The 72,089-nt window shown below is 26.7% G+C and overlaps 2 protein-coding genes and 3 long non-coding RNA genes across 5 annotated transcripts; 2 read left to right on the plus strand and 3 right to left on the minus strand.

Moving 5' to 3' along the window:
* Nucleotides 1–11,723: 11,723 nt before the first annotated feature.
* LOC126298694 (uncharacterized) lies at nucleotides 11,724–27,973 on the minus strand. The gene is made up of 2 exons (XR_007552645.1): nucleotides 27,891–27,973; nucleotides 11,724–12,282 (listed from the first exon to the last, which is right to left on the minus strand). It is a non-coding gene; the product is annotated as an uncharacterized LOC126298694 (long non-coding RNA).
* Nucleotides 11,809–28,147, plus strand: LOC126298693 (uncharacterized). Its single transcript, XR_007552644.1, has 2 exons — nucleotides 11,809–11,863; nucleotides 27,472–28,147. It is a non-coding gene; the product is annotated as an uncharacterized LOC126298693 (long non-coding RNA).
* Nucleotides 28,148–37,195: 9,048 nt separating this feature from the next.
* Nucleotides 37,196–53,335, minus strand: LOC126298692 (NADH-ubiquinone oxidoreductase chain 5-like). Its single transcript, XM_049990129.1, has 2 exons — nucleotides 52,805–53,335; nucleotides 37,196–37,477 (listed from the first exon to the last, which is right to left on the minus strand). The coding sequence occupies exons 1-2, from the start codon at nucleotides 52,902–52,904 to the stop codon at nucleotides 37,227–37,229; spliced, it is 351 nt and encodes a 116-aa protein (XP_049846086.1). The 5' UTR covers nucleotides 52,905–53,335; the 3' UTR covers nucleotides 37,196–37,226.
* LOC126298695 (uncharacterized) lies at nucleotides 42,954–58,854 on the plus strand. Its single transcript, XR_007552646.1, has 2 exons — nucleotides 42,954–43,147; nucleotides 58,478–58,854. It is a non-coding gene; the product is annotated as an uncharacterized LOC126298695 (long non-coding RNA).
* Nucleotides 58,855–67,048: 8,194 nt separating this feature from the next.
* LOC126298690 (NADH-ubiquinone oxidoreductase chain 5-like) lies at nucleotides 67,049–68,475 on the minus strand. Its single transcript, XM_049990128.1, has one exon. It carries the CDS (start codon nucleotides 67,996–67,998, stop codon nucleotides 67,648–67,650), a length of 351 nt encoding a protein of 116 aa, XP_049846085.1. The 5' UTR covers nucleotides 67,999–68,475; the 3' UTR covers nucleotides 67,049–67,647.
* Between the last annotated feature and the right edge of the window lie 3,614 nt (nucleotides 68,476–72,089).

The raw sequence follows: 72,089 nt of genomic DNA on the forward strand, positions 1-72,089 counted from the left end.
TTATATTTTTTTTGAGGCTAGATTAGTTCCTACTTTACTTTTAATTTTGGGTTGGGGTTATCAACCTGAGCGTTTGCAGGCTGGTGTTTATTTAATTTTTTATACTTTGGTTGCTAGATTACCTTTATTATTAGTTTTATTTAAGGTTTATGATTTTTCTAATACTTTATATTTTCCTTTATTGGTTGATTTTGGTTCTTATTATTTTATGTTTTATGTATTTATAATTTTGGCTTTTTTAGTTAAGATACCTATGTTTTTGGTTCATTTATGACTTCCTAAGGCTCATGTAGAGGCCCCTATTTCAGGTAGAATAATTCTTGCTGGTGTTTTATTAAAGTTAGGTGGTTATGGTATTTTTCGAGTTATAAAGGTTATTTCTTATTTGGGTTTAAAGTTTAATTATTTTTGATTGTCTTTAGGTTTATCTGGGGGTGTTATTGTAAGATTTATTTGTTTTCGTCAGGTTGATTTAAAGTCTTTAATTGCATATTCTTCTGTTGCTCATATAAGAATGGTTATTGGTGGATTGATGACTATGAATTGATGAGGTTGTGTAGGTTCTCTTTTTCTAATGGTTGGTCATGGTTTATGTTCTTCTGGTTTATTTTGTTTATCTAATATTATTTATGAACGTTTAGGTAGACGAAGATTATTAATTAACAAGGGTATAATTAATTTGATGCCAAGAATGGCTTTATGATGATTTCTTTTAAGATCATCAAATATGGCTGCTCCTCCTTCTTTAAATTTGGTAGGTGAAATTAGATTATTAAATAGAATTATATCTTGATCTTCTTTTAGATTCTTTGCTTTGATTTTTTTATCTTTTTTTAGAGCTGTTTATACTTTGTATATATATTCTTATTCTCAGCATGGGAATTATTATTCTGGTGTTTATACTTGTTCTCTTGGTTATTTTCGTGAATATCATCTTTTACTTTTACATTGATTGCCTTTAAATATTCTCTGTTTAAAGGGTGAATATTTCTTTGTTTAGTTTGCTTAAGTATTTTAATTAAAAATATTGTTTTGTGGAATCAATGATATGAAGTTTTTCATCTTAGGCCGTGAATTTATTTTCTATTTGTTCTTTGAGTTTTTTTTCTTTGTTTATTTCGAGAACTATAATTTTTATTTTAGGTATTTATTATTTAATAATTGATTATAGAGTTTTTGTTGAGTGAGAGCTTTTCAATTTAAATGGTTCTATAGTTGTTATAACTTTAATTTTGGATTGAATATCTCTTATTTTTATATCTTTTGTTATATATATTTCTTCTTTGGTTATTTATTATAGAGAGGATTATATATCTGGTGAAAAGAATATAAATCGTTTTATTATTATTGTTTTAATATTTATTCTTTCTATAGGTTTTTTAATTATTAGTCCTAATTTAATTAGAATTTTATTAGGTTGAGATGGTTTAGGTTTAGTTTCTTATTGTTTAGTTATTTATTATCAAAATGTAAAATCTTATAGTGCTGGTATATTAACTGCACTTTCTAATCGTATTGGTGATGTTGCTATTTTAATTTCTATTGCATGAATGTTAAATTTTGGTGGTTGAAATTATATTTATTATTATGATTTTATTTCGAATTCTTTTGAAATAAAGCTCATTACTATATTAATTGTTTTAGCAGCTATAACTAAGAGAGCTCAGATTCCTTTCTCTTCATGACTTCCTGCTGCTATAGCAGCTCCTACTCCTGTTTCTGCTTTAGTTCATTCTTCTACTCTTGTTACTGCTGGTGTTTATTTATTAATTCGTTTTAGACCAATATTGGATACTTATAATTGTGGTTGATTTTTACTTTTAATTGGTTGTATAACTATATTTATGGCTGGATTGGGCGCTAATTTTGAGTTTGATTTAAAGAAGATTATTGCTCTTTCTACTTTAAGACAACTTGGTTTAATAATAAGAATTTTGGCTATAGGTTATCCAAAGCTTGCATTTTTTCATTTATTGGCTCATGCTTTATTTAAGGCATTATTATTTATATGTGCAGGTACAATAATTCATAATTTGAAGGATTCTCAGGATATTCGTTTTATAGGATCAATTGTTAATTTCATACCTTTAACTTCAGTTTGTTTTAATGTTTCTAGTTTATCTTTTTGTGGAATACCTTTTTTAGCGGGATTTTATTCAAAGGATTTAATTCTTGAGATGGTTTGTTTAAGATGAATTAATTGTTTAATTTTTTTTCTTTATTTTTATGCTACTGGTTTAACTGCTTCTTATTCTTTTCGTTTGTTTTATTATTCAATATCTGGTGATAATAATTTTTATTCTAGATTTTCTTTTGATGATAAGGGTTATTATATTTCATTTGGAATAATTGGTCTATTGTTTGTTGCTGTTTTTGGTGGTAGTCTTTTATCTTGATTAATTTTTCCTATTCCTCATGTGATTGCTTTACCTTATTATTTAAAGTTTTTAACTATTACAGTTGTTATTTTAGGTGCTTATTTAGGTTATCTTATTTCTAATTTTGATTTTTCTCATAATTTATTTTCTTTAAGTATACTTTCTTTTGTTAGATTTGCTGGTTCTATATGATTTATACCTTTTCTTTCAACTAAGTTTATTAGATATATTCCTTTAAAAATAGGTTATTATTCATCTAAGTCATTTGATTATGGTTGAGGTGAATTACTTGGTGGTCAAGGTTTATATAGATTATTTATTTATTTAATTGGTTATATTCAAGGTTGATATGATTCTAATTTCAAGATTTATCTTTAACTTTTATTTTTTGAATATTTATTTTGGTAATATTGTTTTTCGTTTACTTAAATAGCTTATAATTAGAGCGTGACACTGAAGATGTTAAGGAAATTCATCAGATGACTGAAAGTAAGTAATGGTCTCTTAAACCAAATAATAGTAAATTAACGACTACTTCTGATGGGGAAATTATATCCAAATCCCTCAAATATCCCCTCTTATATGATTCTCACTATTCATTATATTTTCAGCTACATTAATCTTGTTTAATCAAATAAACTTCTTCTCATTTAAACCTAACCTTATTAAAAGAGCAGAAAAAGGAACAATTGAAATAAAAAACTTAAATTGAAAATGATAACAAATCTATTCTCAACATTTGACCCCTCAACTAACATCTTTAATTTATCATTAAATTGAACTAGAACATTTCTAGGACTATTATTAATCCCATCACTATTTTGACTTACACCATCACGAATTAACATTATCTGAAATAAACTAAATTTAACCTTACATAATGAATTTAAAACACTTCTTGGACCAAAATCATTTAATGGAACAACATTCATTTTCATCTCAATTTTTATTATAATATTATTTAACAATTTCATAGGATTATTCCCTTATATTTTTACTAGAACAAGACATTTAGCATTAACATTTGCAATTGCCCTACCTATATGGCTAGGATTTATATTATTTGGATGAATTAACCATACTAATCATATATTTACACACCTTGTACCACAAGGTACACCGCCTGCATTAATATCATTTATAGTACTAATTGAAACAATTAGTAATGTTATTCGACCAGGTACATTAGCAGTACGGTTGGCAGCAAATATAATTGCAGGACACTTATTATTAACCTTATTAGGAAACACAGGACCATCTATAGCAATAAACTTAATCTCATTACTAATTATTGGACAAATACTTCTATTAATTCTAGAATCAGCAGTAGCAATAATTCAAGCCTATGTTTTCTCAATTCTAAGAACTCTATATTCTAGAGAAGTATATTAAACCTATGTTAACAACTCACTCAAACCACCCATTCCACTTAGTAGACTATAGACCTTGACCATTAACAGGAGCAATTGGAGCAATAGTCCTAGTATCAGGACTAGCAAAATGATTCCACCTATTTAATATTAACTTATTCATAATTGGATTTGGAATTACCCTACTAACTATAATTCAATGATGACGAGATGTAGTACGAGAAGGAACATATCAAGGATTACATACAGGATTTGTATCAATTGGATTACGATGAGGAATAATTTTATTTATTGCATCAGAGGTATTATTTTTCGTTTCTTTTTTTTGAGCATTCTTTAGAAGAAGATTAGCACCAACAATTGAACTAGGAATACTATGACCTCCAATAGGAATTCAACCCTTTAACCCTATACAAATTCCATTACTTAATACAGCTATTATTTTAGCATCAGGAGTAACAGTAACATGAGCACATCATAGTTTAATGGAATCTAATCATACTCAAGCACTACAAGGATTATTCTTCACAGTGTTATTAGGACTATACTTTACAATACTTCAAGCATATGAATATTGAGAAGCACCTTTTACCATTGCAGATGCAGTTTATGGATCAACATTCTTTGTTGCAACAGGATTCCATGGTTTACACGTAATTATTGGAACAATCTTTTTATCAACATGTCTACTTCGACACTCAATAAATCAATTTTCACCAAGACATCACTTTGGATTTGAAGCAGCAGCTTGATACTGACACTTCGTAGACGTAGTATGATTATTCTTATATATCTCTATTTATTGATGAGGTAGATAATTGTTTTTCTAGTATAAATAGTACATTTGACTTCCAATCAGAAAGCTTGATATAAATCAAGAAAAACAATTCTAATTCTATCAACAAGAGTTTTCATTAGATTTATTATTCCAATAATTGTTATAATCCTGGCAACAACACTATCAAAAAAATTAATTAATGATCGAGAAAAAAGATCACCATTTGAATGTGGGTTTGATCCAAAAAGATCAGCACGAATACCATTCTCAATACGATTCTTCCTAATCGCAGTAATCTTTTTAATTTTTGATGTAGAAATTGCACTAATTCTACCAATTGTAATTATTTTTAAAACTTCAGACATTATAATCTGAACAGTATCAACAATATTTTTTATTCTAGTTCTATTAGGAGGACTATACCATGAATGAAACCAAGGAGCATTACAATGAGCAGAATAAAGGGTTGTAGTTAAATATAACATTTGGGTTGCATTCAAAAAGTATTGATATTATCAATCAACCTTAAATAGAATAAGAAGCGAAATATTGCAGTCAGTTTCAACCTGGAAGATTGGTATGTACTACCCTTATTCTTATTAATTGAAGCCAAAAAGAGGCGTATTACTGTTAATAATATAATTGAACTATAATAGTTCCAATTAAGGAAATGTAAAGCCAATATGAAAGCTGCTAACTTTTTATATTAGCGGTTAAACTCCGTTAACATTTCTAAAATTTATATAGTTTAAATAAAACATTACATTTTCACTGTAAAAATAATATATCTATATTTATAAATACTTAAAAGTAAAAATACTTCCTTAACATCTTCAGTGTCACGCTCTAATTATAAGCTATTTAAGTAAACGAAATACAATATTACCAAAATAAATATTCAAAAAATAAAAGTTAAAAGATAAATCTTGAAATTAGAATCATATCAACCTTGAATATAACCAATTAAATAAATAAATAATCTATATAAACCTTGACCACCAAGTAATTCACCTCAACCATAATCAAATGACTTAGATGAATAATAACCTATTTTTAAAGGAATATATCTAATAAACTTAGTTGAAAGAAAAGGTATAAATCATATAGAACCAGCAAATCTAACAAAAGAAAGTATACTTAAAGAAAATAAATTATGAGAAAAATCAAAATTAGAAATAAGATAACCTAAATAAGCACCTAAAATAACAACAGTAATAGTTAAAAACTTTAAATAATAAGGTAAAGCAATCACATGAGGAATAGGAAAAATTAATCAAGATAAAAGACTACCACCAAAAACAGCAACAAACAATAGACCAATTATTCCAAATGAAATATAATAACCCTTATCATCAAAAGAAAATCTAGAATAAAAATTATTATCACCAGATATTGAATAATAAAACAAACGAAAAGAATAAGAAGCAGTTAAACCAGTAGAAAAAAAATAAAGAAAAAAAATTAAACAATTAATTCATCTTAAACAAACCATCTCAAGAATTAAATCCTTTGAATAAAATCCCGCTAAAAAAGGTATTCCACACAAAGATAAACTAGAAACATTAGAACAAACTGAAGTTAAAGGTATGAAATTAACAATTGATCCTATAAAACGAATATCCTGAGAATCCTTCAAATTATGAATTATTGAACCTGCACATATAAATAATAATGCCTTAAATAAAGCATGAGCCAATAAATGAAAAAATGCAAGCTTTGGATAACCTATAGCCAAAATTCTTATTATTAAACCAAGTTGTCTTAAAGTAGAAAGAGCAATAATCTTCTTTAAATCAAACTCAAAATTAGCGCCCAATCCAGCCATAAATATAGTTATACAACCAATTAAAAGTAAAAATCAACCACAATTATAAGTATCCAATATTGGTCTAAAACGAATTAATAAATAAACACCAGCAGTAACAAGAGTAGAAGAATGAACTAAAGCAGAAACAGGAGTAGGAGCTGCTATAGCAGCAGGAAGTCATGAAGAGAAAGGAATCTGAGCTCTCTTAGTTATAGCTGCTAAAACAATTAATATAGTAAAGAGCTTTATTTCAAAAGAATTAGAAATAAAATCATAATAATAAATATAATTTCAACCACCAAAATTTAACATTCATGCAATAGAAATTAAAATAGCAACATCACCAATACGATTAGAAAGTGCAGTTAATATACCAGCACTATAAGATTTTACATTTTGATAATAAATAACTAAACAATAAGAAACTAAACCTAAACCATCTCAACCTAATAAAATTCTAATTAAATTAGGACTAATAATTAAAAAACCTATAGAAAGAATAAATATTAAAACAATAATAATAAAACGATTTATATTCTTTTCACCAGATATATAATCCTCTCTATAATAAATAACCAAAGAAGAAATAAATATAACAAAAGATATAAAAATAAGAGATATTCAATCCAAAATTAAAGTTATAACAACTATAGAACCATTTAAATTGAAAAGCTCTCACTCAACAAAAACTCTATAATCAATTATTAAATAATAAATACCTAAAATAAAAATTATAGTTCTCGAAATAAACAAAGAAAAAAAACTCAAAGAACAAATAGAAAATAAATTCACGGCCTAAGATGAAAAACTTCATATCATTGATTCCACAAAACAATATTTTTAATTAAAATACTTAAGCAAACTAAACAAAGAAATATTCACCCTTTAAACAGAGAATATTTAAAGGCAATCAATGTAAAAGTAAAAGATGATATTCACGAAAATAACCAAGAGAACAAGTATAAACACCAGAATAATAATTCCCATGCTGAGAATAAGAATATATATACAAAGTATAAACAGCTCTAAAAAAAGATAAAAAAATCAAAGCAAAGAATCTAAAAGAAGATCAAGATATAATTCTATTTAATAATCTAATTTCACCTACCAAATTTAAAGAAGGAGGAGCAGCCATATTTGATGATCTTAAAAGAAATCATCATAAAGCCATTCTTGGCATCAAATTAATTATACCCTTGTTAATTAATAATCTTCGTCTACCTAAACGTTCATAAATAATATTAGATAAACAAAATAAACCAGAAGAACATAAACCATGACCAACCATTAGAGAAAGAGAACCTACACAACCTCATCAATTCATAGTCATCAATCCACCAATAACCATTCTTATATGAGCAACAGAAGAATATGCAATTAAAGACTTTAAATCAACCTGACGAAAACAAATAAATCCTACAATAACACCCCCAGATAAACCTAAAGACAATCAAAAATAATTAAACTTTAAACCCAAATAAGAAATAACCTTTATAACACGAAAAATACCATAACCACCTAACTTTAATAAAACACCAGCAAGAATTATTCTACCTGAAATAGGGGCCTCTACATGAGCCTTAGGAAGTCATAAATGAACCAAAAACATAGGTATCTTAACTAAAAAAGCCAAAATTATAAATACATAAAACATAATATAATAAGAACCAAAATCAACCAATAAAGGAAAATATAAAGTATTAGAAAAATCATAAACCTTAAATAAAACTAATAATAAAGGTAATCTAGCAAACCAAAGTATAAAAAATTAAATAAACACCAGCCTGCAAACGCTCAGGTTGATAACCCCAACCCAAAATTAAAAGTAAAGTAGGAACTAATCTAGCCTCAAAAAAAATATAAAAAGAAAGAAGACTTAATCTAGCAAATGAACAATAAAGCATAATTATTAAAATCAAAACCATAAAAACAAAAAAATTAGAATGATATGAACTTAAATAAACTGAACCTCTAGCAGTGATTATTAAAGAACAAATCCAAAAACTAAGTAAAATTAAACTAAAAGAAAAATAATCAATACCAAAATAATATCTAATTATATTCAAATCAGCATATGAATAAACACAAATTATAAAAACAAATCCCGACAGAAACATTAAAGAATGAACCAACCATCAACAATTATTTAATAAACAAAGAGGGATCAAAAAAATAGTTATAAATAAATACTTTAACATAAAGATAAACCAAAAGAATTAAAAAAAATCATTACCATGAGAACGAATTATTGAAACTAAAATAGAAAGACCTAAAGCACCCTCACAAACAGAAAAAACTAAAAAAATAACAGGAAAAAAATAATCATAATCAAACTCAATAAGAAAAACAATAACTAACATAAATAAATAAAGAACAATATATTCTAATCTCTAAAGAACCATTAATAAATGTTTACGTTTAGAAGAAAAAACATAAACACCAGCAAAATAAATCAATAAAGAAGTAAAAATAGAGAATATAAACATTAGTTTTAATAGTTTAAAAAAAACGCCGGTCTTGTAAACCGGAAATAAGTCCAGCCCCCACTTTTAAAACTTCAGAGGTGGAAAAGCTTCCATCATCGGTCCCCAAAACCGGTATTTTAAATAAACTAACCCCTGAAATGATCAAAATAATAATTATATCATTATCAAATGTAATAAATATTAATTTTATTAAATTAAGACACCCAATATCAATAATGCTTTTTATTATCCTTCAAACCTTCCTAGTTGGATTAATAACAGGAACAATAATAGAAAGATATTGATTATCATATATTTTATTTTTAACATTTCTTGGTGGTATACTAGTATTATTTATTTACATTACAAGAATTGCATCAAACGAAATATTTCAGCCTAAATCAATCACTATAATTATTACATTAATAATGTGAGTATTTATCATATTAATATTAATTATTCTAGATATATCTATATTTATAGACTTTTTCAAAAACACCGAAACTATAAATATTGATAATTCAATCAATTATCAAGAAATAACAATATCTTTAGAAAAATTATATAATAGACCAACATTCATTATTACAATAATAATAATAATTTATTTATTTTTAGCACTACTAGCAGTTGTTAAAATCACCAATATTAATCAGGGACCTATTCGTAAAATAAGATAATTACTAATGAATAAACCCTGACGATTAAGACATCCTTTAATTAAAATTATTAATAACTCTTTAATTGACTTACCTGCCCCAACAAATATTTCATTTTGATGAAATTTTTGATCCCTATTAGGGTTATGTTTGGTAATTCAAATCGTAACTGGACTATTTTTAGCTATACATTATACATCAAATATTGAAATAGCATTCAGTAGTGTAGTACACATCTGCCGAGACGTAAATAATGGTTGAATTATCCGAACCTTACACGCAAATGGAGCATCTATATTTTTTATTTGTATTTACTTACATGTAGGACGGGGAATTTACTATGGATCTTATATATATATACATACCTGAATAATTGGTACAGTGATTTTATTTTTAGTTATAGCAACTGCATTTATAGGATATGTCTTACTCTGAGGCCAAATATCTTTTTGAGGTGCAACAGTAATTACTAATTTATTATCAGCAATCCCATACTTAGGAACAGATTTAGTCCAATGAGTATGAGGAGGATTCGCTGTTGATAATGCAACATTAAATCGATTCTTCACATTCCATTTTGTATTACCATTTATTATTGCTGCTATAGCAGCAATTCATTTATTTTTTCTTCACCAAACAGGATCTAATAATCCTCTTGGACTAAATGGAGATATTGAAAAAATTCCATTCCATCCATACTTTACCTTTAAGGAATCTATTACATTTGTAATAATAACATCATTATTAATTATACTATGTTTAATTAATCCTTACCTATTAGGAGATCCAGATAACTTTGTACCTGCCAACCCATTAGTAACACCAGTTCACATTCAACCAGAATGATATTTCCTATTTGCATATGCAATTCTACGATCTATCCCTAATAAGTTAGGAGGTGTTATTGCATTATTTTTATCAATTAGAATCTTAATAATTTTACCATTTTATAATAAAACACCATTCCGAGGCATTCCATTTTACCCTATTAATCAAATTTTATTCTGAATTATAGTAGTTGTTGTATGCTTACTAACGTGAATTGGTAAACGACCTGTTGAAGAACCTTATATTATAACAGGTCAAATCTTAACAATAATTTACTTCACATATTTCTTAATTAATGTCCATGCCGCAAACGCATAAGATAAATTAATTAAGGAATAAAGTTAATTAGCTTAGGAAAACCATATGTTTTGAAAACATAAAATTAGAAGTTTAACTCTTCTATTAACTTTTCTCAAAAAATTTCACTAAACAAATGAGATAAATAAAATCTTTAAACCAACAAAGAAAATAAAAAAATTCAAAGATAAAGGTAAAAAACTTTTTCAAGCTAAGTACATTAATTTATCATAACGGAACCGTGGTAATGTTCCACGAACCCAAATAAAACCAAAAGATATAATAGCAAGCTTAATAAAAAATATAAAAGAATAAAAATCACCGCCCAAAAAAATTAAAGCCAATAACATTCTTATGAAGACAATTCTAGTATATTCAGCTAAAAAAATTAAAGTAAAACCACCCGCACCATACTCAATATTAAATCCTGAAACTAACTCAGATTCCCCTTCAGCAAAATCAAAAGGAGTACGATTAGTTTCAGCTAAGCAAGAAGCAAAACAAGCTAAAGCTAAAGGAAAAGAAATAATAATAAATCAACAATAAAACTGATAGTTTATAAAATCAAACATATTAAAACTACCAATTAAAATAATTAAAGACAATAAAATTAAAGCTAAACTAACTTCATAAGAAATTGTTTGAGCAACAGAACGAAGAGAACCTAATAATGAATAATTAGAATTAGAAGATCAACCAGCAATTATAACAGTATAAACACCTAATCTAGTACAACATAAAAAAAATAAAAATCCATAAGAAAAAGAACACATATAAGTTAAATAAGGAAAAATTACTCAAACGGCTAAAGAAATCATTAAATTAAAAACAGGGGAAAAATAATAAAGTAGGTAATTAGATATAATAGGAATTGGCTGCTCCTTACAAATTAACTTAATAGCATCTCTAAATGGCTGAGGAATTCCAACAAAACCTACCTTATTTGGACCCTTTCGAATCTGAATATAACCTAAAACCTTACGCTCTAATAAAGTTAAAAAGGCAACACTAATTAAAACACAAATAAGCAATAAAAGAAAATTCAAAATAAATATAAATAAATCATAAAGTATCAATACTATTTGTAGAAAAAATCTACATAAATGAATTCTAAATTCAACACATTAATCTGTCAAAATAGTAAATAAATTAATATTAATCAATATAACAAAAAATATTTTAACCATATGGTCCTTTCGTACTAATATGGATTAACAATCTTAGGATAGAAACCGACCTGGCTCACGCCGGTCTGAACTCAGATCATGTAAGAATTTAAAGGTCGAACAGACCTAATCATTGGGCTCCTGCACCCAAAATTTTTCTTAATCCAACATCGAGGTCGCAATCTGCTTTGTCGATATGAGCTCTCAAAAACAATTACGCTGTTATCCCTAAGGTAACTTAATCTTATGATCATAAATTATGGATCAAAATAACAAACATAAATAAATGATATAATAATGAAGAGTTTATCTATTCTTCATGTCACCCCAACAAAACATCATCATTAAATATAGAAAGACAAACAGAAAACTATATAAAAGTAAAATGTCAATCTCTATAGGGTCTTCTCGTCCTAAAGAAGAATGTAAGCCTTTTGACTCAAAAGTGAAATTCAAAAATTTATTAAGAGACAGTTGATTTCTCGTCAAGCCATTCATTCCAGCCACTAATTAAGAGACTAATGATTATGCTACCTTTGCACGGTCAAAATACCGCGGCTCTTTAAAAATACGCTCAGTGAGTAGGCCAGACCTCAAAATATAAACAAGAGGACATGTTTTTGATAAATAGGCGGAAATCAATTTTGCCTAGTTCCTTATAATAAGTTCACAAGGTAAAAATTTCATACAAATAAATATACTAATTCTATCATTATTACAAAAATTTTAAAATTAAATTAATAATCTTAATAAAAAACCTAAAATATTTATAAAATCAAAATAAAAAATAATGAACTAAAACGTAATCTTAAAGATAGCTGGTTTAAAGCTTACTATTATATTTCTATAAAATAAATTATAGGTTATTAACTTCAAAGCTTATCCCTTAAAGAATAAATAAGTTAATATTTTTACTTAAAAAATTAAATAAAAACAAATAACTTTAAAAAATTAAATTTTTTCTTAAGAAACTAGATATCTTGGGAAACGATTAACATCTCATTTCTATAAATAATTTAATAATAATTATGATACATTAACTATAAATTATTTATAAATCAACCCAAATCGAGACAAGTAAAATAAATACTAAAATTTTGATAAACCCTGATACAAAAGGTACAATAAATAAAATCTACTTAAAAAAATTTAAAATAATATTTCATAAAACACTTACATTACCAATAAACTATAATTTAAAAAATCAATTCTATAAAATATACTAAGACAAAAATACAATAAAATTATTTATATTAAATAATTAAATAAACAAAAAATAAATATAATAAAATAAATAATCAAGATATCCTGATTTGCACAGAAAAATTTTCAGTGTAAATGAAACACTTTACTAATAAGTTATATCTTGAAACTCTTCCTAGATACACTTTCCAGTACATCTACTATGTTACGACTTATCTCATCTAAATTGAAGCTACTTTAAAATAAAATAGAATAATCAATAATGAGAGCGACGGATGATGTGTACACATCTCAGAGCCAATATCAGTTAAATTAAATAAATTAAATTACTATCAAATCCACCTTCATTAACAGTATTTCACTATCAAATCCGTTATAAACAAAAATCTATTGTAACCCACCTCCTCTTAACTATAAGCTGCACCTTGACCTGAAATATTTTATAATTATAAATCTTGAGAATTATAACTCTAAAAAGATTCTCTGATAACGGAGATATACAAACAAATAAATTAAGTAGAGTAAATCGTGTATTATCAATCATGGGGTAGGTTCCTCTGAATGGAATGAGATACCGCCAAATTCTTTGGGTTTAAAGACCTTAACTAATAGTACCCTGGTAAATATAATTAACATTTAAAATAATAGGGTATCTAATCCTAGTTTATTATTTAAATTTCACAGATTCATAAAAAGGGCCACAAATAAATTTTAACATTTCACCTTACAAATTTATATTTCAACCCTAATAATATAAACAACTGTTTTAACCAATAATATTCACTTGTATCAATCGTATAACCGCGGCTGCTTTCACGAATTATGCCGATACTAAATCAATTGCTAAATCCAAATCACTTATAATTAAATCAAATAACTGCAAAAAGAACATTTAGTCTAACAAAACTTACATATAATACAAAGAAAAAGTGAATAAACAAGCAAGAATAAAACTTTTAAAAATAAAAAATAAGAAAATTTTAAATCTATTAATTCAGGAAGAAATAAAAGATTCAAATATTTAAAGAAAAAAAAAGAAAAAACCACAAACATTAACAAAAAAAAAAAGAAACGCCCCTATGTATGACCACAACAACTTCTCTATTATATATAATTAAAGATTAATATGGAACATGTATAGCAATAAATGTATTATATTCTTTCTTATTTAATCTTTCTTTTCACTAATAAATAAAGAAAGATTAAATAATAAAATAAATATATTTTATACAATTATGTAATTTAATATAATATGTTATTAATATGAATTCTTTTTTTATATTAAGTTAACTTTCATATATATTAGTTAAATAATCTAATTATAGATAATTTACATAATTATATTATTATAATTAATATAATTATTTATATTAATTATAATATTTTATATTTAAATTAATAATTTTATTTATTATATCCAATTATAATAATATTAAATATTAAATTACATATTATTATATATATTATATTATAATAACCTATTTTAAGCTAAAAACATAAGTAGCTATAATCCTAGGTAAATAATTGCATTAAAATAATCAATTGATAATGGTAAGATGAACTTATAATACTTTAATTTCAATTAAATGTAATATATTAATATAAATTATTTATTATATATATATATATAAAAAAATGAACAGGATAAATTAATCCTAATTAAACAAAATAATACATAAAAGAATTTCAAAAAAAAACTTTCGATTTATATATTAAATAAATGAAGTGCCTGATTAAAGGGTTACCTTGATAGGGTAAATAAAGTAAATAAAATTACCTTCATTAAAATTACATAAGATAGAATTAAACTACCTCCTTTAGTATCAAAAACTAACGTGCATCATACACCTTAATGTAAAAAGGTAAGCTAAACAAGCTAATGGGTTCATACCCCATTTATAGAGGTATCAATCCTCTCCTTTTTAATGACCAACAACTCTACAAAACTTCTCTTCCTATCAACATTAATGATAGGAACGATCCTGTCCATTTCATCAAATTCCTGATTTGGGGTTTGAATAGGACTTGAGATCAACTTACTTTCATTTATTCCGCTCCTAACAAGAAATAAATATATAATAATAAATGAATCATCAATTAAATATTTTATTGTCCAAGCAATAGCATCGTCAATATTATTATTTTCAATTTTGCTGATTCAAATAAAATATCCCATGGGATGGGAAACAGAATTTATCCCATCAATAATAATTAGATCTAGACTATTATTAAAGATTGGAGCTGCACCTTTCCATTTCTGATTTCCAGAAGTTATAGGAGCATCAAGATGAAATAATTGTTTAACATTAATAACATGACAAAAAATCGACCCAATAATGGTCTTATCTTATTGTATTCAATTAAGAACATTTATTTGAACAATTATTATCTTAAGAATTATTATTGGGGCAATAGGAGGTTTAAATCAAACATCCTTACGACAACTTTTAGCATATTCATCAATCAGACATCTAGGTTGAATAATTAGATCATTAACAGTCAGAGAAAACATCTGAGAACTATACTTCATTATTTACTCACTATTAAGATTAATTATAGTTTTATTATTTAAGCAAATAAATTTATTTTTCATAAATCAAATTTATTCAGCCAGAAATATAAAAACCGAAATTAAATTCATAATATTCTTATCTTTATTATCTTTAGGTGGACTACCACCATTCCTTGGATTCTTACCAAAATGAATTGTAATACAATCATTAATAGAAAACAATATAACAACTATTATAACTATTATAGTTGTATTAACTACAATTACACTCTACTACTATATACGTATTAGATTCTCAGCTCTAATTATATCATACACAGAAAATTCGTGATCTATAAAGATAAAGTCCCAAAAATCAAGAATCATTCTTCCTATAACAGTAATAATTTCAACAATAGGATTGATTTCAACATCAACCTTAATTTCATTATACTAAGGACTTAAGTTAATCAAACTAATAACCTTCAAAGTTATAATTAAAAGAATAATCTTTAAGGCCTTAGTAAAATTTTACACCTCTAGAATTGCAGTCTAGAATCATAATTGAATATAAGACCTAAATATGATAAGAGAGAAAACATCTCATAAGTAGATTTACAGTCTACCACCTAAAATTCAGCCATCTTACCGCAAAAATGATTATTCTCAACAAACCATAAGGACATTGGTACTTTATACTTCATATTTGGAGCATGAGCAGGAATAGTAGGAACATCAATAAGAATACTTATTCGTGCTGAACTTGGCCAACCCGGATCTCTAATTGGGGATGACCAGATTTATAATGTTATTATTACAGCTCACGCATTCGTAATAATTTTCTTTATAGTAATACCTATTATAATTGGTGGATTTGGTAATTGACTTGTTCCACTAATAATTGGTGCACCACATATAGCATTTCCATGAATAAATAATATAAGTTTTTGATTACTACCACCTTCACTAACCCTTCTTCTTACATCTTCTATAGTAGATAATGGTGCTGGTACAGGATGAACAGTTTACCCTCCTCTAGCAGGAGCTATTGCACACGGGGGTGCATCTGTAGATCTAGCTATTTTTTCACTGCACTTAGCAGGTGTATCATCTATTCTTGGTGCAGTGAATTTCATTACAACAGCAATTAATATACGATCAGAAAGTATAACTTTAGATCAAACACCTTTATTTGTATGATCTGTAGCTATTACAGCATTACTTCTCCTTCTTTCACTTCCAGTTTTAGCAGGAGCTATTACTATATTATTAACAGATCGAAATTTAAATACATCATTCTTTGACCCTGCAGGAGGGGGTGACCCAATTCTATATCAACATCTATTTTGATTCTTTGGACACCCAGAAGTTTATATTTTAATTCTACCGGGGTTCGGAATTATTTCACATATTGTATGTCAAGAAAGAGGAAAAATTGAATCATTTGGAACATTAGGTATAATTTATGCTATACTATCAATTGGACTAATAGGATTTATTGTATGAGCACATCATATATTTACAGTAGGAATGGATGTTGACACACGAGCATATTTTACATCAGCAACAATAATTATTGCTGTACCTACAGGAATTAAGGTATTTAGATGATTAGCTACATTATATGGAACTAAATTCAAGTTCAATCCACCATTATTATGAGCTCTAGGATTTATTTTCCTATTTACAATTGGTGGATTAACAGGATTAGTATTAGCAAATTCATCACTTGATATTGTATTACATGATACATATTATGTAGTAGCCCACTTTCATTATGTATTATCTATAGGAGCAGTATTTGCAATTATAGGAGGTGTCATTCAATGATATCCACTATTTACAGGATTAACTATAAATAATACATGATTAAAAATCCAATTTACAATTATATTCATTGGAGTAAATTTAACATTCTTTCCTCAACACTTCCTAGGATTAGCAGGAATACCTCGACGATACTCTGACTACCCAGACGCATATACATCATGAAACGTAGTATCAAGAATTGGGTCTACAATTTCTATTGTAGGAATCATTATATTCATTGTAATTATATGAGAAAGAATGATTACAAACCGAGCAATTATATTTAGAGCTAACATAAGAAGATCAACAGAATGACTACAAAATAACCCTCCTGCAGAACATAGTTACTCAGAATTACCATTAATGTCTAGATTCTAATATGGCAGATTAGTGCAGTAGATTTAAGCTCTACAAATAAAGGTTTGACCTTTTATTAGAAAATATTTATTAATGGCAACATGATCAAATTTATCTCTTCAAGATGGAGCTTCACCATTAATGGAGCAATTATCATTCTTTCATGATCGTACTATGGTCGTATTATTATTAATTACAGTAATTGTAGGTTATGCCCTAAGTTATATATTATTTATTGCCTATACTAACCGTAATATACTTCATGGACATTTAATTGAAACAATCTGAACAGCTTTACCAGCAATTACATTAATTTTTATTGCCCTTCCATCATTACGACTATTATATTTACTTGATGATTCAGTAGATGCAATAATTACAATTAAAACCATTGGACGACAATGATATTGAAGATATGAATATTCAGACTTCATAGACGTAGAATTTGACACTTATATAACACCAGAACAAGACCTAGAAAATGATGGATTCCGACTACTAGATGTAGATAACCGAACAATCCTACCAAAAAATACAGAAGTACGAGTATTAAGAAGAGCATCAGATGTTCTACACTCATGAGCAGTTCCTGCATTAGGGGTTAAAATTGATGCAACGCCAGGTCGGTTAAATCAAGGAACATTCACAATAAATCGACCTGGATTATTCTTTGGACAATGCTCAGAAATCTGTGGAGCAAACCACAGATTTATACCAATTGTAATTGAAAGAACTTCAGTAAATTTATTTATTAAGTGATTATCTAAGATAATTTAAGGAGTTAGTTAAAATAAATAACATTAGAGTGTCAATCTAAAGTAACTAAAAAAAATTAGTACACCTTGAAATTCATCAGATGACTGAAAGTAAGTAATGGTCTCTTAAACCAAATAATAGTAAATTAACGACTACTTCTGATGGGGAAATTATATCCAAATCCCTCAAATATCCCCTCTTATATGATTCTCACTATTCATTATATTTTCAGCTACATTAATCTTGTTTAATCAAATAAACTTCTTCTCATTTAAACCTAACCTTATTAAAAGAGCAGAAAAAGGAACAATTGAAATAAAAAACTTAAATTGAAAATGATAACAAATCTATTCTCAACATTTGACCCATCAACTAACATCTTTAATTTATCATTAAATTGAACTAGAACATTTCTAGGACTATTATTAATCCCATCACTATTTTGACTTACACCATCACGAATTAACATTATCTGAAATAAACTAAATTTAACCTTACATAATGAATTTAAAACACTTCTTGGACCAAAATCATTTAATGGAACAACATTCATTTTCATCTCAATTTTTATTATAATATTATTTAACAATTTCATAGGATTATTCCCTTATATTTTTACTAGAACAAGACATTTAGCATTAACATTTGCAATTGCCCTACCTATATGGCTAAGATTTATATTATTTGGATGAATTAACCATACTAATCATATATTTACACACCTTGTACCACAAGGTACACCGCCTGCATTAATATCATTTATAGTACTAATTGAAACAAATAGTAATGTTATTCGACCAGGTACATTAGCAGTACGGTTGGCAGCAAATATAATTGCAGGACACTTATTATTAACCTTATTAGGAAACACAGGACCACATATAGCAATAAACTTAATCTCATTACTAATTATTGGACAAATACTTCTATTAATTCTAGAATCAGCAGTAGCAATAATTCAAGCCTATGTTTTCTCAATTCTAAGAACTCTATATTCTAGAGAAGTATATTAAACCTATGTTAACAACTCACTCAAACCACCCATTCCGCTTAGTAGACTATGGACCTTGACCATTAACAGGAGCAATTGGAGCAATAGTCCTAGTATCAGGACTAGCAAAATGATTCCACCTATTTAATATTAACTTATTCATAATTGGATTTGGAATTACCCTACTAACTATAATTCAATGATGACGAGATGTAGTACGAGAAGGAACATATCAAGGATTACATACAGGATTTGTATCAATTGGATTACGATGAGGAATAATTTTATTTATTGCATCAGAGGTATTATTTTTCGTTTCTTTTTTTTGAGCATTCTTTAGAAGAAGATTAGCACCAACAATTGAACTAGGAATACTATGACCTCCAATAGGAATTCAACCCTTTAACCCTATACAAATTCCATTACTTAATACAGCTATTCTTTTAGCATCAGGAGTAACAGTAACATGAGCACATCATAGTTTAATGGAATCTAATCATACTCAAGCACTACAAGGATTATTCTTCACAGTGTTATTAGGACTATACTTTACAATACTTCAAGCATATGAATATTGAGAAGTACCTTTTACCATTGCAGATGCAGTTTATGGATCAACATTCTTTGTTGCAACAGGATTCCATGGTTTACACGTAATTATTGGAACAATCTTTTTATCAACATGTCTACTTCGACACTCAATAAATCAATTTTCACCAAGACATCACTTTGGATTTGAAGCAGCAGCATGATACTGACACTTCGTAGATGTAGTATGATTATTCTTATATATCTCTATTTATTGATGAGGTAGATAATTGTTTTTCTAGTATAAATAGTACATTTGACTTCCAATCAGAAAGCTTGATATAAATCAAGAAAAACAATTCTAATTCTATCAACAAGAGTTTTCATTAGATTTATTATTCCAATAATTGTTATAATCCTGGCAACAACACTATCAAAAAAATTAATTAATGATCGAGAAAAAAGATCACCATTTGAATGTGGGTTTGATCCAAAAAGATCAGCACGAATACCATTCTCAATACGATTCTTCCTAATCGCAGTAATCTTTTTAATTTTTGATGTAGAAATTGCACTAATTCTACCAATTGTAATTATTTTTAAAACTTCAGACATTATAATCTGAACAGTATCAACAATATTTTTTATTCTAGTTCTATTAGGAGGACTATACCATGAATGAAACCAAGGAGCATTACAATGAGCAGAATAAAGGGTTGTAGTTAAATATAACATATGGGTTGCATTCAAAAAGTATTGATATTATCAATCAACCTTAAATAGAATAAGAAGCGAAATATTGCAGTCAGTTTCGACCTGGAAGATTGGTATGTACTACCCTTATTCTTATTAATTGAAGCCAAAAAGAGGCGTATTACTGTTAATAATATAATTGAACTATAATAGTTCCAATTAAGGAAATTTAAAGCCAATATGAAAGCTGCTAACTTTTTATATTAGCGGTTAAACTCCGTTAACATTTCTAAAATTTATATAGTTTAAATAAAACATTACATTTTCACTGTAAAAATAATATATCTATATTTATAAATACTTTAAAGTAAAAATACTTCCTTAACATCTTCAGTGTCACGCTCTAATTATAAGCTATTTAAGTAAACGAAAAACAATATTACCAAAATAAATATTCAAAAAATGAAAGTTAAAAGATAAATCTTGAAATTAGAATCATATCAACCTTGAATATAACCAATTAAATAAATAAATAATCTATATAAACCTTGACCACCAAGTAATTCACCTCAACCATAACCAAATGACTTAGATGAATAATAACCTATTTTTAAAGGAATATATCTAATAAACTTAGTTGAAAGAAAAGGTATAAATCATATAGAACCAGCAAATCTAACAAAAGAAAGTATACTTAAAGAAAATAAATTATGAGAAAAATCAAAATTAGAAATAAGATAACCTAAATAAGCACCTAAAATAACAACTGTAATAGTTAAAAACTTTAAATAATAAGGTAAAGCAATCACATGAGGAATAGGAAAAATTAATCAAGATAAAAGACTACCACCAAAAACAGCAACAAACAATAGACCAATTATTCCAAATGAAATATAATAACCCTTATCATCAAAAGAAAATCTAGAATAAAAATTATTATCACCAGATATTGAATAATAAAACAAACGAAAAGAATAAGAAGCAGTTAAACCAGTAGAAAAAAAATAAAGAAAAAAAATTAAACAATTAATTCATCTTAAACAAACCATCTCAAGAATTAAATCCTTTGAATAAAATCCCGCTAAAAAAGGTATTCCACACAAAGATAAACTAGAAACATTAAAACAAACTGAAGTTAAAGGTATGAAATTAACAATTGATCCTATAAAACGAATATCCTGAGAATCCTTCAAATTATGAATTATTGAACCTGCACATATAAATAATAATGCCTTAAATAAAGCATGAGCCAATAAATGAAAAAATGCAAGCTTTGGATAACCTATAGCCAAAATTCTTATTATTAAACCAAGTTGTCTTAAAGTAGAAAGAGCAATAATCTTCTTTAAATCAAACTCAAAATTAGCGCCCAATCCAGCCATAAATATAGTTATACAACCAATTAAAAGTAAAAATCAACCACAATTATAAGTATCCAATATTGGTCTAAAACGAATTAATAAATAAACACCAGCAGTAACAAGAGTAGAAGAATGAACTAAAGCAGAAACAGGAGTAGTAGCTGCTATAGCAGCAGGAAGTCATGAAGAGAAAGGAATCTGAGCTCTCTTAGTTATAGCTGCTAAAACAATTAATATAGTAATGAGCTTTATTTCAAAAGAATTAGAAATAAAATCATAATAGTAAATATAATTTCAACCACCAAAATTTAACATTCATGCAATAGAAATTAAAATAGCAACATCACCAATACGATTAGAAAGTGCAGTTAATATACCAGCACTATAAGATTTTACATTTTGATAATAAATAGCTAAACAATAAGAAACTAAACCTAAACCATCTCAACCTAATAAAATTCTAATTAAATTAGGACTAATAATTAAAAAACCTATAGAAAGAATAAATATTAAAACAATAATAATAAAACGATTTATATTCTTTTCACCAGATATATAATCCTCTCTATAATAAATAACCAAAGAAGAAATATATATAACAAAAGATATAAAAATAAGAGATATTCAATCCAAAATTAAAGTTATAACAACTATAGAACCATTTAAATTGAAAAGCTCTCACTCAACAAAAACTCTATAATCAATTATTAAATAATAAATACCTAAAATAAAAATTATAGTTCTCGAAATAAACAAAGAAAAAAAACTCAAAGAACAAATAGAAAATAAATTCACGGCCTAAGATGAAAAACTTCATATCATTGATTCCACAAAACAATATTTTTAATTAAAATACATAAGCAAACTAAACAAAGAAATAATCACCCTTTAAACAGAGAATATTTAAAGGCAATCAATGTAAAAGTAAAAGATGATATTCACGAAAATAACCAAAAGAACAAGTATAAACACCAGAATAATAATTCCCATGCTGAGAATAAGAATATATATACAAAGTATAAACAGCTCTAAAAAAAGATAAAAAAATCAAAGCAAAGAATCTAAAAGAAGATCAAGATATAATTCTATTTAATAATCTAATTTCACCTACCAAATTTAAAGAAGGAGGAGCAGCCATATTTGATGATTTTAAAAGAAATCATCATAAAGCCATTCTTGGCATCAAATTAATTATACCCTTGTTAATTAATAATCTTCGTCTACCTAAACGTTCATAAATAATATTAGATAAACAAAATAAACCAGAAGAACATAAACCATGACCAACCATTAGAGAAAGGGAACCTACACAACCTCATCAATTCATAGTCATCAATCCACCAATAACCATTCTTATATGAGCAACAGAAGAATATGCAATTAAAGACTTTAAATCAACCTGACGAAAACAAATAAATCTTACAATAACACCCCCAGATAAACCTAAAGACAATCAAAAATAATTAAACTTTAAACCGAAATAAGAAATAACCTTTATAACACGAAAAATACCATAACCACCTAACTTTAATAAAACACCAGCAAGAATTATTCTACCTGAAATAGGGGCCTCTACATGAGCCTTAGGAAGTCATAAATGAACCAAAAACATAGGTATCTTAACTAAAAAAGCCAAAATTATAAATACATAAAACATAAAATAATAAGAATCAAAATCAACCAATAAAGGAAAATATAAAGTATTAGAAAAATCATAAACCTTAAATAAAACTAATAATAAAGGTAATCTAGCAACCAAAGTATAAAAAATTAAATAATCACCAGCCTGCAAACGCTCAGGTTGATAACCCCAACCCAAAATTAAAAGTAAAGTAGGAACTAATCTAGCCTCAAAAAAAATATAAAAAGAAAGAAGACTTAATCTAGCAAATGAACAATAAAGCATAATTATTAAAATCAAAACCATAAAAACAAAAAAATTAGAAAGATATGAACTTAAATAAACTGAACCTCTAGCAGTGATTATTAAAGAACAAATCCAAAAACTAAGTAAAATTAAACTAAAAGAAAAATAATCAATACCAAAATAATATCTAATTATATTCAAATCAGCATATGAATAAACACAAATTATAAAAACAAAACCCGACAGAAACATTAAAGAATGAACCAACCATCAACAATTATTTAATAAACAAAGAGGGATCAAAAAAATAGTTATAAATAAATACTTTAACATAAAGATAAACCAAAAGAATTAAAAAAATCATTACCATGAGAACGAATTATTGAAACTAAAATAGAAAGACCTAAAGCACCCTCACAAACAGAAAAAACTAAAAAAATAACAGGAAAAAAATAATCATAATCAAACTCAATAAGAAAAACAATAACTAACATAAATAAAGAAAGAACAATATATTCTAATCTCAAAAGAACCATTAATAAATGTTTACGTTTAGAAGAAAAAACATAAACACCATCAAAATAAATCAATAAAGAAGTAAAAATAGAGAATATAAACATTAGTTTTAATAGTTTAAAAAAAACGCCGGTCTTGTAAACCGGAAATAAGTCCAGCCCCCACTTTTAAAACTTCAGAGGTGGAAAAGCTTCCATCATCGGTCCCCAAAACCGGTATTTTAAATAAACTAACCCCTGAAATGATCAAAATAATAATTATATCATTATCAAATGTAATAAATATTAATTTTATTAAATTAAGACACCCAATATCAATAATGCTTTTTATTATCCTTCAAACCTTCCTAGTTGGATTAATAACAGGAACAATAATAGAAAGATATTGATTATCATATATTTTATTTTTAACATTTCTTGGTGGTATACTAGTATTATTTATTTACATCACAAGAATTGCATCAAACGAAATATTTCAGCCTAAATCAATCACTATAATTATTACATTAATAATGTGAGTATTTATCATATTAATATTAATTATTCTAGATATATCTATATTTATAGACTTTTTCAAAAACACCGAAACTATAAATATTGATAATTCAATCAATTATCAAGAAATAACAATATCTTTAGAAAAATTATATAATAGACCAACATTCATTATTACAATAATAATAATAATTTATTTATTTTTAGCACTACTAGCAGTTGTTAAAATCACCAATATTAATCAGGGACCTATTCGTAAAATAAGATAATTACTAATGAATAAACCCTGACGATTAAGACATCCTTTAATTAAAATTATTAATAACTCTTTAATTGACTTACCTGCCCCAACAAATATTTCATTTTGATGAAATTTTGGATCCCTATTAGGGTTATGTTTGGTAATTCAAATCGTCACTGGACTATTTTTAGCTATACATTATACATCAAATATTGAAATAGCATTCAGTAGTGTAGTACACATCTGCCGAGACGTAAATAATGGTTGAATTATCCGAACCTTACACGCAAATGGAGCATCTATATTTTTTATTTGTATTTACTTACATGTAGGACGGGGAATTTACTATGGATCTTATATATATATACATACCTGAATAATTGGTACAGTGATTTTATTTTTAGTTATAGCAACTGCATTTATAGGATATGTCTTACCCCGAGGCCAAATATCTTTTTGAGGTGCAACAGTAATTACTAATTTATTATCAGCAATCCCATACTTAGGAACAGATTTAGTCCAATGAGTATGAGGAGGATTTGCTGTTGATAATGCAACATTAAATCGATTCTTCACATTCCATTTTGTATTACCATTTATTATTGCTGCTATAGCAGCAATTCATTTATTTTTTCTTCACCAAACAGGATCTAATAATCCTCTTGGACTAAATGGAGATATTGAAAAAATTCCATTCCATCCATACTTTACCTTTAAGGATTCTATTACATTTGTAATAATAACATCATTATTAATAATTATACTATGTTTAATTAATCCTTACCTATTAGGAGATCCAGATAACTTTGTACCTGCCAACCCATTAGTAACACCAGTTCACATTCAACCAGAATGATATTTCCTATTTGCATATGCAATTCTACGATCTATCCCTAATAAGTTAGGAGGTGTTATTGCATTATTTTTATCAATTAGAATCTTAATAATTTTACCATTTTATTATAAAACACCATTCCGAGGCATTCAATTTTACCCTATTAATCAAATTTTATTCTGAATTACAGTAGTTGTTGTATGCTTACTAACGTGAATTGGTAAACAACCTGTTGAAGAACCTTACATTATAACAGGTCAAATCTTAACAATTATTTACTTCACATATTTCTTAATTAATGTCCATGTCGCAAACGCATGAGGTAAATTAATTAAGGAATAAAGTTAATTAGCTTAGGAAAAGCATATTTTTTGAAAACATAAAATTAGAAGTTTAACTCTTCTATTAACTTTTCTCAAAAAATTTCACTAAACAAATGAGATAAATAAAATCTTTAAACCAACAAAGAAAATAAAAAAATTCAAAGATAAAGGTAAAAAACTTTTTCAAGCTAAGTACATTAATTTATCATAACGGAACCGTGGTAATGTTCCATGAACCCAAATAAAACCAAAAGATATAATAGCAAGCTTAATAAAAAATATAAAAGAATAAAAATCACCGCCCAAAAAAATTAAAGCCAATAACATTCTTATGAAGACAATTCTAGTATATTCAGCTAAAAAAATTAAAGTAAAACCACCCGCACCATACTCAATATTAAATCCTGAAACTAACTCAGATTCCCCTTCAGCAAAATCAAAAGGAGTACGATTAGTTTCAGCTAAGCAAGAAGCAAAACAAGCTAAAGCTAAAGGAAAAGAAATAATAATAAATCAACAATAAAGCTGATAGTTTATAAAATCAAACATATTAAAACTACCAATTAAAATAATTAAAGACAATAAAATTAAAGCTAAACTAACTTCATAAGAAATTGTTTGAGCAACAGAACGAAGAGAACATAATAATGAATAATTTGAATTAGAAGATCAACCGGCAATTATAACAGTATAAACACCTAATCTAGTACAACATAAAAAAAATAAAAATCCATAAGAAAAAGAACACATATAAGTTAAATAAGGAAAAATTACTCAAACGGCTAAAGAAATCATTAAATTAAAAACATGGGAAAAATAATAAAGTAGGTAATTAGATATAATAGGAATTGGCTGCTCCTTACAAATTAACTTAATAGCGTCTCTAAATGGCTGAGGAATTCCAACAAAACCTACCTTATTTGGACCCTTTCGAATCTGAATATAACCTAAAACCTTACGCTCTAATAAAGTTAAAAAGGCAACACTAATTAAAACACAAATAACCAATAAAAGAAAATTCAAAATAAATATAAATAAATCATAAAGTATCAATACTATTTGTAGAAAAAATCTACATAAATGAATTCTAAATTCAACACATTAATCTGTCAAAATAGTAAATAAATTAATATTAATCAATATAACAAAAAATATTTTAACCATATGGTCCTTTCGTACTAATATGGATTAACAATCTTAGGATAGAAACCGACCTGGCTCACGCCGGTCTGAACTCAGATCATGTAATAATTTAAAGGTCGAACAGACCTAATCATTGGGCTCCTGCACCCAAAACTTTTCTTAATCCAACATCGAGGTCGCAATCTGCTTTGTCGGTATGAGCTCTCAAAAACAATTACGCTGTTATCCCTAAGGTAACTTAATCTTATGATCATAAATTATGGATCAAAATAACAAACATAAATAAATGATATAATAATGAAGAGTTTATCTATTCTTCATGTCACCCCAACAAAACATCATCATTAAATATAGAAAGACAAACAAAAAACTATATAAAAGTAAAATGTCAAGCTCTATAGGGTCTTCTCGTCCTAAAGAAGAATTTAAGCCTTTTGACTCAAAAGTGAAATTCAAAAATTTATTAAGAGACAGTTGATTTCTCGTCAAGCCATTCATTCCAGCCACTAATTAAGAGACTAATTATTATGCTACCTTTGCACGGTCAAAATACCGCGGCTCTTTAAAAATACGCTCAGTGAGCAGGCCAGACCTCAAAATATAAACAAGAGGACATGTTTTTGATAAACAGGCGGAAATCAATTTTGCCTAGTTCCTTATAATAAGTTCACAAGGTAAAAATTTCATACAAATAAATATACTAATTCTATCATTATTACAAAAATTTTAAAATTAAATTAATAATCTTAATAAAAAACCTAAAATATTTATAAAAACAAAATAAAAAATAATGAACTAAAACGTAATCTTAAAGATAGCTGGTTTAAAGCTTACTATTATATTTCTATAAAATAAATTATAGGTTATTAACTTCAAAGCTTATCCCTTAAAGAATAAATAAGTTAATATTTTTACTTAAAAAATTAAATAAAAACAAATAACTTTAAAAAATTAAATTTTTTCTTAAGAAACTAGATATCTTGGGAAACGATTAACATCTCATTTCTATAAATTATTTAATAATAATTATGATACATTAACTATAAATTATTTATAAATCAACCCAAATCGAGACAAGTAAAATAAATACTAAAATTTTGATAAACCCTGATACAAAAGGTACAATAAATAAAATCTACTTAAAAAAATTTAAAATAATATTTCATAAAACACTTACATTACCAATAAACTATAATTTAAAAAATCAATTCTATAAAATATACTAAGACAAAAATACAATAAAATTATTTATATTAAATAATTAAATAAACAAAAAATAAATATAATAAAATAAATAATCAAGATATCCTGATTTGCACAGAAAAATTTTCAGTGTAAATGAAACACTTTACTAATAAGTTATATCTTGAAACTCTTCCTAGATACACTTTCCAGTACATCTACTATGTTACGACTTATCTCATCTAAATTGAAGCTACTTTAAAATAAAATAGAATAATCAATAATGAGAGCGACGGGCGATGTGTACACATCTCAGAGCCAATATCAGTTAAATTAAATAAATTAAATTACTATCAAATCCACCTTCATTAACAGTATTTCACTATCAAATCCGTTATAAACAAAAATCTATTGTAACCCACCTCCTCTTAACTATAAGCTGCACCTTGACCTGAAATATTTTATAATTATAAATCTTGAGAATTATAACTCTAAAAAGATTCTCTGATAACGGAGATACACAAACAAATAAATTAAGTAGAGTAAATCGTGTATTATCAATCATGGGGTAGGTTCCTCTGAATGGAATGAGATACCGCCAAATTCTTTGGGTTTAAAGACCTTAACTAATAGTACCCTGGTAAATATAATTAACATTTAAAATAATAGGGTATCTAATCCTAGTTTATTATTTAAATTTCACAGATTCATAAAAAGGGCCACAAATAAATTTTAACATTTCACCTTACAAATTTATATTTCAACCCTAATAATATAAACAACTGTTTTAACCAATAATATTCACTTGTATCAATCGTATAACCGCGGCTGCTGGCACGAATTATGCCGATACTAAATCAATTGCTAAATCCAAAATCACTTGATAATTAAATCAAATTACTGCAAAAAGAACATTTTGTCTAACAAAACTTACATATAATACAAAGAAAAAGTGAATAAACAAGCAAGAATAAAACTTTTAAAAATAAAAAATAAGAAAATTTTAAATCTATTAATTCAGGAAAAAATAAAAGATTCAAATATTTAACGAAAAAAAAAGAAAAAAACCACAAACATTAACAAAAAAAAAGAAACGCCCCTATGTATGACCACAACAACTTCTCTATTATATATAATTAAAGATTAATATGGAACATGTATAGCAATAAATGTATTATATTCTTTCTTATTTAATCTTTCTTTTCACTAATAAATAAATAAAGATTAAATAATATAATAAATATATTTTATACAATTATGTAATTTAATATAATATGTTATTAATATGAATTCTTTTTTTTTATATTAAGTTAACTTTCATATATATTAGTTAAATAATCTAATTATAGATAATTTACATAATTATATTATTATAATTAATATAATTATTTATATTAATTATAATATTTTATATTTATATTAATAATTTTATTTATTATATCCAATTATAATAATATTAAATATTAAATTACATATTATTATATATATTATATTATAATAACCTATTTTAAGCTAAAAACATAAGTAGCTATAATCCTAGGTAAATAATTGCATTAAAATAATCAATTGATAATGGTAAGATCAACTTATAATACTTTAATTTCAATTAAATGTAATATATTAATATAAATTATTTATTATATATATATATATATATATAAAAATAAAATGAGCAGGATAAATTAATCCTAATTAAACAAAATAATACATAAAAGAATTTCAAAAAAAAACTTTCGATTTATATCTTAAATAAATGAAGTGCCTGATTAAAGGGTTACCTTGATAGGGTAAATAAAGTAAATAAAATTACCTTCATTAAAATTACATAAGATAGAATTAAACTACCTCCTTTAGTATCAAAAACTAACGTGCATGATACACCTTAATGTAAAAAGGTAAGCTAAACAAGCTAATGGGTTCATACCCCATTTATAGAGGTATCAATCCTCTCCTTTTTAATGACCAACAACTCTACAAAACTTCTCTTCCTATCAACATTAATGATAGGAACGATCCTGTCCATTTCATCAAATTCCTGATTTGGGGTTTGAATAGGACTTGAGATCAACTTACTTTCATTTATTCCGCTCCTAACAAGAAATAAAAATATAATAATAAATGAATCATCAATTAAATATTTTATTGTCCAAGCAATAGCATCGACAATATTATTATTTTCAATTTTGCTGATTCAAATAAAATATCCCATGGGATGGGAAACAGAATTTATCCCATCAATAATAATTAGATCTAGACTATTATTAAAGATTGGAGCTGCACCTTTCCATTTCTGATTTCCAGAAGTTATAGGAGCATCAAGATGAAATAATTGTTTAACATTAATAACATGACAAAAAATCGCCCCAATAATGGTCTTATCTTATTGTATTCAATTAAGAACATTTATTTGAACAATTATTATCTTAAGAATTATTATTGGGGCAATAGGAGGTTTAAATCAAACATCCTTACGACAACTTTTAGCATATTCATCAATCAGACTTCTAGGTTGAATAATTAGATCATTAACAGTCAGAGAAAACATCTGAGAACTATACTTCATTATTTACTCACTATTAAGATTAATTATAGTTTTATTATTTAAGCAAATAAATTTATTTTTCATAAATCAAATTTATTCAGCCAGAAATATAAAAACCGAAATTAAATTCATAATATTCTTATCTTTATTATCTTTAGGTGGACTACCACCATTCCTTGGATTCTTACCAAAATGAATTGTAATACAATCATTAATAGAAAACAATATAACAACTATTATAACTATTATAGTTGTATTAACTACAATTACACTCTACTACTATATACGTATTAGATTCTCAGCTCTAATTATATCATACACAGAAAATTCGTGATCTATAAAGATAAAGTCCCAAAAATCAAGAATCATTCTTCCTATAACAGTAATAATTTCAACAATAGGATTGATTTCAACATCAACCTTAATTTCATTATACTAAGGACTTAAGTTAATCAAACTAATAACCTTCAAAGTTATAATTAAAAGAATAATCTTTTAGGCCTTAGTAAAATTTTACACCTCTAGAATTGCAGTCTAGAATCATAATTGAATATAAGACCTAAATATGATAAGAGAGAAAACATCTCATAAGTAGATTTACAGTCTACCACCTAAAATTCAGCCATCTTACCGCAAAAATGATTATTCTCAACAAACCATAAGGACATTGGTACTTTATACTTCATATTTGGAGCATGAGCAGGAATAGTAGGAACATCAATAAGAATACTTATTCGTGCTGATCTTGGCCAACCCGGATCTCTAATTGGGGATGACCAGATTTATAATGTTATTATTACAGCTCATGCATTCGTAATAATTTTCTTTATAGTAATACCTATTATAATTGGTGGATTTGGTAATTGACTTGTTCCACTAATAATTGGTGCACCAGATATAGCATTTCCACGAATAAATAATATAAGTTTTTGATTACTACCACCTTCACTAACCCTTCTTCTTACATCTTCTATAGTAGATAATGGTGCTGGTACAGGATGAACAGTTTACCCTCCTCTAGCAGGAGCTATTGCACACGGGGGTGCATCTGTAGATCTAGCTATTTTTTCACTGCACTTAGCAGGTGTATCATCTATTCTTGGTGCAGTGAATTTCATTACAACAGCAATTAATATACGATCAGAAAGTATAACTTTAGATCAAACACCTTTATTTGTATGATCTGTAGCTATTACAGCATTACTTCTCCTTCTTTCACTTCCAGTTTTAGCAGGAGCTATTACTATATTATTAACAGATCGAAATTTAAATACATCATTCTTTGACCCAGCAGGAGGGGGTGACCCAATTCTATATCAACATCTATTTTGATTCTTTGGACACCCAGAAGTTTATATTTTAATTCTACCGGGGTTCGGAATTATTTCACATATTGTATGTCAAGAAAGAGGAAAAATTGAATCATTTGGAACATTAGGTATAATTTATGCTATACTATCAATTGGACTAATAGGATTTATTGTATGAGCACATCATATATTTACAGTAGGAATGGATGTTGACACACGAGCATATTTTACATCAGCAACAATAATTATTGCTGTACCTACAGGAATTAAGGTATTTAGATGATTAGCTACATTATATGGAACTAAATTCAAGTTCAATCCACCATTATTATGAGCTCTAGGATTTATTTTCCTATTTACAATTGGTGGATTAACAGGATTAGTATTAGCAAATTCATCACTTGATATTGTATTACATGATACATATTATGTAGTAGCCCACTTTCATTATGTATTATCTATAGGAGCAGTATTTGCAATTATAGGAGGTGTCATTCAATGATATCCACTATTTACAGGATTAACTATAAATAATACATGATTAAAAATCCAATTTACAATTATATTCATTGGAGTAAATTTAACATTCTTTCCTCAACACTTCCTAGGATTAGCAGGAATACCTCGACGATACTCTGACTACCCAGACGCATATACATCATGAAACGTAGTATCAAGAATTGGGTCTAGAATTCCTATTGTAGGAATCATTATATTCATTGTAATTATATGAGAAAGAATGATTACAAACCGAGCAATTATATTTAGAGCTAACATAAGAAGATCAACAGAATGACTACAAAATAACCCTCCTGCAGAACATAGTTACTCAGAATTACCATTAATCTCTAGATTCTAATATGGCAGATTAGTGCAGTAGATTTAAGCTCTACAAATAAAGGTTTGACCTTTTATTAGAAAATATTTATTAATGGCAACATGATCAAATTTATCTCTTCAAGATGGAGCTTCACCATTAATGGAGCAATTATCATTCTTTCATGATCGTACTATGGTCGTATTATTATTAATTACAGTAATTGTAGGTTATGCCCTAAGTTATATATTATTTATTGCCTATACTAACCGTAATATACTTCATGGACATTTAATTGAAACAATCTGAACAGCTTTACCAGCAATTACATTAATTTTTATTGCCCTTCCATCATTACGACTATTATATTTACTTGATGATTCAGTAGATGCAATAATTACAGTTAAAACCATTGGACGACAATGATATTGAAGATATGAATATTCAGACTTCATAGACGTAGAATTTGACACTTATATAACACCAGAACAAGACCTAGAAAATGATGGATTCCGACTACTAGATGTAGATAACCGAACAATCCTACCAATAAATACAGAAGTACGAGTATTAACAAGAGCATCAGATGTTCTACACTCATGAGCAGTTCCTGCATTAGGGGTTAAAATTGATGCAACGCCAGGTCGGTTAAATCAAGGAACATTCACAATAAATCGACCTGGATTATTCTTTGGACAATGCTCAGAAATCTGTGGAGCAAATCACAGATATATACCAATTGTAATTGAAAGAACTTCAGTAAATATATTTATTAAGTGATTATCTAAGATAATTTAAGGAGTTAGTTAAAATAAATAACATTAGAGTGTCAATCTAAAGTAACTAAAAAAAATTAGTACACCTTGAAATTCATCAGATGACTGAAAGTAAGTAATGGTCTCTTAAACCAAATAATAGTAAATTAACGACTACTTCTGATGGGGAAATTATATCCAAATCCCTCAAATATCCCCTCTTATATGATTCTCACTATTCATTATATTTTCAGCTACATTAATCTTGTTTAATCAAATAAACTTCTTCTCATTTAAACCTAACCTTATTAAAAGAGCAGAAAAAGGAACAATTGAAATAAAAAACTTAAATTGAAAATGATAACAAATCTATTCTCAACATTTGACCCATCAACTAACATCTTTAATTTATCATTAAATTGAACTAGAACATTTCTAGGACTATTATTAATCCCATCACTATTTTGACTTACACCATCACGAATTAACATTATCTGAAATAAACTAAATTTAACCTTACATAATGAATTTAAAACACTTTTTGGACCAAAATCATTTAATGGAACAACATTCATTTTCATCTCAATTTTTATTATAATATTATTTAAAAGTTTCATAGGATTATTCCCTTATATTTTTACTAGAACAAGACATTTAGCATTAACATTTGCAATTGCCCTACCTATATGGCTAAGATTTATATTATTTGGATGAATTAACCATACTAATCATATATTTACACACCTTGTACCACAAGGTACACCGCCTGCATTAATATCTTTTATAGTACTAATTGAAACAATTAGTAATGTTATTCGACCAGGTACATTAGCAGTACGGTTGGCAGCAAATATAATTGCAGGACACTTATTATTAACCTTATTAGGAAACACAGGACCATCTATAGCAATAAACTTAATCTCATTACTAATTATTGGACAAATACTTCTATTAATTCTAGAATCAGCAGTAGCAATAATTCAAGCCTATGTTTTCTCAATTCTAAGAACTCTATATTCTAGAGAAGTATATTAAACCTATGTTAACAACTCACTCAAACCACCCATTCCACTTAGTAGACTATAGACCTTGACCATTAACAGGAGCAATTGGAGCAATAGTCCTAGTATCAGGACTAGCAAAATGATTCCACCTATTTAATATTAACTTATTCATAATTGGATTTGGAATTACCCTACTAACTATAATTCAATGATGACGAGATGTAGTACGAGAAGGAACATATCAAGGATTACATACAGGATTTGTATCAATTGGATTACGATGAGGAATAATTTTATTTATTGCATCAGAGGTATTATTTTTCGTTTCTTTTTTTTGAGCATTCTTTAGAAGAAGATTAGCACCAACAATTGAACTAGGAATACTATGACCTCCAATAGGAATTCAACCCTTTAACCCTATACAAATTCCATTACTTAATACAGCTATTCTTTTAGCATCAGGAGTAACAGTAACATGAGCACATCATAGTTTAATGGAATCTAATCATACTCAAGCACTACAAGGATTATTCTTCACAGTGTTATTAGGACTATACTTTACAATACTTCAAGCATATGAATATTGAGAAGCACCTTTTACCATTGCAGATGCAGTTTATGGATCAACATTCTTTGTTGCAACAGGATTCCATGGTTTACACGTAATTATTGGAACAATCTTTTTATCAACATGTCTACTTCGACACTCAATAAATCAATTTTCACCAAGACATCACTTTGGATTTGAAGCAGCAGCATGATACTGACACTTCGTAGACGTAGTATGATTATTCTTATATATCTCTATTTATTGATGAGGTAGATAATTGTTTTTCTAGTATAAATAGTACATTTGACTTCCAATCAGAAAGCTTGATATAAATCAAGAAAAACAATTCTAATTCTATCAACAAGAGTTTTCATTAGATTTATTATTCCAATAATTGTTATAATCCTGGCAACAACACTATCAAAAAAATTAATTAATGATTGAGAAAAAAGATCACCATTTGAATGTGGGTTTGATCCAAAAAGATCAGCACGAATACCATTCTCAATACGATTCTTCCTAATCGCAGTAATCTTTTTAATTTTTGATGTAGAAATTGCACTAATTCTACCAATTGTAATTATTTTTAAAACTTCAGACATTATAATCTGAACAGTATCAACAATATTTTTTATTCTAGTTCTATTAGGAGGACTATACCATGAATGAAACCAAGGAGCATTACAATGAGCAGAATAAAGGGTTGTAGTTAAATATAACATTTGGGTTGCATTCAAAAAGTATTGATATTATCAATCAACCTTAAATAGAATAAGAAGCGAAATATTGCAGTCAGTTTCGACCTGGAAGATTGGTATGTACTACCCTTATTCTTATTAATTGAAGCCAAAAAGAGGTGTATTACTGTTAATAATATAATTGAACTATAATAGTTCCAATTAAGGAAATGTAAAGCCAATATGAAAGCTGCTAACTTTTTATATTAGCGGTTAAACTCCGTTAACATTTCTAAAATTTATATAGTTTAAATAAAACATTACATTTTCACTGTAAAAATAATATATCTATTTTTATAAATACTTAAAAGTAAAAATACTTCCTTAACATCTTCAGTGTCACGCTCTAATTATAAGCTATTTAAGTAAACGAAATACAATATTACCAAAATAAATATTCAAAAAATAAAAGTTAAAAGATAAATCTTGAAATTAGAATCATATCAACCTTGAATATAACCAATTAAATAAATAAATAATCTATATAAACCTTGACCACCAAGTAATTCACCTCAACCATAATCAAATGACTTAGATGAATAATAACCTATTTTTAAAGGAATATATCTAATAAACTTAGTTGAAAGAAAAGGTATAAATCATATAGAACCAGCAAATCTAACAAAAGAAAGTATACTTAAAGAAAATAAATTATGAGAAAAATCAAAATTAGAAATAAGATAACCTAAATAAGCACCTAAAATAACAACTGTAATAGTTAAAAACTTTAAATAATAAGGTAAAGCAATCACATGAGGAATAGGAAAAATTAATCAAGATAAAAGACTACCACCAAAAACAGCAACAAACAATAGACCAATTATTCCAAATGAAATATAATAACCCTTATCATCAAAAGAAAATCTAGAATAAAAATTATTATCACCAGATATTGAATAATAAAACAAACGAAAAGAATAAGAAGCAGTTAAACCAGTAGAAAAATAATAAAGAAAAAAATTAAACAATTAATTCATCTTAAACAAACCATCTCAAGAATTAAATCCTTTGAATAAAATCCCGCTAAAAAAGGTATTCCACACAAAGATAAACTAGAAACATTAAAACAAACTGAAGTTAAAGGTATGAAATTAACAATTGATCCTATAAAACGAATATCCTGAGAATCCTTCAAATTATGAATTATTGAACCTGCACATATAAATAATAATGCCTTAAATAAAGCATGAGCCAATAAATGAAAAAATGCAAGCTTTGGATAACCTATAGCCAAAATTCTTATTATTAAACCAAGTAGTCTTAAAGTAGAAAGAGCAATAATCTTCTTTAAATCAAACTCAAAATTAGCGCCCAATCCAGCCATAAATATAGTTATACAACCAAATAAAAGTAAAAATCAACCACAATTATAAGTATCCAATATTGGTCTAAAACGAATTAATAAATAAACACCAGCAGTAACAAGAGTAGAAGAATGAACTAAAGCAGAAACAGGAGTAGGAGCTGCTATAGCAGCAGGAAGTCATGAAGAGAAAGGAATCTGAGCTCTCTTAGTTATAGCTGCTAAAACAATTAATATAGTAATGAGCTTTATTTCAAAAGAATTAGAAATAAAATCAAAATAATAAATATAATTTCAACCACCAAAATTTAACATTCATGCAATAGAAATTAAAATAGCAACATCACCAATACGATTAGAAAGTGCAGTTAATATACCAGCACTATAAGATTTTACATTTTGATAATAAATAACTAAACAATAAGAAACTAAACCTAAACCATCTCAACCTAATAAAATTCTAATTAAATTAGGACTAATAATTAAAAAACCTATAGAAAGAATAAATATTAAAACAATAATAATAAAACGATTTATATTCTTTTCACCAGATATATAATCCTCTCTATAATAAATAACCAAAGAAGAAATATATATAACAAAAGATATAAAAATAAGAGATATTCAATCCAAAATTAAAGTTATAACAACTATAGAACCATTTTAATTGAAAAGCTCTCACTCAACAAAAACTCTATAATCAATTATTAAATAATAAATACCTAAAATAAAAATTATAGTTCTCGAAATAAACAAAGAAAAAAAACTCAAAGAACAAATAGAAAATAAATTCACGGCCTAAGATGAAAAACTTCATATCATTGATTCCACAAAACAATATTTTTAATTAAAATACTTAAGCAAACTAAACAAAGAAATATTCACCCTTTAAACAGAGAATATTTAAAGGCAATCAATGTAAAAGTAAAAGATGATATTCACGAAAATAACCAAGAGAACAAGTATAAACACCAGAATAATAATTCCCATGCTGAGAATAAGAATATATATACAAAGTATAAACAGCTCTAAAAAAAGATAAAAAAAATCAAAGCAAAGAATCTAAAAGAAGATCAAGATATAATTCTATTTAATAATCTAATTTCACCTACCAAATTTAAAGAAGGAGGAGCAGCCATATTTGATGATCTTAAAAGAAATCATCATAAAGCCATTCTTGGCATCAAATTAATTATACCCTTGTTAATTAATAATCTTCGTCTACCTAAACGTTCATAAATAATATTAGATAAACAAAATAAACCAGAAGAACATAAACCATGACCAACCATTAGAGAAAGAGAACCTACACAACCTCATCAATTCATAGTCATCAATCCACCAATAACCATTCTTATATGAGCAACAGAAGAATATGCAATTAAAGACTTTAAATCAACCTGACGAAAACAAATAAATCTTACAATAACACCCCCAGATAATCCTAAAGACAATCAAAAATAATTAAACTTTAAACCCAAATAAGAAATAACCTTTATAACACGAAAAATACCATAACCACCTAACTTTAATAAAACACCAGCAAGAATTATTCTACCTGAAATAGGGGCCTCTACATGAGCCTTAGGAAGTCATAAATGAACCAAAAACATAGGTATCTTAACTAAAAAAGCCAAAATTATAAATACATAAAACATAAAATAATAAGAACCAAAATCAACCAAGAAAGGAAAATATAAAGTATTAGAAAAATCATAAACCTTAAATAAAACTAATAATAAAGGTAATCTAGCAACCAAAGTATAAAAAATTAAATAAACACCAGCCTGCAAACGCTCAGGTTGATAACCCCAACCCAAAATTTAAAGTAAAGTAGGAACTAATCTAGCCTCAAAAAAAATATAAAAAGAAAGAAGACTTAATCTAGCAAATGAACAATAAAGCATAATTATTAAAATCAAAACCATGAAAACAAAAAAATTTGAATGATATGAACTTAAATAAACTGAACCTCTAGCAGTGATTATTAAAGAACAAATCCAAAAACTAAGTAAAATTAAACTAAAAGAAAAATAATCAATACCAAAATAATATCTAATTATATTCAAATCAGCATATGAATAAACACAAATTATAAAAACAAAACCCGACAGAAACATTAAAGAATGAACCAACCATCAACAATTATTTAATAAACAAAGAGGGATCAAAAAAATAGTTATAAATAAATACTTTAACATAAAGATAAACCAAAAGAATTAAAAAAATCATTACCATGAGAACGAATTATTGAAACTAAAATAGAAAGACCTAAAGCACCCTCACAAACAGAAAAAACTAAAAAAATAACAGGAAAAAAATAATCATAATCAAACTCAATAAGAAAAACAATAACTAACATAAATAAAGAAAGAACAATATATTCTAATCTCAAAAGAACCATTAATAAATGTTTACGTTTAGAAGAAAAAACATAAACACCAGCAAAATAAATCAATAAAGAAGCAAAAATAGAGAATATAAACATTAGTTTTAATAGTTTAAAAAAAACGCCGGTCTTGTAAACCGGAAATAAGTCCAGCCCCCACTTTTAAAACTTCAGAGGTGGAAAAGCTTCCATCATCGGTCCCCAAAACCGGTATTTTAAATAAACTAACCCCTGAAATGATCAAAATAATAATTATATCATTATCAAATGTAATAAATATTAATTTTATTAAATTAAGACACCCAATATCAATAATGCTTTTTATTATCCTTCAAACCTTCCTAGTTGGATTAATAACAGGAACAATAATAGAAAGATATTGATTATCATATATTTTATTTTTAACATTTCTTGGTGGTATACTAGTATTATTTATTTACATTACAAGAATTGCATCAAACGAAATATTTCAGCCTAAATCAATCACTATAATTATTACATTAATAATGTGAGTATTTATCATATTAATATTAATTATTCTAGATATATCTATATTTATAGACTTTTTCAAAAACACCGAAACTATAAATATTGATAATTCAATCAATTATCAAGAAATAACAATATCTTTAGAAAAATTATATAATAGACCAACATTCATTATTACAATAATAATAATAATTCATTTATTTTTAGCACTACTAGCAGTTGTTAAAATCACCAATATTAATCAGGGACCTATTCGTAAAATAAGATAATTACTAATGAATAAACCCTTACGATTAAGACTTCCTTTAATTAAAATTATTAATAACTCTTTAATTGACTTACCTGCCCCAACAAATATTTCATTTTGATGAAATTTTGGATCCCTATTAGGGTTATGTTTGGTAATTCAAATCGTAACTGGACTATTTTTAGCTATACATTATACATCAAATATTGAAATAGCATTCAGTAGTGTATTACACATCTGCCGAGACGTAAACTAATTGTTGAATTATCCGAACCTTACACGCAAATGGAGCATCTATATTTTTTATTTGTATTTACTTACATGTAGGACGGGGAATTTACTATGGATCTTATATATATATACATACCTGAATAATTGGTACAGTGATTTTATTTTTAGTTATAGCAACTGCATTTATAGGATATGTCTTACCCTGAGGCCAAATATCTTTTTGAGGTACAACAGTAATTACTAATTTATTATCAGCAATCCCATACTTAGGAACAGATTTAGTCCAATGAGTATGAGGAGGATTCGCTGTTGATAATGCAACATTAAATCGATTCTTCACATTCATTTTGTATTACCATTTATTATTGCTGCTATAGCAGCAATTCATTTATTTTTTCTTCACCAAACAGGATCTAATAATCCTCTTGGACTAAATGGAGATATTGAAAAAATTCCATTCCATCCATACTAACACGCGATCTAGTGTATTACATTTGTAATATTAACATCATTATTAATTATACTATGTTTAATTAATCCTTACCTATTAGGAGATCCAGATAACTTTGTACCTGCCAACCCATTAGTAACACCAGTTCACATTCAACCAGAATGATATTTCCTATTTGCATATGCAATTCTACGATCTATCCCTAATAAGTTAGGAGGTGTTATTGCATTATTTTTATCAATTAGAATCTTAATAATTTTACCATTTTATAATAAAACACCATTCCGAGGCATTAAATTTTACCCTATTAATCAAATTTTATTCTGAATTATAGTAGTTGTTGTATGCTTACTAACGTGAATTGGTAAACGACCTGTTGAAGAACCTTATATTATAACAGGTGAAATCTTAACAATTATTTACTTCACATATTTCTTAATTAATGTCCATGTCGCAAACACATGAGATAAATTAATTAAGGAATAAAGTTAATTAGCTTAGGAAAAGCATATGTTTTGAAAACATAAAATTAGAAGTTTAACTCTTCTATTAACTTTTCTCAAAAAATTTCACTAAACAAATGAGATAAATAAAATCTTTAAACCAACAAAGAAAATAAAAAAATTCAAAGATAAAGGTAAAAAACTTTTTCAAGCTAAGTACATTAATTTATCATAACGGAACCGTGGCAATGTTCCACGAACCCAAATAAAACCAAAAGATATAATAGCAAGCTTAATAAAAAATATAAAAGAATAAAAATCACCGCCCAAAAAAATTAAAGCCAATAACATTCTTATGAAGACAATTCTAGTATATTCAGCTAAAAAAATTAAAGTAAAACCACCCGCACCATACTCAATATTAAATCCTGAAACTAACTCAGATTCCCCTTCAGCAAAATCAAAAGGAGTACGATTAGTTTCAGCTAAGCAAGAAGCTAAACAAGCTAAAGCTAAAGGAAAAGAAATAATAATAAATCAACATTAAAGCTGATAGTTTATAAAATCAAACATATTAAAACTACCAATTAAAATAATTAAAGACAATAAAATTAAAGCTAAACTAACTTCATAAGAAATTGTTTGAGCAACAGAACGAAGAGAACCTAATAATGAATAATTTGAATTAGAAGATCAACCAGCAATTATAACAGTATAAACACCTAATCTAGTACAACATAAAAAAAATAAAAATCCATAAGAAAAAGAACACATATAAGTTAAATAAGGAAAAATTACTCAAACGGCTAAAGAAATCATTAAATTAAAAACAGGGGAAAAATAATAAAGTAGGTAATTAGATATAATAGGAATTGGCTGCTCCTTACAAATTAACTTAATAGCATCTCTAAATGGCTGAGGAATTCCAACAAAACCTACCTTATTTGGACCCTATCGAATCTGAATATAACCTAAAACCTTACGCTCTAATAAAGTTAAAAATGCAACACTAATTAAAACACAAATAACCAATAAAAGAAAATTCAAAATAAATATAAATAAATCATAAAGTATCAATACTATTTGTAGAAAAATCTACATAAATGAATTCTAAATTCAACACATTAATCTGTCAAAATAGTAAATAAATTAATATTAAACAATATAACAAAAAATATTTTAACCATATGGTCCTTTCGTACTAATATGGATTAACAATCTTAGGATAGAAACCGACCTGGCTCACGCCGGTCTGAACTCAGATCATGTAAGAATTTAAAGGTCGAACAGACCTAATCATTGGGCTCCTGCACCCAAAATTTTTCTTAATCCAACATCGAGGTCGCAATCTGCTTTGTCGATATTAGGCTCTCAAAAACAATTACGCTGTTATCCCTAAGGTAACTTAATCTTATGATCATAAATTATGGATCAAAATAACAAACATAAATAAATGATATAATAATGAAGAGTTTATCTATTCTTCATGTCACCCCAACAAAACATCATCATTAAATATAGAAAGACAAACAAAAAACTATATAAAAGTAAAATGTCAAGCCTTTTGACTCAAAAGTTAAATTCAAAAATTTATTAAGAGACAGTTGATTTCTCGTCAAGCCATTCATTCCAGCCACTAATTAAGAGACTAATGATTATGCTACCTTTGCACGGTCAAAATACCGCGGCTCTTTAAAAATATGCTCAGTGAGCAGGCCAGACCTCAAAATATAAACAAGAGGACATGTTTTTGATAAACAGGCGGAAATCAATTTTGCCTAGTTCCTTATAGTAAGTTCACAAGGTAAAAATTTCATACAAATAAATATACTAATTCTATCATTATTACAAAAATTTTAAAATTAAATTAATAATCTTAATAAAAAACCTAAAATATTTATAAAATCAAAATAAAAAATAATGAACTAAAACGTAATCTTAAAGATAGCTGGTTTAAAGCTTACTATTATATTTCTATAAAATAAATTATAGGTTATTAACTTCAAAGCTTATCCCTTAAAGAATAAATAAGTTAATATTTTTACTTAAAAAATTAAATAAAAACAAATAACTTTAAAAAATTAAATTTTTTCTTAAGAAACTAGATATCTTGGGAAACGATTAACATCTCATTTCTATAAATAATTTAATAATAATTATGATACATTAACTATAAATTATTTATAAATCAACCCAAATCGAGACAAGTAAAATAAATACTAAAATTTTGATAAACCCTGATACAAAAGGTACAATAAATAAAATCTACTTAAAAAAATTTAAAATAATATTTCATAAAACACTTACATTACCAATAAACTATAATTTAAAAAATTAATTCTATAAAATATACTAAGACAAAAATACAATAAAATTATTTATATTAAATAATTAAATAAACAAAAAAAAATATAATAAAATAAATAATCAAGATATCCTGATTTGCACAGAAAAATTTTCAGTGTAAATGAAACACTTTACTAATAAGTTATATCTTGAAACTCTTCAAGATACACTTTCCAGTACATCTACTATGTTACGACTTATCTCATCTAAATTGAAGCAACTTTAAAATAAAATAGAATAATCAATAATGAGAGCGACGGGCGATGTGTACACATCTCAGAGCCAATATCAGTTAAATTAAATAAATTACTATCAAATCCACCTTCATTAACAGTATTTCACTATCAAATCCGTTATAAACAAAAATCTATTGTAACCCACCTCCTCTTAACTATAAGCTGCACCTTGACCTGAAATATTTTATAATTATAAATCTTGAGAATTATAACTCTAAAAAGATTCTCTGATAACGGAGATATACAAACAAATAAATTAAGTAGAGTAAATCGTGTATTATCAATCATGGGGTAGGTTCCTCTGAATGGAATGAGATACCGCCAAATTCTTTGGGTTTAAAGACCTTAACTAATAGTACCCTGATAAATATAATTAACATTTAAAATAATAGGGTATCTAATCCTAGTTTATTATTTAAATTTCACAGATTCATAAAAAGGGCCACAAATAAATTTTAACATTTCACCTTACAAATTTATATTTCAACCCTAATAATATAAACAACTGTTTTAACCAATAATATTCACTTGTATCAATCGTATAACCGCGGCTGCTGGCACGAATTATGCCGATACTAAATCAATTGCTAAATCCAAAATCACTTGATAATTAAATCAAATTACTGCAAAAAGAACATTTTGTCTAACAAAACTTACATATAATACAAAGAAAAAGTGAATAAACAAGCAAGAATAAAACTTTTAAAAATAAAAAATAAGAAAATTTTAAATCTATTAATTCAGGAGAAAATAAAAGATTCAAATATTTAAAGAAAAAAAAAGAAAAAAACCACCAACATTAACAAAAAAAAAAGAAACGCCCCTATGTATGACCACAACAACTTCTCTATTATATATAATTAAAGATTAATATGGAACATGTATAGCAATAAATGTATTATATTCTTTCTTATTTAATCTTTCTTTTCACTAATAAATAAAGAAAGATTAAATAATATAATAAATATATTTTATACACTTATGTAATTTAATATAATATGTTATTAATATGAATTCTTTTTTTTATATTAAGTTAACTTTCATATATATTAGTTAAATAATCTAATTATAGATAATTTACCTAATCATATTATTATAATAATTATAATTATTTATATTAATTATAATATTTTATATTTAAATTAATAATTTTATTTATTATATCCAATTATAATAATATTAAATATTAAATTACATATCATTATATATATTATATTATAAAAACCTATTTTAAGCTAAAAACATAAGTAGCTATAATCCTAGGTAAATAATTGCATTAAAATAATCAATTGATAATGGTAAGATGAACTTATAATACTTTAATTTCAATTAAATGTAATATATTAATATAAATTATTTATTATATATATATATTAAAAAAAATAAAATGAGCAGGATAAATTAATCCTAATTAAACAAAATAATACATAAAAGAATTTCAAAAAAAAACTTTCGATTTATATATTAAATAAATGAAGTGCCTGATTAAAGGGTTACCTTGATAGGGTAAATAAAGTAAATAAAATTACCTTCATTAAAATTACATAAGATAGAATTAAACTACCTCCTTTAGTATCAAAAACTAACGTGCATCATACACCTTAATGTAAAAAGGTAAGCTAAACAAGCTAATGGGTTCATACCCCATTTATAGAGGTATCAATCCTCTCCTTTTTAATGACCAACAACTCTACAAAACTTCTCTTCCTATCAACATTAATGATAGGAACGATCCTGTCCATTTCATCAAATTCCTGATTTGGGGTTTGAATAGGACTTGAGATCAACTTACTTTCATTTATTCCGCTCCTAACAAGAAATAAAAATATAATAATAAATGAATCATCAATTAAATATTTTATTGTCCAAGCAATAGCATCGACAATATTATTATTTTCAATTTTGCTGATTCAAGTAAAATATCCCATGGGATGGGAAACAGAATTTATCCCATCAATAATAATTAGATCTAGACTATTATTAAAGATTGGAGCTGCACTTTTCCATTTCTGATTTCCAGAAGTTATAGGAGCATCAAGATGAAATAATTGTTTAACATTAATAACATGACAAAAAATCGCCCCAATAATGGTCTTATCTTATTGTATTCAATTAAGAACTTTTATTTGAACAATTATTATCTTAAGAATTATTATTAGGGCAATAGGAGGTTTTTAATCAAACATCCTTACGACAACTTTTAGCATATTCATCAATCAGACATCTAGGTTGAATAATTAGATCATTAACAGTCAGAGAAAACATCTGAGAACTATACTTCATTATTTACTCACTATTAAGATTAATTATAGTTTTATTATTTAAGCAAATAAATTTATTTTTCATAAATCAAATTTATTCAGCCAGAAATATAAAAACCGAAATTAAATTCATAATATTCTTATCTTTATTATCTTTAGGTGGACTACCACCATTCCTTGGATTCTTACCAAAATGAATTGTAATACAATCATTAATAGAAAACAATATAACAACTATTATAACTATTATAGTTGTATTAACTACAATTACACTCTACTACTATATACGTATTAGATTCTCAGCTCTAATTATATCATACACAGAAAATTCGTGATCTATAAAGATAAAGTCCCAAAAATCAAGAATCATTCTTCCTATAACAGTAATAATTTCAACAATAGGATTGATTTCAACATCAACCTTAATTTCATTATACTAAGGACTTAAGTTAATCAAACTAATAACCTTCAAAGTTATAATTAAAAGAATAATCTTTTAGGCCTTAGTAAAATTTTACACCTCTAGAATTGCAGTCTAGAATCATAATTGAATATAAGACCTAAATATGATAAGAGAGAAAACATCTCATAAGTAGATTTACAGTCTACCACCTAAAATTCAGCCATCTTACCGCAAAAATGATTATTCTCAACAAACCATAAGGACATTGGTACTTTATACTTCATATTTGGAGCATGAGCAGGAATAGTAGGAACATCAATAAGAATACTTATTCGTGCTGAACTTGGCCAACCCGGATCTCTAATTGGGGATGACCTGATTTATAATGTTATTATTACAGCTCACGCATTCGTAATAATTTTCTTTATAGTAATACCTATTATAATTGGTGGATTTGGTAATTGACTTGTTCCACTAATAATTGGTGCACCAGATATAGCATTTCCACGAATAAATAATATAAGTTTTTGATTACTACCACCTTCACTAACCCTTCTTCTTACATCTTCTATAATAGATAATGGTGCTGGTACAGGATGAACAGTTTACCCTCCTCTAGCAGGAGCTATTGCACACGGGGGTGCATCTGTAGATCTAGCTATTTTTTCACTGCACGTAGCAGGTGTATCATCTATTCTTGGTGCAGTGAATTTCATTACAACAGCAATTAATATACGATCAGAAAGTATAACTTTAGATCAAACACCTTTATTTGTATGATCTGTAGCTATTACAGCATTACTTCTCCTTCTTTCACTTCCAGTTTTAGCAGGAGCTATTACTATATTATTAACAGATCGAAATTTAAATACATCATTCTTTGACCCTGCAGGAGGGGGTGACCCAATTCTATATCAACATCTATTTTGATTCTTTGGACACCCAGAAGTTTATATTTTAATTCTACCGGGGTTCGGAATTATTTCACATATTGTATGTCAAGAAAGAGGAAAAATTGAATCATTTGGAACATTAGGTATAATTTATGCTATACTGTCAATTGGACTAATAGGATTTATTGTATGAGCACATCATATATTTACAGTAGGAATGGATGTTGACACACGAGCATATTTTACATCAGCAACAATAATTATTGCTGTACCTACAGGAATTAAGGTATTTAGATGATTAGCTACATTATATGGAACTAAATTCAAGTTCAATCCACCATTATTATGAGCTCTAGGATTTATTTTCCTATTTACAATTGGTGGATTAACAGGATTAGTATTAGCAAATTCATCACTTGATATTGTATTACATGAAAAGTAGTATCAAGAATTGGGTCTACAATTTCTATTGTAGGAATCATTATATTCATTGTAATTATATGAGAAAGAATGATTACAAACCAAGCAATTATATTTAGAGCTAACATAAGAAGATCAACAGAATGACTACAAAATAACCCTCCTGCAGAACATAGTTACTCAGAATTACCATTAATCTCTAGATTCTAATATGGCAGATTAGTGCAGTAGATTTAAGCTCTACAAATAAAGGTTTGACCTTTTATTAGAAAATATTTATTAATGGCAACATGATCAAATTTATCTCTTCAAGATGGAGCTTCACCATTAATGGAGCAATTATCATTCTTTCATGATCATACTATGGTCGTATTATTATTAATTACAGTAATTGTAGGTTATGCCCTAAGTTATATATTATTTATTGCCTATACTAACCGTAATATACTTCATGGACATTTAATTGAAACAATCTGAACAGCTTTACCAGCAATTACATTAATTTTTATTGCCCTTCCATCATTACGACTATTATATTTACTTGATGATTCAGTAGATGCAATAATTACAATTAAAACCATTGGACGACAATGATATTGAAGATATGAATATTCAGACTTCATAGACGTAGAATTTGACACTTATATAACACCAGAACAAGACCTAGAAAATGATGGATTCCGACTACTAGATGTAGATAACCGAACAATCCTACCAATAAATACAGAAGTACGAGTATTAACAAGAGCATCAGATGTTCTACACTCATGAGCAGTTCCTGCATTAGGGGTTAAAATTGATGCAACGCCAGGTCGGTTAAATCAAGGAACATTCACAATAAATCGACCTGGATTATTCTTTGGACAATGCTCAGAAATCTGTGGAGCAAACCACAGATTTATACCAATTGTAATTGAAAGAACTTCAGTAAATTTATTTATTAAGTGATTATCTAAGATAATTTAAGGAGTTAGTTAAAATAAATAACATTAGAGTGTCAATCTAAAGTAACTAAAAAAAATTAGTACACCTTGAAATTCATCAGATGACTGAAAGTAAGTAATGGTCTCTTAAACCAAATAATAGTAAATTAACGACTACTTCTGATGGGGAAATTATATCCAAATCCCTCAAATATCCCCTCTTATATGATTCTCACTATTCATTATATTTTCAGCTACATTAATCTTGTTTAATCAAATAAACTTCTTCTCATTTAAACCTAACCTTATTAAAAGAGCAGAAAAAGGAACAATTGAAATAAAAAACTTAAATTGAAAATGATAACAAATCTATTCTCAACATTTGACCCCTCAACTAACATCTTTAATTTATCATTAAATTGAACTAGAACATTTCTAGGACTATTATTAATCCCATCACTATTTTGACTTACACCATCACGAATTAACATTATCTGAAATAAACTAAATTTAACCTTACATAATGAATTTAAAACACTTCTTGGACCAAAATCATTTAATGGAACAACATTCATTTTCATCTCAATTTTTATTATAATATTATTTAACAATTTCATAGGATTATTCCCTTATATTTTTACTAGAACAAGACATTTAGCATTAACATTTGCAATTGCCCTACCTATATGGCTAAGATTTATATTATTTGGATGAATTAACCATACTAATCATATATTTACACACCTTGTACCACAAGGTACACCGCCTGCATTAATATCATTTATAGTACTAATTGAAACAATTAGTAATGTTATTCGACCAGGTACATTAGCAGTACGGTTGGCAGCAAATATAATTGCAGGACACTTATTATTAACCTTATTAGGAAACACAGGACCATCTATAGCAAGAAACTTAATCTCATTACTAATTATTGGACAAATACTTCTATTAATTCTAGAATCAGCAGTAGCAATAATTCAAGCCTATGTTTTCTCAATTCTAAGAACTCTATATTCTAGAGAAGTATATTAAACCTATGTTAACAACTCACTCAAACCACCCATTCCACTTAGTAGACTATAGACCTTGACCATTAACAGGAGCAATTGGAGCAATAGTCCTAGTATCAGGACTAGCAAAATGATTCCACCTATTCAATATTAACTTATTCATAATTGGATTTGGAATTACCCTACTAACTATAATTCAATGATGACGAGATGTAGTACGAGAAGGAACATATCAAGGATTACATACAGGATTTGTATCAATTGGATTACGATGAGGAATAATTTTATTTATTGCATCAGAGGTATTATTTTTCGTTTCTTTTTTTTGAGCATTCTTTAGAAGAAGATTAGCACCAACAATTGAACTAGGAATACTATGACCTCCAATAGGAATTCAACCCTTTAACCCTATACAAATTCCATTACTTAATACAGCTATTCTTTTAGCATCAGGAGTAACAGTAACATGAGCACATCATAGTTTAATGGAATCTAATCATACTCAAGCACTACAAGGATTATTCTTCACAGTGTTATTAGGACTATACTTTACAATACTTCAAGCATATGAATATTGAGAAGCACCTTTTACCATTGCAGATGCAGTTTATGGATCAACATTCTTTGTTGCAACAGGATTCCATGGTTTACACGTAATTATTGGAACAATCTTTTTATCAACATGTCTACTTCGACACTCAATAAATCAATTTTCACCAAGACATCACTTTGGATTTGAAGCAGCAGCTTGATACTGACACTTCGTAGACGTAGTATGATTATTCTTATATATCTCTATTTATTGATGAGGTAGATAATTGTTTTTCTAGTATAAATAGTACATTTGACTTCCAATCAGAAAGCTTGATATAAATCAAGAAAAACAATTCTAATTCTATCAACAAGAGTTTTCATTAGATTTATTATTCCAATAATTGTTATAATCCTGGCAACAACACTATCAAAAAAATTAATTAATGATCGAGAAAAAAGATCACCATTTGAATGTGGGTTTGATCCAAAAAGATCAGCACGAATACCATTCTCAATACGATTCTTCCTAATCGCAGTAATCTTTTTAATTTTTGATGTAGAAATTGCACTAATTCTACCAATTGTAATTATTTTTAAAACTTCAGACATTATAATCTGAACAGTATCAACAATATTTTTTATTCTAGTTCTATTAGGAGGACTACACCATGAATGAAACCAAGGAGCATTACAATGAGCAGAATAAAGGGTTGTAGTTAAATATAACATTTGGGTTGCATTCAAAAAGTATTGATATTATCAATCAACCTTAAATAGAATAAGAAGCGAAATATTGCAGTCAGTTTCGACCTGGAAGATTGGTATGTACTACCCTTATTCTTATTAATTGAAGCCAAAAAGAGGCGTATTACTGTTAATAATATAATTGAACTATAATAGTTCCAATTAAGGAAATGTAAAGCCAATATGAAAGCTGCTAACTTTTTATATTAGCGGTTAAACTCCGTTAACATTTCTAAAATTTATATAGTTTAAATAAAACATTACATTTTCACTGTAAAAATAATATATCTATATTTATAAATACTTAAAAGTAAAAATACTTCCTTAACATCTTCAGTGTCACGCTCTAATTATAAGCTATTTAAGTAAACGAAAAACAATATTACCAAAATAAATATTCAAAAAATAAAAGTTAAAAGATAAATCTTGAAATTAGAATCATATCAACCTTGAATATAACCAATTAAATAAATAAATAATCTATATAAACCTTGACCACCAAGTAATTCACCTCAACCATAATCAAATGACTTAGATGAATAATAACCTATTTTTAAAGGAATATATCTAATAAACTTAGTTGAAAGAAAAGGTATAAATCATATAGAACCAGCAAATCTAACAAAAGAAAGTATACTTAAAGAAAATAAATTATGAGAAAAATCAAAATTAGAAATAAGATAACCTAAATAAGCACCTAAAATAACAACTGTAATAGTTAAAAACTTTAAATAATAAGGTAAAGCAATCACATGAGGAATAGGAAAAATTAATCAAGATAAAAGACTACCACCAAAAACAGCAACAAACAATAGACCAATTATTCCAAATGAAATATAATAACCCTTATCATCAAAAGAAAATCTAGAATAAAAATTATTATCACCAGATATTGAATAATAAAACAAACGAAAAGAATAAGAAGCAGTTAAACCAGTAGCATAAAAATAAAGAAAAAAAATTAAACAATTAATTCATCTTAAACAAACCATCTCAAGAATTAAATCCTTTGAATAAAATCCCGCTAAAAAAGGTATTCCACACAAAGATAAACTAGAAACATTAAAACAAACTGAAGTTAAAGGTATGAAATTAACAATTGATCCTATAAAACGAATATCCTGAGAATCCTTCAAATTATGAATTATTGAACCTGCACATATAAATAATAATGAGTTAAATAAAGCATGAGCCAATAAATGAAAAAATGCAAGCTTTGGATAACCGATAGCCAAAATTCTTATTATTAAACCAAGTTGTCTTAAAGTAGAAAGAGCAATAATCTTCTTTAAATCAAACTCAAAATTAGCGCCCAATCCAGCCATAAATATAGTTATACAACCAATTAAAAGTAAAAATCAACCACAATTATAAGTATCCAATATTGGTCTAAAACGAATTAATAAATAAACACCAGCAGTAACAAGAGTAGAAGAATGAACTAAAGCAGAAACAGGAGTAGGAGCTGCTATAGCAGCAGGAAGTCATGAAGAGAAAGGAATCTGAGCTCTCTTAGTTATAGCTGCTAAAACAATTAATATAGTAATGAGCTTTATTTCAAAAGAATTAGAAATAAAATCATAATAATAAATATAATTTCAACCACCAAAATTTAACATTCATGCAATAGAAATTAAAATAGCAACATCACCAATACGATTAGAAAGTGCAGTTAATATACCAGCACTATAAGATTTTACATTTTGATAATAAATAACTAAACAATAAGAAACTAAACCTAAACCATCTCAACCTAATAAAATTCTAATTAAAGTAGGACTAATAATTAAAAAACCTATAGAAAGAATAAATATTAAAACAATAATAATAAAACGATTTATATTCTTTTCATCTGATATATAATCCTCTCTATAATAAATAACCAAAGAAGAAATATATATAACAAAAGATATAAAAATAAGAGATATTCAATCCAAAATTAAAGTTATAACAACTATAGAACCATTTAAATTGAAAAGCTCTCACTCAACAAAAACTCTATAATCAATTATTAAATAATAAATACCTAAAATAAAAATTATAGTTCTCGAAATAAACAAAGAAAAAAAAACTCAAAGAACAAATAGAAAATAAATTCACGGCCTAAGATGAAAAACTTCATATCATTGATTCCACAAAACAATATTTTTAATTAAAATACTTAAGTAAACTAAACAAAGAAATATTCACCCTTTAAACAGAGAATATTTAAAGGCAATCAATGTAAAAGTAAAAGATCATATTCACGAAAATAACCAAGAGAACAAGTATAAACACCAGAATAATAATTCCCATGCTGAGAATAAGAATATATATACAAAGTATAAACAGCTCTAAAAAAAGATAAAAAAATCAAAGCAAAGAATCTAAAAGAAGATCAAGATATAATTCTATTTAATAATCTAATTTCACCTACCAAATTTAAAGAAGGAGGAGCAGCCATATTTGATGATCTTAAAAGAAATCATCATAAAGCCATTCTTGGCATCAAATTAATTATACCCTTGTTAATTAATAATCTTCGTCTACCTAAACGTTCATAAATAATATTAGATAAACAAAATAAACCAGAAGAACATAAACCATGACCAACCATTAGAGAAAGAGAACCTACACAACCTCATCAATTCATAGTCATCAATCCACCAATAACCATTCTTATATGAGCAACAGAAGAATATGAAATTAAAGACTTTAAATCAACCTGACGAAAACAAATAAATCTTACAATAACACCCCCAGATAAACCTAAAGACAATCAAAAATAATTAAACTTTAAACCCAAATAAGAAATAACCTTTATAACACGAAAAATACCATAACCACCTAACTTTAATAAAACACCAGCAAGAATTATTCTACCTGAAATAGGGGCCTCTACATGAGCCTTAGGAAGTCATAAATGAACCAAAAACATAGGTATCTTAACTAAAAAAGCCAAAATTATAAATACATAAAACATAAAATAATAAGAACCAAAATCAACCAATAAAGGAAAATATAAAGTATTAGAAAAATCATAAACCTTAAATAAAACTAATAATAAATGTAATCTAGCAACCAAAGTATAAAAAATTAAATAAACACCAGCCTGCAAACGCTCAGGTTGATAACCCCAACCCAAAATTAAAAGTAAAGTAGGAACTAATCTAGCCTCAAAAAAAATATAAAAAGAAAGAAGACTTAATCTAGCAAATGAACAATAAAGCATAATTATTAAAATCAAAACCATAAAAACAAAAAAATTAGAATGATATGAACTTAAATAAACTGAACCTCTAGCAGTGATTATTAAAGAACAAATCCAAAAACTAAGTAAAATTAAACTAAAAGAAAAATAATCAATACCAAAATAATATCTAATTATATTCAAATCAGCATATGAATAAACACAAATTATAAAAACAAAACCCGACAGAAACATTAAAGAATGAGCCAACCATCAACAATTATTTAATAAACAAAGAGGGATCAAAAAAATAGTTATAAATAAATACTTTAACATAAAGATAAACCAAAAGAATTAAAAAAATCATTACCATGAGAACGAATTATTGAAACTAAAATAGAAAGACCTAAAGCACCCTCACAAACAGAAAAAACTAAAAAAATAACAGGAAAAAAATAATCATAATCAAACTCAATAAGAAAAACAATAACTAACATAAATAAAGAAAGAACAATATATTCTAATCTCAAAAGAACCATTAATAAATGTTTACGTTTAGAAGAAAAAACATAAACAACAGCAAATTAAATCAATAAAGAAGCAAAAATAGAGAATATAAACATTAGTTTTAATAGTTTAAAAAAAACGCCGGTCTTGTAAACCGGAAATAAGTCCAGCCCCCACTTTTAAAACTTCAGAGGTGGAAAAGCTTCCATCATCGGTCCCCAAAACCGGTATTTTAAATAAACTAACCCCTGAAATGATCAAAATAATAATTATATCATTATCAAATGTAATAAATATTAATTTTATTAAATTAAGACACCCAATATCAATAATGCTTTTTATTATCCTTCAAACCTTCCTAGTTGGATTAATAACAGGAACAATAATAGAAAGATATTGATTATCATATATTTTATTTTTAACATTTCTTGGTGGTATACTAGTATTATTTATTTACATTACAAGAATTGCATCAAACGAAATATTTCAGCCTAAATCAATCACTATAATTATTACATTAATAATGTGAGTATTTATCATATTAATATTAATTATTCTAGATATATCTATATTTATAGACTTTTTCAAAAACACCGAAACTATAAATATTGATAATTCAATCAATTATCAAGAAATAACAATATCTTTAGAAAAATTATATAATAGACCAACATTCATTATTACAATAATAATAATAATTTATTTATTTTTAGCACTACTAGCAGTTGTTAAAATCACCAATATTAATCAGGGACCTATTCGTAAAATAAGATAATTACTAATGAATAAACCCTTACGATTAAGACATCCTTTAATTAAAATTATTAATAACTCTTTAATTGACTTACCTGCCCCAACAAATATTTCATTTTGATGAAATTTTGGATCCCTGTTAGGGTTATGTTTGGTAATTCAAATCGTAACTGGACTATTTTTAGCTATACATTATACATCAAATATTGAAATAGCATTCAGTAGTGTAGTACACATCTGCCGAGACGTAAATAATGGTTGAATTATCCGAACCTTACACGCAAATGGAGCATCTATATTTTTTATTTGTATTTACTTACATGTAGGACGGGGAATTTACTATGGATCTTATATATATATATACATACCTGAATAATTGGTACAGTGATTTTATTTTTAGTTATAGCAACTGCATTTATAGGATATGTCTTACCCTGAGGCCAAATATCTTTTTGAGGTACAACAGTAATTACTAATTTATTATCAGCAATCCCATACTTAGGAACAGATTTAGTCCAATGAGTATGAGGAGGATTCGCTGTTGATAATGCAACATTAAATCGATTCTTCACATTCCATTTTGTATTACCATTTATTATTGCTGCTATAGCAGCAATTCATTTATTTTTTCTTCACCAAACAGGATCTAATAATCCTCTTGGACTAAATGGAGATATTGAAAAAATTCCATTCCATCCATACTTTACCTTTAAGGATTCTATTACATTTGTAATAATAACATCATTATCAATTATACTATGTTTAATTAATCCTTACCTATTAGGAGATCCAGATAACTTTGTACCTGCCAACCCATTAGTAACACCAGTTCACATTCAACCAGAATGATATTTCCTATTTGCATATGCAATTCTACGATCTATCCCTAATAAGTTAGGAGGTGTTATTGCATTATTTTTATCAATTAGAATCTTAATAATTTTACCATTTTATAATAAAACACCATTCCGAGGCATTCAATTTTACCCTATTAATCAAATTTTATTCTGAATTATAGTAGTTGTTGTATGCTTACTAACGTGAATTGGTAAACGACCTGTTGAAGAACCTTATATTATAACAGGTCAAATCTTAACAATTATTTACTTCACATATTTCTTAATTAATGTCCATGTCGCAAACGCATGAGATAAATTAATTAAGGAATAAAGTTAATTAGCTTAGGAAAAGCATATGTTTTGAAAACATAAAATTAGAAGTTTAACTCTTCTATTAACTTTTCTCAAAAAATTTCACTAAACAAATGAGATAAATAAAATCTTTAAACCAACAAAGAAAATAAAAAAATTCAAAGATAAAGGTAAAAAACTTTTTCAAGCTAAGTACATTAATTTATCATAACGGAACCGTGGTAATGTTCCACGAACCCAAATAAAACCAAAAGATATAATAGCAAGCTTAATAAAAAATATAAAAGAATAAAAATCACCGCCCAAAAAAATTAAAGCCAATAACATTCTTATGAAGACAATTCTAGTATATTCAGCTAAAAAAATTAAAGTAAAACCACCCGCACCATACTCAATATTAAATCCTGAAACTAACTCAGATTCCCCTTCAGCAAAATCAAAAGGAGTACGATTAGTTTCAGCTAAGCAAGAAGCAAAACAAGCTAAAGCTAAAGGAAAAGAAATAATAATAAATCAACAATAAAGCTGATAGTTTATAAAATCAAACATATTAAAACTACCAATTAAAATAATTAAAGACAATAAAATTAAAGCTAAACTAACTTCATAAGAAATTGTTTGAGCAACAGAACGAAGAGAACCTAATAATGAATAATTTGAATTAGAAGATCAACCAGCAATTATAACAGTATAAACACCTAATCTAGTACAACATAAAAAAAATAAAAATCCATAAGAAAAAGAACACATATAAGTTAAATAAGGAAAAATTACTCAAACGGCTAAAGAAATCATTAAATTAAAAACAGGGGAAAAATAATAAAGTAGGTAATTAGATATAATAGGAATTGGCTGCTCCTTACAAATTAACTTAATAGCATCTCTAAATGGCTGAGGAATTCCAACAAAACCTACCTTATTTGGACCCTTTCGAATCTGAATATAACCTAAAACCTTACGCTCTAATAAAGTTAAAAAGGCAACACTAATTAAAACACAAATAACCAATAAAAGAAAATTCAAAATAAATATAAATAAATCATAAAGTATCAATACTAATTGTAGAAAAAATCTACATAAATGAATTCTAAATTCAACACATTAATCTGTCAAAATAGTAAATAAATTAATATTAATCAATATAACAAAAAATATTTTAACAATATGGTCCTTTCGTACTAATATGGGTTAACAATCTTAGGATAGAAACCGACCTGGCTCACGCCGGTCTGAACTCAGATCATGTAAGAATTTAAAGGTCGAACAGACCTAATCATTGGGCTCCTGCACCTAAAGTTTTTCTTAATCCAACATCAAGGTCGCAATCTGCTTTGTCGATATGAGCTCTCAAAAACAATTACGCTGTTATCCCTAAGGTAACTTAATCTTATGATCATAAATTATGGATCAAAATAACAAACATAAATAAATGATATAATAATGAAGAGTTTATCTATTCTTCATGTCACCCCAACAAAACATCATCATTAAATATAGAAAGACAAACAAAAAACTTAATATAAAAGAAAAATGTCAATCTCTATAGGGTCTTCTCGTCCTAAAGAAGAATTTAAGCCTTTTGACTCAAAAGTTAAATTCAAAAATTTATTAAGAGACAGTTGATTTCTCGTCAAGCCATTCATTCCAGCCACTAATTAAGAGACTAATGATTATGCTACCTTTGCACGGTCAAAATACCGCGGCTCTTTAAAAATACGCTCAGTGAGCAGGCCAGACCTCAAAATATAAACAAGAGGACATGTTTTTGATAAACAGGCGGAAATCAATTTTGCCTAGTTCCTTATAATAAGTTCACAAGGTAAAAATTTCATACAAATAAATATACTAATTCTATCATTATTACAAAAATTCTAAAATTAAATTAATAATCTTAATAAAAAACCTAAAATATTTATAAAATCAAAATAAAAAATAATGAACTAAAACGTAATCTTAAAGATAGCTGGTTTAAAGCTTACTATTATATTTCTATAAAATAAATTATAGGTTAGTAACTTCAAAGCTTATCCCTTAAAGAATAAATAAGTTAATATTTTTACTTAAAAAATTAAATAAAAACAAATAACTTTAAAAAATTAAATTTTTTCTTAAGAAACTAGATATCTTGGGAAACGATTAACATCTCATTTCTATAAATAATTTAATAATAATTATGATACATTAACTATAAATTATTTATAAATCAACCCAAATCAAGACAAGTAAAATAAATACTAAAATTTTGATAAACTCTGATACAAAAGGTACAATAAATAAAATCTACTTAAAAAAATTTAAAATAATATTTCATAAAACACTTACATTACCAATAAACTATAATTTAAAAAAATCAATTCTATAAAATATACTAAGACAAAAATACAATAAAATTATTTATATTAAATAATTAAATAAACAAAAAATAAATATAATAAAATAAATAATCAAGATATCCTGATTTGCACAGAAAAATTTTCAGTGTAAATGAAACACTTTACTAATAAGTTATATCTTGAAACTCTTCCTAGATACACTTTCCAGTACAACTACTATGTTACGACTTATCTCATCTAAATTGAAGCTACTTTAAAATAAAATAGAATAATCAATAATGAGAGCGACGGGCGATGTGTACACATCTCAGAGCCAATATCAGTTAAATTAAATAAATTAAATTACTATCAAATCCACCTTCATTAACAGTATTTCACTATCAAATCCGTTATAAACAAAAATCTATTGTAACCCACCTCCTCTTAACTATAAGCTGCACCTTGACCTGAAATATTTTATAATTATAAATCTTGAGAATTATAACTCTAAAAAGATTCTCTGATAACGGAGGTATACAAACAAATAAATTAAGTAGAGTAAATCGTGTATTATCAATCATGGGGTAGGTTCCTCTGAATGGAATGAGATACCGCCAAATTCTTTGGGTTTAAAGACCTTAACTAATAGTACCCTGGTAAATATAATTAACATTTAAAATAATAGGATATCTAATCCTAGTTTATTATTTAAATTTCACAGATTCATAAAAAGGGCCACAAATAAATTTTTACATTTCACCTTACAAATTTATATTTCAACCCTAATAATATAAACAACTGTTTTAACCAATAATATTCACTTGTATCAATCGTATAACCGCGGCTGCTGGCACGAATTATGCCGATACTAAATCAATTGTCAAATCCAAAATCACTTGATAATTAAATCAAATTACTGCAAAAAGAACATTTATTATATCCAATTATAATAATATTAAATATTAAATTACATATTATTATATATATTATATTATAATAACCTATTTTAAGCTAAAAACATAAGTAGCTATAATCCTAGGTAAATAATTGCATTAAAATAATCAATTGATAATGGTAAGATGAACTTATAATACTTTAATTTCAATTAAATGTAATATATTAATATAAATTATTTATTATATATATATATATATAAAAAAATAAAATGAGCAGGATAAATTAATCCTAATTAAACAAAATAATACATAAAAGAATTTTAAAAAAAACTTTCGATTTATATACTAAATAAATGAAGTGCCTGATTAAAGGGTTACCTTGATAGGGTAAATAAAGTAAATAAAATTACCTTCATTAAAATTACATAAGATAGAATTAAACTACCTCCTTTAGTATCAAAAACTAACGTGCATCATACACCTTAATGTAAAAAGGTAAGCTAAACAAGCTAATGGGTTCATACCCCATTTATAGAGGTATCAATCCTCTCCTTTTTAATGACCAACAACTCTACAAAACTTCTCTTCCTATCAACATTAATGATAGGAACGATCCTGTCCATTTCATCAAATTCCTGATTTGGGGTTTGAATAGGACTTGAGATCAACTTACTTTCATTTATTCCGCTCCTAACAAGAAATAAAAATATAATAATAAATGAATCATCAATTAAATATTTTATTGTCCAAGCAATAGCATCGACAATATTATTATTTTCAATTTTGCTGATTCAAATAAAATATCCCATGGGATGGGAAACAGAATTTATCCCATCAATAATAATTAGATCTAGACTATTATTAAAGATTGGAGCTGCACCTTTCCATTTCTGATTTCCAGAAGTTATAGGAGCATCAAGATGAAATAATTGTTTAACATTAATAACATGACAAAAAATCGCCCCAATAATGGTCTTATCTTATTGTATTCAATTAAGAACTTTTATTTGAACAATTATTATCTTAAGAATTATTATTGGGGCAATAGGAGGTTTAAATCAAACATCCTTACGACAACTTTTAGCATATTCATCAATCAGACATCTAGGTTGAATAATTAGATCATTAACAGTCAGAGAAAACATCTGAGAACTATACTTCATTATTTACTCACTATTAAGATTAATTATAGTTTTATTATTTAAGCAAATAAATTTATTTTTCATAAATCAAATTTATTCAGCCAGAAATATAAAAACCGAAATTAAATTCATAATATTCTTATCTTTATTATCTTTAGGTGGACTACCACCATTCCTTGGATTCTTACCAAAATGAATTGTAATACAATCATTAATAGAAAACAATATAACAACTATTATAACTATTATAGTTGTATTAACTACAATTACACTCTACTACTATATACGTATTAGATTCTCAGCTCTAATTATATCATACACAGAAAATTCGTGATCTATAAAGTCCCAAAAATCAAGAATCATTCTTCCTATAACAGTAATAATTTCAACAATAGGATTGATTTCAACATCAACCTTAATTTCATTATACTAAGGACTTAAGTTAATCAAACTAATAACCTTCAAAGTTATAATTAAAAGAATAATCTTTTAGGCCTTAGTAAAATTTTACACCTCTAGAATTGCAGTCTAGAATCATAATTGAATATAATACCTAAATATGATAAGAGAGAAAACATCTCATAAGTAGATTCACAGTCTACCACCTAAAATTCAGCCATCTTACCGCAAAAATGATTATTCTCAACAAACCATAAGGACATTGGTACTTTATACTTCATATTTGGAGCATGAGCAGGAATAGTAGGAACATCAATAAGAATACTTATTCGTGCTGAACTTGGCCAACCCGGATCTCTAATTGGGGTGACCAGATTTATAATGTTATTATTACAGCTCACGCATTCGTAATAATTTTCTTTATAGTAATACCTATTATAATTGGTGGATTTGGTAATTGACTTGTTCCACTAATAATTGGTGCACCAGATATAGCATTTCCACGAATAAATAATATAAGTTTTTGATTACTACCACCTTCACTAACCCTTCTTCTTACATCTTCTATAGTAGATAATGGTGCTGGTACAGGATGAACAGTTTACCCTCCTCTAGCAGGAGCTATTGCACACGGGGGTGCATCTGTAGATCTAGCTATTTTTTCACTGCACTTAGCAGGTGTATCATCTATTCTTGGTGCAGTGAATTTCATTACAACAGCAATTAATATACGATCAGAAAGTATAACTTTAGATCAAACACCTTTATTTGTATGATCTGTAGCTATTACAGCATTACTTCTCCTTCTTTCACTTCCAGTTTTAGCAGGAGCTATTACTATATTATTAACAGATCGAAATTTAAATACATCATTCTTTGACCCTGCAGGAGGGGGTGACCCAATTCTATATCAACATCTATTTTGATTCTTTGGACACCCAGAAGTTTATATTTTAATTCTACCGGGGTTCGGAATTATTTCACATATTGTATGTCAAGAAAGAGGAAAAATTGAATCATTTGGAACATTAGGTATAATTTATGCTATACTATCAATTGGAATAATAGGATTTATTGTATGAGCACATCATATATTTACAGTAGGAATGGATGTTGACACACGAGCATATTTTACATCAGCAACAATAATTATTGCTGTACCTACAGGAATTAAGGTATTTAGATGATTAGCTACATTATATGGAACTAAATTCAAGTTCAATCCACCATTATTATGAGCTCTAGGATTTATTTTCCTATTTACAATTGGTGGATTAACAGGATTAGTATTAGCAAATTCATCACTTGATATTGTATTACATGATACATATTATGTAGTAGCCCACTTTCATTATGTATTATCTATAGGAGCAGTATTTGCAATTATTGGAGGTGTCATTCAATGATATCCACTATTTACAGGATTAACTATAAATAATACATGATTAAAAATCCAATTTACAATTATATTCATTGGAGTAAATTTAACATTCTTTCCTCAACACTTCCTAGGATTAGCAGGAATACCTCGACGATACTCTGACTACCCAGACGCATATACATCATGAAACGTAGTATCAAGAATTGGGTCTACAATTTCTATTGTAGGAATCATTATATTCATTGTAATTCTATGAGAAAGAATGATTACAAACCGAGCAATTATATTTAGAGCTAATATAAGAAGATCAACAGAATGATTACAAAATAACCCTCCTGCAGAACATAGTTACTCAGAATTACCATTAATGTCTAGATTCTAATATGGCAGATTAGTGCAGTAGATTTAAGCTCTACAAATAAAGGTTTGACCTTTTATTAGAAAATATTTATTAATGGCAACATGATCAAATTTATCTCTTCAAGATGGAGCTTCACCATTAATGGAGCAATTATCATTCTTTCATGATCATACTATGGTCGTATTATTATTAATTACAGTAATTGTAGGTTATGCCCTAAGTTATATATTATTTATTGCCTATACTAACCGTAATATACTTCATGGACATTTAATTGAAACAATCTGAACAGCTTTACCAGCAATTACATTAATTTTTATTGCCCTTCCATCATTACGACTATTATATTTACTTGATGATTCAGTAGATGCAATAATTACAATTAAAACCATTGGACGACAATGATATTGAAGATATGAATATTCAGACTTCATAGACGTAGAATTTGACACTTATATAACACCAGAACAAGACCTAGAAAATGATGGATTCCGACTACTAGATGTAGATAACCGAACAATCCTACCAATAAATACAGAAGTACGAGTATTAACAAGAGCATCAGATGTTCTACACTCATGAGCAGTTCCTGCATTAGGGGTTAAAATTGATGCAACGCCAGGTCGGTTAAATCAAGGAACATTCACAATAAATCGACCTGGATTATTCTTTGGACAATGCTCAGAAATCTGTGGAGCAAACCACAGATTTATACCAATTGTAATTGAAAGAACTTCAGTAAATTTATTTATTAAGTGATTATCTAAGATAATTTAAGGAGTTAGTTAAAATAAATAACATTAGAGTGTCAATCTAAAGTAACTAAAAAAATTAGTACACCTTGAAATTCATCAGATGACTGAAAGTAAGTAATGGTCTCTTAAACCAAATAATAGTAAATTAACGACTACTTCTGATGGGGAAATTATATCCAAATCCCTCAAATATCCCCTCTTATATGATTCTCACTATTCATTATATTTTCAGCTACATTAATCTTGTTTAATCAAATAAACTTCTTCTCATTTAAACCTAACCTTATTAAAAGAGCAGAAAAAGGAACAATTGAAATAAAAAACTTAAATTGAAAATGATAACAAATCTATTCTCAACATTTGACCCATCAACTAACATCTTTAATTTATCATTAAATTGAACTAGAACATTTCTAGGACTATTATTAATCCCATCACTATTTTGACTTACACCATCACGAATTAACATTATCTGAAATAAACTAAATTTAACCTTACATAATGAATTTAAAACACTTCTTGGACCAAAATCATTTAATGGAACAACATTCATTTTCATCTCAATTTTTATTATAATATTATTTAACAATTTCATAGGATTATTCCCTTATATTTTTACTAGAACAAGACATTTAGCATTAACATTTGCAATTGCCCTACCTATATGGCTAAGATTTATATTATTTGGATGAATTAACCATACTAATCATATATTTACACACCTTGTACCACAAGGTACACCGCCTGCATTAATATCATTTATAGTACTAATTGAAACAATTAGTAATGTTATTCGACCAGGTACATTAGCAGTACGGTTGGCAGCAAATATAATTGCAGGACACTTATTATTAACCTTATTAGGAAACACAGGACCATCTATAGCAATAAACTTAATCTCATTACTAATTATTGGACAAATACTTCTATTAATTCTAGAATCAGCAGTAGCAATAATTCAAGCCTATGTTTTCTCAATTCTAAGAACTCTATATTCTAGAGAAGTATATTAAACCTATGTTAACAACTCACTCAAACCACCCATTCCACTTAGTAGACTATAGACCTTGACCATTAACAGGAGCAATTGGAGCAATAGTCCTAGTATCAGGACTAGCAAAATGATTCCACCTATTTAATATTAACTTATTCATAATTGGATTTGGAATTACCCTACTAACTATAATTCAATGATGACGAGATGTAGTACGAGAAGGAACATATCAAGGATTACATACAGGATTTGTATCAATTGGATTACGATGAGGAATAATTTTATTTATGGCATCAGAGGTATTATTTTTCGTTTCTTTTTTTTGAGCATTCTTTAGAAGAAGATTAGCACCAACAATTGAACTAGGAATACTATGACCTCCAATAGGAATTCAACCCTTTAACCCTATACAAATTCCATTACTTAATACAGCTATTCTTTTAGCATCAGGAGTAACAGTAACATGAGCACATCATAGTTTAATGGAATCTAATCATACTCAAGCACTACAAGGATTATTCTTCACAGTGTTATTAGGACTATACTTTACAATACTTCAAGCATATGAATATTGAGAAGCACCTTTTACCATTGCAGATGCAGTTTATGGATCAACATTCTTTGTTGCAACAGGATTCCATGGTTTACACGTAATTATTGGAACAATCTTTTTATCAACATGTCTACTTCGACACTCAATAAATCAATTTTCACCAAGACATCACTTTGGATTTGAAGCAGCAGCATGATACTGACACTTCGTAGACGTAGTATGATTATTCTTATTTATCTCTATTTATTGATGAGGTAGATAATTGTTTTTCTAGTATAAATAGTACATTTGACTTCCAATCAGAAAGCTTGATATAAATCAAGAAAAACAATTCTAATTCTATCAACAAGAGTTTTCATTAGATTTATTATTCCAATAATTGTTATAATCCTGGCAACAACACTATCAAAAAAATTAATTAATGATCGAGAAAAAAGATCACCATTTGAATGTGGGTTTGATCCAAAAAGATCAGCACGAATACCATTCTCAATACGATTCTTCCTAATCGCAGTAATCTTTTTAATTTTTGATGTAGAAATTGCACTAATTCTACCAATTGTAATTATTTTTAAAACTTCAGACATTATAATCTGAACAGTATCAACAATATTTTTTATTCTAGTTCTATTAGGAGGACTATACCATGAATGAAACCAAGGAGCATTACAATGAGCAGAATAAAGGGTTGTAGTTAAATATAACATTTGTGTTGCATTCAAAAAGTATTGATATTATCAATCAACCTTAAATAGAATAAGAAGCGAAATATTGCAGTCAGTTTCGACCTGGAAGATTGGTATGTACTACCCTTATTCTTATTAATTGAAGCCAAAAAGAGGCGTATTACTGTTAATAATATAATTGAACTATAATAGTTCCAATTAAGGAAATGTAAAGCCAATATGAAAGCTGCTAACTTTTTATATTAGCGGTTAAACTCCGTTAACATTTCTAAAATTTATATAGTTTAAATAAAACATTACATTTTCACTGTAAAAATAATATATCTATATTTATAAATACTTAAAAGTAAAAATACTTCCTTAACATCTTCAGTGTCACGCTCTAATTATAAGCTATTTAAGTAAACGAAAAACAATATTACCAAAATAAATATTCAAAAAATAAAAGTTAAAAGATAAATCTTGAAATTAGAATCATATCAACCTTGAATATAACCAATTAAATAAATGAATAATCTATATAAACCTTGACCACCAAGTAATTCACCTCAACCATAATCAAATGACTTAGATGAATAATAACCTATTTTTAAAGGAATATATCTAATAAACTTAGTTGAAAGAAAAGGTATAAATCATATAGAACCAGCAAATCTAACAAAAGAAAGTATACTTAAAGAAAATAAATTATGAGAAAAATCAAAATTAGAAATAAGATAACCTAAATAAGCACCTAAAATAACAACAGTAATAGTTAAAAACTTTAAATAATAAGGTAAAGCAATCACATGAGGAATAGGAAAAATTAATCAAGATAAAAGACTACCACCAAAAACAGCAACAAACAATAGACCAATTATTCCAAATGAAATATAATAACCCTTATCATCAAAAGAAAATCTAGAATAAAAATTATTATCACCAGATATTGAATAATAAAACAAACGAAAAGAATAAGAAGCAGTTAAACCAGTAGAAAAAAAATAAAAAAAAAAATTAAACAATTAATTCATCTTAAACAAACCATCTCAAGAATTAAATCCTTTGAATAAAATCCCGCTAAAAAAGGTATTCCACACAAAGATAAACTAGAAACATTAAAACAAACTGAAGTTAAAGGTATGAAATTAACAATTGATCCTATAAAACGAATATCCTGAGAATCCTTCAAATTATGAATTATTGAACCTGCACATATAAATAATAATGCCTTAAATAAAGCATGAGCCAATAAATGAAAAAATGCAAGCTTTGGATAACCTATAGCCAAAATTCTTATTATTAAACCAAGTTGTCTTAAAGTAGAAAGAGCAATAATCTTCTTTAAATCAAACTCAAAATTAGCGCCCAATCCAGCCATAAATATAGTTATACAACCAATTAAAAGTAAAAATCAACCACAATTATAAGTATCCAATATTGGTCTAAAACGAATTAATAAATAAACACCAGCAGTAACAAGAGTAGAAGAATGAACTAAAGCAGAAACAGGAGTAGGAGCTGCTATAGCAGCAGGAAGTCATGAAGAGAAAGGAATCTGAGCTCTCTTAGTTATAGCTGCTAAAACAATTAATATAGTAATGAGCTTTATTTCAAAAGAATTAGAAATAAAATCATAATAATAAATATAATTTCAACCACCAAAATTTAACATTCATGCAATAGAAATTAAAATAGCAACATCACCAATACGATTAGAAAGTGCAGTTAATATACCAGCACTATAAGATTTTACATTTTGATAATAAATAGCTAAACAATAAGAAACTAAACCTAAACCATCTCAACCTAATAAAATTCTAATTAAATTAGGACTAATAATTAAAAAACCTATAGAAAGAATAAATATTAAAACAATATTAATAAAACGATTTATATTCTTTTCACCAGATATATAATCCTCTCTATAATAAATAACCAAAGAAGAAATATATATAACAAAAGATATAAAAATAAGAGATATTCAATCCAAAATTAAAGTTATAACAACTATAGAACCATTTAAATTGAAAAGCTCTCACTCAACAAAAACTCTATAATCAATTATTAAATAATAAATACCTAAAATAAAAATTATAGTTCTCGAAATAAACAAAGAAAAAAAACTCAAAGAACAAATAGAAAATAAATTCACGGCCTAAGATGAAAAACTTCATATCATTGATTCCACAAAACAATATTTTTAATTAAAATACTTAAGCAAACTAAACAAAGAAATATTCACCCTTTAAACAGAGAATATTTAAAGGCAATCAATGTAAAAGTAAAAGATGATATTCACGAAAATAACCAAGAGAACAAGTATAAACACCAGAATAATAATTCCCATGCTGAGAATAAGAATATATATACAAAGTATAAACAGCTCTAAAAAAAGATAAAAAAATCAAAGCAAAGAATCTAAAAGAAGATCAAGATATAATTCTATTTAATAATCTAATTTCACCTACCAAATTTAAAGAAGGAGGAGCAGCCATATTTGATGATCTTAAAAGAAATCATCATAAAGCCATTCTTGGTATCAAATTAATTATACCCTTGTTAATTAATAATCTTCGTCTACCTAAACGTTCATAAATAATATTAGATAAACAAAATAAACCAGAAGAACATAAACCATGACCAACCATTAGAGAAAGAGAACCTACACAACCTCATCAATTCATAGTCATCAATCCACCAATAACCATTCTTATATGAGCAACAGAAGAATATGCAATTAAAGACTTTAAATCAACCTGACGAAAACAAATAAATCTTACAATAACACCCCCAGATAAACCTAAAGACAATCAAAAATAATTAAACTTTAAACCCAAACAAGAAATAACCTTTATAACACGAAAAATACCATAACCACCTAACTTTAATAAAACACCAGCAAGAATTATTCTACCTGAAATAGGGGCCTCTACATGAGCCTTAGGAAGTCATAAATGAACCAAAAACATAGGTATCTTAACTAAAAAAGCCAAAATTATAAATACATAAAACATAAAATAATAAGAACCAAAATCAACCAATAAAGGAAAATATAAAGTATTAGAAAAATCATAAACCTTAATTAAAACTAATAATAAAGGTAATCTAGCAACCAAAGTATAAAAAATTAAATAAACACCAGCCTGCAAACGCTCAGGTTGATAACCCCAACACAAAATTAAAAGTAAAGTAGGAACTAATCTAGCCTCAAAAAAATATAAAAAGAAAGAAGACTTAATCTAGCAAATGAACAATAAAGCATAATTATTAAAATCTAAACCATAAAAACAAAAAAATTAGAATGATATGAACTTAAATAAACTGAACCTCTAGCAGTGATTATTAAAGAACAAATCCAAAAACTAAGTAAAATTAAACTAAAAGAAAAATAATCAATACCAAAATAATATCTAATTATATTCAAATCAGCATATGAATAAACACAAATTATAAAAACAAAACCCGACAGAAACATTAAAGAATGAACCAACCATCAACAATTATTTAATAAACAAAGAGGGATCAAAAAAATAGTTATAAATAAATACTTTAACATAAAGATAAACCAAAAGAATTAAAAAAATCATTACCATGAGAACGAATTATTGAAACTAAAATAGAAAGACCTAAAGCACCCTCACAAACAGAAAAAACTAAAAAAATAACAGGAAAAAAATAATCATAATCAAACTCAATAAGAAAAACAATAACTAACATAAATAAAGAAAGAACAATATATTCTAATCTCAAAAGAACCATTAATAAATGTTTACGTTTAGAAGAAAAAACATAAACACCAGCAAAATAAATCAATAAAGAAGTAAAAATAGAGAATATAAACATTAGTTTTAATAGTTTAAAAAAAACGCCGGTCTTGTAAACCGGAAATAAGTCCAGCCCTCACTTTTAAAACTTCAGAGGTGGAAAAGCTTCCATCATCGGTCCCCAAAACCGGTATTTTAAATAAACTAACCCCTGAAATGATCAAAATAATAATTATATCATTATCAAATGTAATAAATATTAATTTTATTAAATTAAGACACCCAATATCAATAATGCTTTTTATTATCCTTCAAACCTTCCTAGTTGGATTAATAACAGGAACAATAATAGAAAGATATTGATTATCATATATTTTATTTTTAACATTTCTTGGTGGTATACTAGTATTATTTATTTACATTACAAGAATTGCATCAAACGAAATATTTCAGCCTAAATCAATCACTATAATTATTACATTAATAATGTGAGTATTTATCATATTAATATTAATTATTCTAGATATATCTATATTTATAGACTTTTTCAAAAACACCGAAACTATAAATATTGATAATTCAATCAATTATCAAGAAATAACAATATCTTTAGAAAAATTATATAATAGACCAATATTCATTATTACAATAATAATAATAATTTATTTATTTTTAGCACTACTAGCAGTTGTTAAAATCACCAATATTAATCAGGGACCTATTCGTAAAATAAGATAATTACTAATGAATAAACCCTTACGATTAAGACATCCTTTAATTAAAATTATTAATAACTCTTTAATTGACTTACCTGCCCCAACAAATATTTCATTTTGATGAAATATTGGATCCCTATTAGGGTTATGTTTGGTAATTCAAATCGTAACTGGACTATTTTTAGCTATACATTATACATCAAATATTGAAATAGCATTCAGTAGTGTAGTACACATCTGCCGAGACGTAAATAATGGTTGAATTATCCGAACCTTACACACAAATGGAGCATCTATATTTTTTATTTGTATTTACTTACATGTAGGACGGGGAATATACTATGGATCTTATATATATATACATACCTGAATAATTGGTACAGTAATTTTATTTTTAGTTATAGCAACTGCATTTATAGGATATGTCTTACCCTAAGGCCAAATATCTTTTTGAGGTGCAACAGTAATTACTAATTTATTATCAGCAATCCCATACTTAGGAACAGATTTAGTCCAATGAGTATGAGGAGGATTCGCTTTTGATAATGCAACATTAAATCGATTCTTCACATTCCATTTTGTATTACCATTTATTATTGCTGCTATAGCAGCAATTCATTTATTTTTTCTTCACCAAACAAGATCTAATAATCCTCTTGGACTAAATGGAGATATTGAAAAAATTCCATTCCATCCATACTTTACCTTTAAGGATTCTATTACATTTGTAATAATAAAATCATTATTAATTATACTATGTTTAATTAATCCTTACCTATTAGGAGATCCAGATAACTTTGTACCTGCCAACCCATTAGTAACACCAGTTCACATTCAACCAGAATGATATTTCCTATTTGCATATGCAATTCTACGATCTATCCCTAATAAGTTAGGAGGTGTTATTGCATTATTTTTATCAATTAGAATCTTAATAATTTTACCATTTTATAATAAAACACCATTCCGAGGCATTCAATTTTACCCTA

The sequence above is a fragment of the Schistocerca gregaria genome, chromosome X (genome assembly GCF_023897955.1).
Source record: "Schistocerca gregaria isolate iqSchGreg1 chromosome X, iqSchGreg1.2, whole genome shotgun sequence".
Lineage (NCBI taxonomy): Eukaryota > Metazoa > Arthropoda > Insecta > Orthoptera > Acrididae > Schistocerca > Schistocerca gregaria.

Coding starts and splice junctions, on each gene's coding strand:
- LOC126298692 (XM_049990129.1), bottom strand. CDS start 52,904: ATGGCTGGATTGGGCGCTAATTTTGAGTTTGATTTAAAGAAGATTATT. Junction 37,478..52,804: donor AATAAGAATTTTGGCTATCG/GTTATCCAAAGC, acceptor TTTTGGCTATAG/GTTATCCAAAGCTTGCATTT.
- LOC126298690 (XM_049990128.1), bottom strand. CDS start 67,998: ATGGCTGGATTGGGCGCTAATTTTGAGTTTGATTTAAAGAAGATTATT.